This window comes from Silurus meridionalis, chromosome 22 (genome assembly GCF_014805685.1).
Source record: "Silurus meridionalis isolate SWU-2019-XX chromosome 22, ASM1480568v1, whole genome shotgun sequence".
NCBI classification, from domain to species: Eukaryota; Metazoa; Chordata; class Actinopteri; order Siluriformes; family Siluridae; genus Silurus; species Silurus meridionalis.
Window position 1 is genome coordinate 11,853,216 of NC_060905.1, and position 72,089 is coordinate 11,925,304.

The following is a 72,089-nucleotide window of genomic DNA, read 5'->3' on the forward strand; positions in this document are numbered from 1 at the left end:
TTTCCCCTTTTTTCCTTTTAGAGAAACTTTAAATATGTTGAGCTCCTTTGTAGTTATTTAATCTAATTATATTATGTTTTGTTTCTATTTGTATTATATATGCTATATTTGTTATTAATTTGTATTTAATTTAATTCAACTTGCTTTATAATTTCTAATTTTGGAGCTTTGTTCCCTAAGAAGTTGTTCAATTTCTTTAACCCACGAAGAAAATGTACAATTTAAAATACTCAAAAACATTACATCAAAGAAAATAAAATATATGCATGAAAATAATTTAAAACTGGTCAAAAGGTACTTTAAATTAATAGGTCTCAACAACAATTGTATATGTTTGTAGGAAAAATAGTCCTTTAAACCTAAATAAATTCAGAAGTCTTGGAATGATGGTTGCAATTGCTTGAGGTGTAAGTGTTCAATAGTGCAACAGTCAGTTCTGTGCAATGAGGTAATTAGTGAAAAATACCAACACAGCTGGATGAATTCCACTTGTGAAAGCAGATAAGGCACGGATCGTTTGATGAATCAAGAATTCTCTTCTCTTTCGTCTCTCTTTAGGGTTCTCAAACTGGGAGGCTCGCCATCTCAGGATCACAGCTTTTCTAGCTCTCGAAAAAAACCTGACCGAATCCGGGGGGTTTCAACACAATCACAACCGGTGCTACTGGATCCACAATCGACTATCATCCACTTCAATATCAATCAATCATCGCACTTTTAATCCTCTTTGAAACACTCGCAATCTGATCTGTGAAGCGCGTGCTCTCCTTGCAATTACTTCGTCTCACCTCTGTGACGTCATACACAGCGCCCATCACAATAATAGCGGTTTATTTATTTATTTAAACTATTTTATTTTAACTATTTATTTTAACTATTTATTTTAACTATTTATTTTAACTTTTACAAATTATTATATTACTTTTGTTAGTGTTTAAGGTGAAAATATAATTATTATAAATTATATTTTTTTCTTCTAATCAGCTCAGTTCTGACCTGTGTTACACAAGCCTGAAGCAACTGTGGCAAAGCAAAACTCCATGAGACAGCATAAAAAAAAAATGAGAAAAAAAAACACTCAATAAAGAATGCATTATTTTCTGGGTCTCTCTGCAGAAGAGGGCATGTCATCAGTTTACCTACCAGAAACCTGAAAACTCCACACAGACAATAACCTGAAATCAGCATCAAACTGTGTACCCTATGAGGCATCTTATTAAAAACTTAGTGGACTACACTGTTTTACCATGGGGAAAAGAAATGTACCGTTTATTGCCTTTCTGGTTTCTTCCTGCCTCCCTTAGATGTGGTGAAGTGTCAGAAAATGTTAAGAGCAAGTCAGGACATTCATATTGCACTAAATTTAGAATGTTGTACAGTATTGGCTTTTATTACAAACAACAATAATTTTCTGTTTTCAAGTGAAGTGTTATTTAGTTTTGACCATAAAATTCAGTGCAGCATCACTTTAGAGAACATTGAAAAATAGCATAAAGAACAACAGCTGGTGAATCTGTAAATATGAAGTGTGTGTTTGTGTGTGTCTATAATGCTCTGTGATGGACTGGAAAGGTATTTTTTTTTTTATCATGTGCTCAGTGAATCCCAGAATACCATCACAGTACTGGACCAGAATCGAATGCTGAAAAAACATTTGAATAAATTATGTGTATAAGATATTTACATGACAGTAAAAACACTATCTGCAATCATTATGCAAAACTTTGACCTATCTGTTAAACAATTTCAACCAAGTTTTAAGAATTTTATAGTATAAAAGAAGCACAGAGCACAGAAGCACAGAGTGGTTTAGAGTTAGAGAGCAGAGGTGGCAAAAGTACACACATCCTTCACTCATGTAAAAGTATATATGCTCTGCTATGTTTTAAAAGACTCTGGTAGAAGTTGAAGTACTGACTAAACTTTTTTCATCATTCTTTTAAACAGGTCTCTTTAATTGACAAATAGATTTACATTTTAATGTCACAAAGTAGAGAAACTATTAGATTTCAAAAGAGAAATATACATTTTACCTTGGCGATGGCTTGAACCGCCAATCTTGTGGGGCCCTGCTAATCGGTAAAACAACACCTTATCCACTGAGCTACCAGGTCCCACTTGTGCAAGCAGTCAATAAGCCTAATAAACCAAGATGGCTTCTTTTCCATACTTCAACACCATGTAACTCAAATTAAAAATAGGCCTTCAATCTTTGTTCACCTCTGTCAGAGAGACACAATCCATATACACAGTATGACTAATCAGGAAGAAAGAAAGCAAATAAAAAAAATATTGTATTGATGAAAGCCTTGTTTCTCCTTGGTGTGGCATTAATCATAACAAGAGCAAAAAGACTGGGACAGAACTGAATGTTTCGGTGATCAATGGGGCTCAACAAATCTCAACAAATTTGAAAAATCTAAAACAAATAGATTGTAGCAACAAAATTCACAAAAAGTCATATTTTATAGCACAAATTATATTTAACATAATTTTTACACATGAACCTGTTAGCGCTATTATTTGAGCATATTATGTTGGGTCACTACACTTATCCTTGCACACTAATCTCTGGAAGGCTTCTGCTTCTGAAGACTGCTGAAAATATGTTTTCACTACATTCTGCTTTTATCCATGGAGAATAAAAAGCATAGTGTTGTAATGCTCTGAGCAAAACAATTTCAATGGGGATAAACCCAAATTTCCAATACACACTATGGTTAGTTTACTTTTGCCATGAAAGCATAGCTTTGTAAAAAACTGGCTTAAAGAAATCATAATGATCTTTAAGATTCATATTTATGACTGATGTGGTGCTGGCTAGCAACTGTAATCAAACCATGCCTCATTTTTAAAATCATTCTGTTTTATGATGGCTGCATTACCATCCATTAAAAGGCAGTTTTCTCATAGGCACTAATAGAATAGTTTAAAAAGAAGGTTATCTAAATATTAATAAGGAAATGAAAGTTGTATGATGTAGGAACTCTCAGGAAAATGATATGTGAAAAAGTTTACTATTAAAAAATTATTTGACAGCTGAAGGAAATAAAACAAGATTATTTATTAACTAAATATCTTTTTGATACCATCACAGCTTCTATAAAGAATATAATAAAGAAAATTGTATGAAAGGAGTTAAGTTTCTTTTGACCTTACACTGTTTGCAGAATTGTATGTAGGATTTTGTAAAATTAAAATAAACATGAAAAATAGAAAAACCCCAAACAACACGATTGTTGAGTTGGTAGAGAAAGAAATAGTTTATAATGAGATATTTCTGTGAGCCTCCCTGACAATCTTGCAATAGTAATTCAGAGTGCTGTGCAAGTGTGTCAAGTTGAATTTGGTCGGAAATTTGTATGCATACATCCTGCACCAGCTCAGCTCCTCAAATAGCATTCTGCACTAACTTCAAGACTTTAGGCACAAAAAAGTGTACACTGTATTTGGCAGGAGATATTGCCAGTTGGGGAGGTGGGGCGGGGGCTAAAGGAGAATGAATGTATAGAACAGAGAACATACAGTTAAGTTTGTTCTGTAATTTTGCAAGAAGTAAATAAAAGATAAATGATACACTGCAATAATGATCAATCACAGGTCACTAATACTTATATATGTGCATGCATTACAAATTGTTAGCAGTATTTCTTCTGGAGAGATAAATGATGGGGTGTTTAAAATGATTTGAAAATCAATGGAGAATCAGTTCCACCAAGAATGAATATATAAAAAGGCCAATATGGGTTATGAAGTGCTTTAAGAATAAATATCCAGGTTTAATAGTTTGCCATATTTTTGCTTTAAATGACCATTTTACATCACAAACATGAATAAAACAATAATATTAAAGTTTCTTAACATAATAAACAACAAAAAATAAACCGAGATACTGTGCTTAGCCTTTTCTCATCAGCAGCCTGTAAGAGTCTCAGTGTTCCGATTAAAATGTCACAGTCTAATTAAATACGGATCAGTAATTGTTCTGAATCAGACTTAATTAAAAGAAATAAGACAGCCATCAACAACATCATATTTAAAAAGACACGAGCCTGTCAAAACATTTCTCTTGATTTAGATTAGTCCTAACTTTCTATTAGTAAGAGAAGGGGTGGGGTGGGGGGATACAATTGTATTGGAAGCTCTTTAATTGTACAATAGAAGCGTAAACTTTATTTTAATTGAATGTAACAGATGGACACAGTATAAATTTTGATCAGATACAGTTACTGCCAAAACTGTTGTTATTGCAGATACAGTAGCACACTCATCAATCGATAGCTGTCCTGCTGTGTGTGCTGGAGATTGTAGCACTGCGGCAACAGGACACCCCCCCTCCTATCCCTCACTCCCTGTTAACACTTTGTGATTGATTACGAGTTTAAGTATACTGTAGAACTGCCTGACAAAAGCAAATAAATTCAGATAACATGGTAATAGATTTTTCTGTGAGTATGGGGAGGGGGCAAGTATTTTACATTCCTGCTTATATATTTAGGCATTTGACAGGCACTATTTATTCAGTGCAACCTACAAGTCAGGCAAATACAAGCTGCAGCAAAAAACTCTTTCTCTTTTTCTTCTTCTTTTTCTTCTTCTTCTTCTTCTCCTTTTGGCGTCTCCCATTAGGGGTCCCCATCATCTGTCTCCATACCCCCCTGTCCTCTACATCTGCCTCTTTCAAACCAGCTACCTGCATGTCTTCCCTCACTACACCCATAAACCTCCTCGTTGGCCTTTCTCTTTTCCTCCTTCCTGACAGCTCCATCCTTAACATTCTCCTACCGATATACCCCATGTGCCTCCTCTGCACATGTCCAAACGATCTCAATCTCGCCCCCCTTACCTTATCTCCAAAATGTCCTACATGGGCTGTTCCTCTAATAAACTCATTTCTAATCCTGTCCATCTTTGTCACTTCCAATAAAAAAACCTTAACATCTTCAGATCTGCTACCTCCAGCTCCACCTCCTGTCTTTTAAAACTCTTACTATGGTTCTATTTTAGGAGTTGTTGCATATAGGTGCTGCAGAAAATACTGAGAACTTCAGTGACATAGCTACAAAATACCATATATAGTATACACAGCCATCAATATCCATGCTTCTTACAACTGCTTACTGTATTTGAGGCTCTAGGAAAATCTATTTTGTATCTTTGGCTTATTAGAAGATCTCGAATGTAGAAGTTCTTTTGCTTCCTCCTGTGTAAATCCAGACTGGAAATAGAGGAACCTATAGCATATAGTGTATTATGTGTATTTACATTAGCTTGAAAAATCCAATTGATTAGTTTCAAATATTGCCTTCCACAAAGGAAAGCCAAGGTGAGACATTTGGGTGGCAAGGGAGAAGGAAGAGCACGAAGGGCAAAGTTTCCATGGCAACAACATAAGGATGTGCATGTGTGCATGCGTGTGTGCATGCGTGTGTGTGTGTGTGTGTGTGTGTGTGTGTGTGTGTGTGTGTGGCAGCATCCAAATTGAAATCCTTAGACAGGATACATTAACATACATGAAAGAGGAATTAAATGAATGAGCAAAGAACAAACCAGACATGAAAGAAAAAGAAGAAGAAGATAAAGGAAATCGCAGATGAACCAGTTAGTATGCAGATCAATATAACTGCAGGGGAGAAAGATAGTTGTTAAATGAATGCAATTAAATGGTGGACATCATGAGTCATTAGTAAAAGGATTATAATACTGAAAAAAAAAGAAAAACAAATAAAAGAAACAAATAAACAAACCAATCAATTAAATAAAGATAATATAAATAGATTGCATGGTATTGTGGCATATCATGGTTTTACAGTAATTCCCTAAATAATGCAAAAAAAAAAAAAAAAAGCCTCTGGAGAACAGAGTGATCGTGTGAGTGGTCTGTTCTGAAGCACAGCTGCATTAATTAGCAACCCCCTGCATGGACTCATTTTCGCCAAGTTATTTGCAACATTTGGCATGGACTCTATCTCTGCAATAGCCATTCAACGAGGCTCCAGCAGTTATGCAGCTTTGAGGCAATCAGCAGAACTCCAGAAACTCTTCATTTGATTGATTAACACTCTTACAGATTCTTAGTATCATTCAGACATTCATATTTAGTCTTGATTTTAAAATGATGTGCAGATCTTTTCTATCCAAAACTCCCCCCAAAAAAAAACAGTTTTCTGTGTTCATTGTTTGAGTTGCAGTTGGGCTCCTATCACATAGCAGCCTGGGATGTTGTTTATTGTTCAGCATAATTCAGCCGAGCATCACTTTAGAGTAAACTGAAAAATAGGAATAAAGAAGAATGGCAGGCAGTGAAACTCAATAATGTGACCACTGTTAAAGAAAGAGTAAAGGATATTCCATATTCTGTGTTAATGTATAGAAAGTCAGTCTTTCCAACTTTTCTAGTAGGTGTGTGTGTAGAAGTGTGTAAACAAAAGATATAAATGACAAAATCATGTAGACTTGTTACATATTTTGCTCTTTTGTTTTTATTTGGTATTATGCACTATGAAATAAGAGCACATAAGGAAAGCCAGAAAGCAGAGACAGTGCCAACATCATGAACATCACCAAAATCACCACCAATCAAGAACACCAAGCAGATATACTATAGTAATTCAGTTTTCCAATTATATGAGATATCTTAACCTATCTCAACCTATACTTTACAATGCATCTGAACAGGAGCATCTTTTGAAGCACAGACTCACCACATGATATTAGGTCATTAAAAAATATATATAATAATGCCAATTTTTTAAACCCCTTAGCTGAGGTCTCTTCTTTATAGATCTGATCTCTGGCTCGTGTGTTATCCTGGTCGATAAGTCTCTATACTATGGACAGTTCTAGCAAACAGGTTCTGAGTATGACACAAATCTCATTTTGGAAACAGAGGAATTAAAACATGCTATTCTGAATCATGTCAGAAGGTCTAGTGAAAAAGAACTCTTGTATGACAAATTTATTACATTTTTTTTTATTTGGAATAAGCTATAAAAATGCTTTAAAACAGTTTGTAAGGAGAAACATGCGTAAAGAATAAATCTGCTTGGTTCCTTATTATGCCACTTTCTCATTCCACAGCACTAATCTCTCTCTCTCTCTTTTTTTCTTTTTGGTTGGAGACATCTTAGTCTCAATATGTTTAAAGCTTTGGGGTTTAGTTTTTAAGAAAAATAATTTAAAAAAGCAATTATTAATCTAAAAGTTTTCCCTTATTTGGTTCTAGTCTGCTAGCTCTCTACAATTTTTTTTAATTTTCATAACCAGTGGGTCAAAAAAGAAACCATTATTATATTACAAAAATGTCAGTTTGATATTTAAATGTAATTTATAATTTCTGCATTAGCTTTGGTAAAAAAGATCTTACAAGAATACTCTCAGTGTACATAGTATGAATTAAAATTTCATGCTTTTGAAATGTCGTTTTTTGACCCACTGTTTTTCACAACATTTCTAACAAAAATTACAATAATAACAATAATAATAATTATTATAATATTAACACTTTGAAAAAAAAAATGTACCTGACTCATTTTCCTTGAGCTACAGGAAGTGCAGCTTTTTGGGAAAATGGCCAAAAAGAAATTAAGTTCTACAAAAAGAACCAACAAACACTGAATTTCAAAAAAGAGAAATCTATCAGTCTACCAGTAGAGAAATCTTGCACTAAAGAAGATATAAAAAAAAAATCTTCCTTGTATGTAGACATATTTTGGTATCATATTTGCTTCTTCAGAAACATGGACAGGTATAAATTGGATACTGTATAAGTTGCAGTAATTATGTAACCTTGAAACACTTATCATGGTTGAGTAGCCAAATCTTAAGCACAGTAGAGCATCTTTAAGAAAATGAGTGCTTTTCTTTCAACCAGTGATAGAGTTATTCATATCAAAAGGTCATCTGACTATAATGAAATATTGCTAATAGTTTAGGCTCAACCAACATGTAAAGTTTTGCAAAAGATTCCAGACACTATCCTTATAGTTTAGTCATGTTCTTTGGTTCAATGTAAATGTTTCTGTAAAAACATAGTAACATATACATCACCTTGAATCTGTTTTGTAAGATAATAGTATGAAATATGATGCATTACTGGCCCAAGGTTTGGCCCACTGCTGTTCCATCACAGACAACTCATTTATACATACATACCGAATACATGCATAATGTACTTACATGCATGTTTCTGTGCTTTGGTAAAAGTAGTGTTATGATATAAAGACAAAGACTTTGAATGGTAAAATAGGTACAAGCTATTTGGTTACATTATTATTAGTCTATGTATTTTGGCAATTTCATTTCTATCATACAAAATGAAGACACAGTTTCTTCAATATCAACATAGAAAATCTCCTTGAAAATATATCCCATTTTCATTTTGTTATTCTTTAAAATGTATATTTCTAAAATTGTGACAGTTCCATGTCAATCAAGGAAGTCTGAATGAGGATGGCACTGACAACTGACAGACTGTCAATCAAGGCTTCACGTATCCTCCTAAAGGCAAAAAGGATTAATTGTATGAAGCTTTTGGTTTGCTTCTGTTAAAGCACTTTCATGATGACTTCCTTTCATAACAAGAACTTAAATGCAATGGTGTATGTGTATCTCTTAAACAAGGTAGGATGAGCAAAACAAAACAAAAAACATTTTTACATCTTTGGATATCATAAAGCGTGGTTTTCGTACAAAAAGCTTTTTTTGGGATCTGGTGCCATGCCCATTTGTCCTGAGAGGAAAGTATATTAAGGTCCTACATCCTCTCATTGAGTTCGAAACCTTGTTAGCTGTTACCTCGCCACCTACATGCTCCCATGGCTACCGATTTGGCATCTAAAAAGCCGACCTTCTGGCTTGGATAACAATCTATTAAGTGTCAGGTCAGCTTTGGTGAGACACATCCTGCAGTGTAGAGGCAGCATGTTTTAGAAGGACAGGGTTGAGATGAGCTTTTGGTTTTGTAGCATTAAGAAGTGCTACTCCACATGAAGGTCAAAACTTCCTTTCCCACTAGGCAAAAGGTAATGAAACAGGTCCTTATTTTCCAGGAAGCACTCTTCAGCTGACATCTCTTCTGTTGAGTTGAAGCACTTTGGAATCAGACTCCTGTCTGTGTTTACATTGTCTCTTTTTGTCTTTTCTTTGAAGCTTAGTACAAAAAGGCACGAGTCCTTCATCAAGTTTGGCAGGTTCCAAGTCACTTTTAGTGCAATGTGACTTCATAAACACTTCAGAGTAAAGGCAAAAGAAATTGTATGAAAGCGTTTGTTCTTCTTTATCCATACTTTGTGCTAATTTAAAATGCAGTGAGACGATCAGTCGCTTTGGTCCACTAAGGCTGTATTTGGGGTAATGGCAGAAATAGGGTGGAGTCAAACCAGGGTCACACTCTTCATGGCAGTAACCAGGTGGGCACAGGAGGGCGTGGGAGCAGGCACTGGCACTGGCACACAGAGGATGAGATGGGGCAGGCCATAGATCAAACTTCTGAGAGTGAGAGTGCTGAGAGAATAGGAGTTTTCCCAATTCACATAATCATGTATTATGTAAATTATAAAATAGATCCTAAGTCAGCACTCATACGCCAAGAAATGAGATAAACCCAGAATCTTTTTTCGGCTGAGGTAGGCTTGCTTAAACAGCAGCAGGCTAACAAGAGCAACAATGGCTCAGACATTCTGAGGTAGATATCTTTGGAGGTATGCTGCTTTTTGGTGGGTTACTAATGGAAATAGAAAAAAAGTACAGCAAAGGGACTGCCTTTATGGTTCCTTCAACTCTGTCTGCCTCAAGGCGTTTATGGTGTATAACTATCAATTCTCACACAAACACAAGGCAGTTTATTATTCTTGGTATTTCTGAATTAAGGTCAAAAGGGTAGGAGAACTAAACCTGTACCTAGTCATAATGTGGCTAGCCTATTTGGCACACTCGGTAGAGACTACATATGCCTCTTTTATGTTCTGTAAATATATATATGAGGCCTCTGTTTGTGTAGTGCAAAATTTTAATATTTTATTACCAGAGGACACCGTTGCTAGAATTAATTTTGGTTTGAGCAAAACGTCCTCTGATATTAAAACATAGTTGTTTTACATTTATTCTAATATCACACCTATTTTGGTTCACAGGCTTGATGTAAAGCTCTCTAAAACTAGGTAATGTGGTGTATTCTGTGTGTTTCAAGCAAGTGTTTTCTACTAAGAATACAGTATTTACAGGTATTAAAGCTTTGGTTAAATATGAATAAATGAATAAATGTGAATAAGCTCAATTTTATATTAATTAAGACTAATTGCTCAGAATTACTATTATTCTGAAGCCCATAGCAAGAACAGTTAAGCCCTTATTCATTATAGCAGCATTTTCTTTTACACAACTGAAACATGTAATTTGAGGGGTTCAGAAGGGGGTCTTTGGTTGGCAGACAAGACAGGGGAACCACAGGGAGGCTGAGTGCTGGTAAGGTGAGTTTAGAGACTGTGCTAGCCAGTGCCTGCATCCGTTCCAGGCAAATCAGATGAATGCTGCTCTATAAGAACTTGACACTGCATTGGAAAAGTCTGGTTTTGACCCTAGGGCAGAGAGAAGAAGCAAAGTCAGTGGGATTTACCTAGAGCAATCAGTCTTCTAATTGCCTGATCAGCAGTCCCTTAATCTCACAACCTGTGAACTGGTTTCTCTTAAAATTCTTTTAACCTGCAATATATTACAGTGTCACCACACTTGACTAAACCTTGATGGACTATAATTACTGAAAGCCTTTAGGAAATAAACTCACATTTTGATAAATGACAAAAAATCTAATAATTGTGACCAATAGGTACTTTTTTCATGTGTATTTCATCATGCATTTACAGTTACTAGACTAGATGTTAATTTTCATTAGACAAGACAGATACTTTAGATCACTTTGACATGATGGTGGTGAACTAGACACAGAAAAAAATCTATTAACATTGTATAATATTTCTCTGATTAAAACAGCTGAGAAGATTTTACTGATCTATTTATGTGTTAAATATTACCTGAGGCACAAGCTCGATAGCTTGTGGTTTTGGTGCCCCATGTTTAGAAATGCCATTACTGTGAGCATGGTGTCCTCCATCCTCACTGCTTGGCACAGACCATTTGTCCTGTGTCCCCTTTCTGCAGAGGAAACTAAAAACATTCAACATTTAAAATTTTTCCACCCTGAACTAAAATTTCTAAAAGATATTCATATGATGAAACTTTACCTGCGGCGGTATCCAAACATAAGGAACAGCACACAGAAAATGATGCAGGCCATTCCAATGTGGATTCCAACCACCATCCCTGCTAATGAGCCCTCAGTTTCCCTACAGTTGCACCTGCTTTCCTCCCCTGCACAAAATGCATCGGCAAATTAATTTGTACCAGCATATCATTCCCAAACAGGGATTCTCCAATTAATGTACCGTAATTTCCGGACTATTAAGCGCACCCAAATATAAGCCGCACCCACTGAATTTTACAAAGATTATTATTTTGAACATAAATAAGCCGCACCTGTCTATAAGCTGCAGGTCCTACATTGAAACTAATGAGCTTTACACAGGCTTTAACGAAAGACAGTGTCTGTTATACGGCTTGTATCTAAACAGTAGCCTACCAAGAAAGTCATTGTCCACTGTCTGTCCTCCTTCCTTTCACAACAATTTCTCTCGGGAGTTTATCTTTTGGCATCGTCACGCGTTTAAAAATCACCATCGGTGAAGTTTTTCTCCCGATGCCGTGCAGCTCAGAACACAGGTGAAGTGCGTTTTTTCATGCCTGGTTGTTTTCAGCATGACGAAAGATTCGCATTTCCAGTTGACAGTCCGAGTGAGCGCAGGTCAAACGTCAGAGGAACATCATCCATATTTATGATGTGGTGCAGCCTGATTCAGTGGGAGCGCCTCTGATTCAATATAAAGAATTTCATTGGTTCACCTAAAACCGTTCGGCAACTTCATTGGTCTAATGTTATGGGGCTCAGTTTTTTGGCTTGAATCTTGTGAAACCGGGAAAAACCAGGAAAAATCCATAAATTAGCCGCTTCATTGTTTAAGCCGCGGGGTTCAAAGCGTGGGAAAAAAGTAGCGGCTTATATAGTTCGGAAAATACGGTAGTTGGTTATTTCAAAACATTCAAAACATGCATTCATTTAACCTTACCAGCACTGGCTTTAGCTGTGGTCCCATCCTCAGCCAGTGATACCAAACGCTTAGAGCAGTCACTCTCTCCATTTCCATTATAGGCCACCAGTTTGACTTCATACACAGCACCAGGATCTAAGGCGCCATCACACAAAAAAAAAACATTAATCACATAATCCTTCACAAAAAAACGAAATACTCAGAGACATTAATTGAATGAGGGTCAGGAAAAAATGTTAATCAGGACTGTTTATAGGCACCTATTCTCACTTATCAAGCTTTATTTTTAAATCTTGATTTGAAGCTGTCTACACTATACCTACATTATGCCTTCAATTATTATTAATCTATTTATTTCATTTATTTAGCTGTTTTTCTCCTAAATATGAACCCTATATGTATACAGTATATCATGGTTGAGGTATGACAGATATTAGATGGGACAAAAAAACTAATATCTATCAACAACTTGACTGTCAACTGCAATGATTTATATCAGGAGTTTTAATAGATGGCATGATAAGAGTTTTTTGAACACTTTGAACTCACGCACACACACGTACACACAAAAAGCCAGATAACTACATTCATGATTTTTTTTTGAGTGTTTCAAATGTCACAACTGATCATTTTGTGCAGACACGTCACTGACATAGATTGGAAAATATCAGTGCTGATAGAGATCAAACATAGATCACCTGATTAGCATTTACATTCATATTTGAATTAATGGAATTTGCCTTCTTAGTGTGTATTTTTATAATCCACCATGACAAATATTCACAGCTAATAATCTGCAATGCATGAATAAATTATATATTAAGGATTATTAAAATCTTAAATACATTTTTTCATTTAACTACAAAGATTGGAAGTGGGTGAGTATTTTTCTTCATTGTGGTCGGCTTTAATGGCCTTTTTTAATCCTCATATTGACTTGATATTGAGATTTATAAACTATGTGATTATGTATAAAAGTCTACAATTACTACAGAAATGAGGTACTTGAGGTAGGTTTTTTAATCCAGGCCTATAGCTAAAACAACATTAACACAACATTAACTGTCTATCTCTTCAATTACTTGACAACTGAACTGCAGATGGTCTTCGCTCAAATTCTGTTCAATCCCACCTCCATCTTAAACCATTAATGGTTTTGTTACACACAATTACGGTTAATGTAAATACATTTCTTTTTTGCAGATAAGCCCAAAGGACACTATGTTCTTCAAAATATTAATGAAAGCAAAGCACATTAATGATAAAACTCATAGCATTTATTGTACAATCATTCAAATCAAATGTTTCTGCTGCCTTATAATCTTATATAAAACATAATAATCATAGTAAAGTTATTTACATGAAAACACACACATTTAGATGTTCTATCCAATGAAACATTGTGTAAATACTATGGCTGTCAAAAATAATGTTTAAAAAAGCTGCACTTAATCACAAATTATTTCAAGACAATCATTAAATATTTTAATCGATTGACAGCCATAGTAAATACACCAAAGTACATTGTAATTAACTGAGCACACACAAATACATCCAAATTTAACTATGTGTTCTGACAGTCTCACACTTACCAAGGTGTGCAATAGTGTGAACAGTAGTGTGACACGACATTTGAATTGGGCCCTGGAAATCTCCGTGAGGGACGCGGCGGTAAGACAGTCTGAAACCCTCGACTTTACCTGGCTTGTTTGGCAACTCCCAAAGGACTTGCACCGATGAGGCATTCATCACTTTGGTAAAGAATACAGGTGGAATAGGAGCTAAAAAATAGAGATAAAGCATATATATATATATATATATATATATATATATATATATATATATATATATATATATATATACAGACATAAAGCATAAATAATTAAGCAAATGTACAAAATCCTATGTTTCAGATGTTCCTGTCACCACTTTTATTGTCCTTTACTGTTCAGTGATCTTCCTGTTTGGTAAAATCCAAATCAATTAATTACCAAATTAATCAACTATTTTAAAAGAAAATCAAACATTAACAGGATTCTGACCCTTCACAATAGCAGGTAAAAATACCTGGTCTACCAGAAGCTTGGAAGGCAGTGTTACAGTATCCTGGCCAAAAAAAGATGATGTCGGGAAATGCAAATGTCCAGTGCATCCATGTGGAACCATCCACAACAGTAAAAGGTGACTCACAAATAAACAGATGCTCAAGCATCTGCACATTTTATTACATTTATGCATCTCTGAAAGAATTAATCATATTCTGAAAAGAGTACACAGAATGTGTGGTATGAAGTTAAACTATAGTCTATACAAATAAGTGAAATGTTTTGTTGATGGAGTAGAGAGTATAAGGTATAGAGACGGTCAGAAGGAGTTGCATTGTGTGTTTGTGAATTTAGAGAAAGCATATGACAGGGTGTCGGGAATGGAGTTGTGGTATTGTGTAAGGAAGTTAGGTGTGTCAGAGAAGTATGTGAGGGTGGTGCAAGACATGTATGAGGACAGTGTGACAGCAGTAAGGTGTGCGGTAGGAACGACAGACTGGTTCGAGGTGGAGGTTTTTACTGCATCAAGGATCGGCTCTGAGCCCTTTCCTGTTTGCAGTGGTGATGGACAGGTTGACGGATAAGGTCAGATAGGAATCTCCGTGGATTATGATGTTTGCAGATGATATTGTGATTTGTGGTAAGAGTATGGATAAGGTTGAGAAGAGCCTGGAGAGGTGGGGGGTACGTGCTGGAAAGAAGGGGAATGAAAGTCAGTAGGGGTAAGACAGATTACATGTGTTTGAATGATAGGGAGGATAGTGGGGTGGTGCGGTTGCAGGGAGAAGAGGTGGAGAAGGTGGGGGAGTTCAGGTACCTGGGGTAAACAGTGCAAAGTAATGGAGAGTGTGTTAGAGAAGTGAAGAAAAGAGCTAAAGATGCTGAGGTTTTTGTTGGGAGTGACGAGGATGGACAGGATTAGAAATTAGTTTATTAGAGGGACAGCGCATGTAGGACGTTTTGGAGACAAGGTGTCTCCAAAATCATGTAGCGGACAGGGGGTGTGGAGACGGATGATCCGTTGTGGAGACCCCCTAATGGGAAAAGCCGAAAGAAAAAGAAGAAGAAAAGTAGACAGAAATCTTAGCTTCTAGATTTTGTGTCTTTTGGCATACACAACAGCGGTTACATACCGCCCCCTAATGTTGTAGCAACAACAGTGCTCGACTCCTGGCTCGCACCCAGAGGAGAGTAGGCCTTCAGGAAAATGGAATAGGTGGTAGCTGGCTCCAGGTTTATAAGGTCATGCTGGTAGGTTGTCTTGCTCACAGCTTCCTGAAGTTCTTTATTTTCTGGCTCTGTTAATTAATAAATCATCAAATAAGTAATTTTGAGTTATGACAGAATAAAACAGAAATTATTTAAAATTTGCCATTTCAAATTTTTACATAAAAAAAAGACAAATCTTAGATAACAATAATTAGTGGCTAAAATAATAAGAAATTTATAATGTGTAACAGTTTAAATGCATTTTGAAGTTCAGACAAATGAACTAGTGAACCTATCGGCAGTTTAGCAGTGTTACTTACCACCCATTTTGCGGATGTGTAACACATATCCGATGATGCTGTCGGTCACTTCTATTGGAGGCTGAGTCCAGGACAGCTGCAGGGTGTTTTTGGACAGAGGTGTGACCTTCAGGCCCTGAGGAGATTCAGGCAGCTCTGTGGCCATAGTCACAGCCAAACGAGCACTTGCCTGGTTGGTGCCAGCACTGTTCTCAGCTATGCACTGGTAGATGGCCTCATCTTCAGACGTGATACGAGTCACTGCCAGAGTACTGAGGGATATATTTTATTTGTTATGAGAATAGAGGGAAATTTATATCTACATCAATATTTAAAAAAAAAAGTTTTATACATCTAATGTTTTCTGAACTTAAAAAAAATCTAAACTATAGGATCAATATGAGAAATCTAATCTCGAATGTTTAATCCAAGTATTATAATGGAAGATTAAAAGAATATTATTGGTAAATTTTGGGAATTTTTTTTTATTTCTTATTAGTTGACCATTGGTAATAATAATTTAAAATATTATTAAAGAAATAGGTAAATTAGCAAATATTGTATGAAATTGGGAATGCAGTTACAACTGAGTAAAGACTGACATCGTGTGGTGACAGAGAGAATTTACCCTCAGCTTTTGACTAGTTTTAGTCCTAAATTTGGCTTATTCCATTTTATTAAGTGTATTTTACAATTTTTTTTTAGCATTAGCAACAATCTGGTGTTGTTCGTGGTGAATTTTAAATTGCACCTGTTGTTGTTGGTGAGTTTGACATTGTCTCCAGGTGTGAGGATCTTGCCATTCTTTAGCCAGATGAGGTGAGCTTCAGGAACTCCTTGAGCTACACATGTAAACACTGCACTGCCCCCTACTGGTTTAGACACAGACTGTGGCCACTGGATGAATTCAGGAGGAGCTGCACATGCAAGCAGGTGACAAAAACAAACAAGATAAAAAAAAATCAAAAACATGAAAGAGTAGAAAGTCCCAACATACAAAGAACAAGTGTATAGCACAATAAACTGCCATTTTAAAAAGTCTATTACTGCATTGTTAGCATTGAAATGAACAGTCTGGATATGTGAAAAATGAAATGTTAATCTGCACTTAAGTTTGCAATAATACAACAATAATACAACATTGTTATGCTGTACACCTATGTAAATGTAAAAATAACAGGAGGTGCTAAAGAAAGCACTAACACAGTTGTGTTCAATCTTTTCCACAAAGGGCCTGTGTGGTTGCAGGTTTTCATTCCAACCAATCAAGGGAACACCTGATAGATTGGACACCCCTGCACTAACAGAACCTAAATCTGACTAGTCGAATAAAGACAATAATGTGATGATCTTGAATCTAAAAGTGTCAATAACATCATATTTGCAGAATTCAGTGGGTTTCAACCAGCAATCTGATTTTGCATACAAATAAGTTTTCATTCATTGAATCCACCACCATTTGAAGTCAACCTTTAATATATGATCTTGAACTTAAATATTCTAAACCTGCTCCGTCTCCCGGAGTGACGTTTGTGGATCGTCCGTCTGCACAGCGGGGCAGATGTGGGTTCACCGTTCCGCATGACACTCCTTCAACGGCCTCACAAAAGCCGTGAATATATAGAAAGCTCCAGACCCCCAAAACTTGCATCTTATTAACCTATTGACACTAGCTAGGGCTAAACCCCCACCAGACCTCTTACACCCTCACAGGAGGTCCATGACTCTCCAACCCTGGGAAGAAGGTCTGTGGGTGTCTCAAAAGGCCAAGGGTCAAAGACAAGCTTATTTCAACAGAGAATCATTCATCGGTTCATTCAGTAAACCCCGGTTTGCAAGACTATAGACAAAAATATAGATCAGCTGGATGCACAAACACCCTAAAGGGAAAAAGTATAATTGTGTGTCTGAGTTGATTGATTGTGGCTTCAAAATTGTGAGGAAACAATCTCCCATCCTAAGAATAACATTTCAGGAAGTGAAAACATGAAAACATAAACATTGGTACATTTAGAGCAGGGGTCGGCAACCCAAAATGTTGAAAGAGCCATATTGACCAAAAAAAAAAAAAAAAAATCTGTCTGGAGCCGCAAAAAATTAAACGCCTTATATAAGCCTTATAATGAAGGTAATGTAAGCGTCTATATTACCCCCTTAGTATCAAAATGATAAGTAGGCTACAAATACATAGTGAGCATTCATGATTAAATGTTTATTTTCCCTGCAGCGCATCCTGGAGAGAATGACGCACCACGTGACTACTCTGCTGTACGATGGTGTTTTAAGTTTAACTTCCATTATAATTTTAATGTATTATGTTTCATTGCATTGATGAAATTAAAGAAATACAATAAAGAAAGCTGATTTTTGATGTCATTTTTACTTTAGGATTCGAAAATACAACAAAATGTGCAACGTGCATAGGCCATAGAAACGTGTTTCGCAGTTTTTTTTGACGTAAATCTTCGTTGACAGAAATGTTGAAATTAAATATTTATTATACACATTTTTACAACGTTGAAAAACGTTAAGAATGTTTATTAATTTATATCGTACTGAAATAATATTATATTATATATATTTTTTTTTTTTTGAAAAAGCTCCAGGGAGCCACTAGGGCGGCGCTTAAGAGCCGCATGCGGCTCTAGAGCCGCGGGTTGCCGACCCCCGATTTAGAGCTAGTAATAATAAAGATTCCATGTGATTTTAAGAGACATGTGATCCACATGAATTGGGGTGAATCGAATCCACCAAATTCTGACTTATTTTAACAGCTCACTCTGCATTATCAAACAATATCAAAGAATTAAGATGTTTGTAAAATAGTGAAATAATTAATTAATTAATTAAATAATTAATTTAAATAAAACACCTATAAAACACCTAAATATCAAGTTATATATTTGAGAGCAAATACTGTGCAAAGTGGCATGAAATGTAATAAAAAAAAAAATTGAATCCCATTGTGGGAGAGGGTCCTACTCCTACTCAGTTGTAGTTTACAGCTGAGACCTAGCTGACAGTGTCACTAACCTTTCACATCAACCAATCTTTAGAATAGTATTGATCAGCCTTCCTGTGTGCAAGGTCTCGGTGATGACCTTTACTTTGAGCAGACATATATATATATATATATATATATATATATATATATATATATATATATATATATATATATATATAAAAATTTAATTATTTTTGGCTTTTAGTCTTAATGTATAAATAAGTATTACACATGTTTTATAAGAACTGTTACAAAGTTCTAAAATAGTCTCTTCATATTGTATGCAGAATAAGTGTACCTGAAGAATTGTTTTGCCTGGGACAATCAAATCATCAAGCAACACTTAAGTGCTTGTCTGAAATCCTCATATTCAAGAGCAATATTTTCCCACATGTTCTGAGAAAACTTGATCATCTGTCAGCTGTTGAATCTGGACTTTGCTATAATATTTCATATGAAAATTCTCACCCCAAATATAAAGGAGATGAATATCAAAGGGTCTGTTAGACAAAGCTAAAGGGTCTGTCAGACCCCCACCACATCTCTGTACCTTGAACTTCGTCTCTCTCTGCTGACTCCCAGCTGTGAGGAAAACGACCAACCCCACTACTGTGGGGGTAAAATTGGGGGTAGGGGCATTGAACGACCGTCTCCCGTTCTCATTTGGGAGTCATAAATTGTGCTGAGCTCCACCTCTGATCGGCGGTCTGTCAGACCAGGCTCCACCTCACCCCTGCTGCTCTAAAACCGCCATTGGCAAAAGTGTCAAAGGATGAGAACTGACAGGCCAAAGGTTAGAGGTGATGGATTTTCACACTAAACACACAAACACACGTTTCTGCTATGACTGACCCTTCTGTCTATCCTTCATTAGACATTTCCATGAAGGCATCTGTTTGGACTAGGACTTCTGTCCAGACCATGGGTCAAGTACACAGGGAAGTGTGAGAACGTGAGAGAGAACGCTTTGTGTAAGATTAAATATCTCTTATTTCCTTCTATGTCTTGGTAACTCTGAGCAGGAGGTATAAATTTGAACATAAAATGTAATATATAATATAAATGAGTAAAATATTATTGCCTAGTGTGCAATGTGACTGATTATTCCAAGGTAATCAACTGATTATGAACTTCCTGAAAAAAAAAAGCAAATTATATGTTATATTTATTTTAGTTTTGGGTTTAAAGCCTCTTTGTAAAACTCTTTGTTTTGCTCTTTTTAAAAAAATCAATAAATTAATGAATATATTAAAGATTAATCCCCATGGCTACACAGCCAAACCCATTTTATACAACAGATAGGCAGGACTATTGATTGATCAGATTAAGGATGAACGCTTGGGATATAGATTGGAAAAAAAACACAGCTGCATGCAAGGATTTCATATTAAGACTAATTTTATTATACATAATCTGATAGATAACTATCTAAAGCAGAGTGAATTTCTCGTTAAAAATAGTCACCTTTGACTTTTTAGTGTTGTAGGCAGCAGAAGGAGCTGAACATTATTATGCCTTTTCCATTCATTTACAGTGTTTTGTGCCAAAACACAAGGACTGCATTTTTTTTATATTTAAAGACTAACATAATGTATTAAGGTTTTACATTTCAGTAAGAAAGTGTTGGTTTACAATTACATCTCACTTTTAACTAAATTGAACACACTCTACAATTAATGGCATTTATGGCCAAGTTGTGTGTCCAGTTACCATGAGGATGTCCAATTAGTGAGGGTAATGTCATAGAGAAATATGAGCAGGCTAAGCATATAGACAGTGGCAGGATGATGGATGAGCCATGTCAGCTTGGGGCACAAATAGTGAGACTACTTATTGAAGGCTTTATTCCCTAATCTTTCCACACCCGTACATCCTAATGCCTAGTTAGACAATAGCTTCATTGCTATTGCAATTACCAAAAATGCTAGTCGCAGCTCTCAGGATTTGGACGAGATGGAGAAAGTATGGAGACATCTTTCTCTCCTGGTTAGCAGTAATGATTAGTTGGAGATCCTGAATGTTGACATTTTACCAATTAGCGTTCCGATAGAATTACTAAGCACAAGTCCAGTTTCATTTCTGGCCATTCGTCAGTTTACAGGAAATCATCCTTTAGCTTCCTTTGGTTTAAATGTTTACCTACAGTTAAAACAGTCAAATATATTATGATATATTGTCATCACAGAGTGAGTTTCACCATCGATTATTCATCAATTATTCAGTTCATATTCAGATTGCTTTATCCTAGAATGGATCACAGTGAGAACCCTGAACCCAATATGTAGATTATATGAATCAAATCGGGGAAACAAGGAACGTGGTTCCACAACTTCAACTGACATTAAAGACTGTAGAAAGGACATTATTTATAATCACACACTCTAGTGCTCATGGTATTTCTCACACTCTGGTGTTTTGTATTGTTTTTATGATCATACTCTTGATATCACCCAAATAAGGATGGGTTCCCCTTTTGAGTCTGGTTCCTCTCCATGCTTTTTTCTTCATGGGATCTAACAGAGTTTTTCCTTGCCAGAGGCTTGTTCATTGGGGATAAAATCTTTTTTTTGGCTTCTCCCGTTGGAAGCCCCCACAGCGGATCCTCCGCACGTTTGATTTGGCACATGTTTTTACGCTGGATGCCCTTCCTAACGCAACCCTCCCCAATTTATCCAGGCTTGGGACCGGCACTGAAAGTGGCTGGGGTTGGTTCCCTGACCGGGGATCAAACCCGGGCCGCAGCGGTGAGAGCGCCACATCCTAACCACTAGACCATTGGGGATAAATACACATAATTCACTTATTAAACATTTTTGTTCTATAATTCTTACAGTCTGTAAAGCTGCTTTAAGACAATGTCCATTGTTAAAAGCGCTAAAGAAATAAACTTGAACTTGTGTCTCTCCACAGGGGAATTAACAATAGCTCTGGATTGGACTATAAAGTTTAATTAAGTTGCCCATATTTCAAATTCTTATACCTCATGGCAGCTTACCTTGAACTACTAGCCTGCCAAGAGCTGTACGTCTCATCCTTGTACCAGGACGATTGGCAGCACACACATACACTCCAGAGTGCTGCAGGGACACATCAGAGATCATCAGATTCCCTGTGCCCAGGACCTGGATTCCTTCCACACCTATAGATCTGCCATCTGAATACCCAAACACACAGAAACACAATTGAAGTATAGTACATAGATCTAGTACACACTGTGTGCTACACACTCGAAAAAACAGGAATGTTTGTGGTGATGATACAATAAAAGCATCATATTAAGATCACTTAAAACATGCTGGGATGAAAATCTGAAAGTTCTAACCCAGTCTGCTCCAAGACACAATAGGCCTGGGGTTTCCAGTAGCAATACACTCCAGAATGGCTGTCTGATGGACAGTGATAGTGAGATTCTGGGGGCCAGACAGGATCACTGGTTCCTTGTAGATGCGTGAAGCACCACCTGATGGAAAATAAATTTGGGAGAAAATGTGTTAAAAATGCAGAATTCAAATGTAAATGAAATCGGCTATGACATACGACAATATGAAATCATGATTATTTATAAAATAAAGATGCAACATGTCGATAAACATTTAGTATTTCTATGATTATTATTTCATGAAGGATATATAGCTCAAGCCAGGTTATTAGCGAAAATGTTATGATGTCAAAAGTGATAGGCAATGCATTTAGATTCTGTTTTACCAAACTGATTTCTATCTCCTTTTAAAAAGGAAATGTTTACTGACCAGTGACGTTAAGAAGGGCTTCATGGCTGTAGCGGGTGTTCGCAATATTTGTGGCAACACATCGAAAAACCCCAGCATCTGACTTCTTCACCCCAGTGATCTGCAAGATGCCCATGGGGAGAAGTGTATACCTGGATTGCACAGACAGAGGGAAGAGAAAAAGCGGGATTTTTTTTTGTCAGAAGGAGAATAGGTCACAAAAAAAAAATATTAGTTTCTATATTACCTTTCATTTGATGTGCTTATGGCCATACGATCTTTCTCCCAGGTGATGCCGGCCTCAGGAATACTGTTCACCTGGCACTGAAAACGTGCCACTCCTCCCTCGTCCACCATCATGGACTCTGGATGCATGTAAAACTTAGGAAGGGCTGCATGAAATAGATAAATAAATAAATGTCACAGATGTGAAAACAAAATTACCATTAATTTAATATCACATTTGTTAATTATTTAAATGGATAAATCTATTACCTTGCATGTAGAGTACAACGTGTATTTGCATAATCAATAAGCAGAATTTGACAGGTGCAACACTATGTTTTTTAGGAAAACATATTTTGTTCAATGTGCATTATATAATTAAAACTTTAAAGCTTACATGCCAGGTGAACACGGGCCTTACGGCTGACCAGCATGCCGTAACGGTTCTGGGCTGCACAGTGATATTCTCCAGCATCAGTGGAATCTCCATCTCTTTTCTTCTGAAAGCTCCGAATCAGGAGGGTGCCATTGGACAGAACTATGGCTCGTGCACCAGCTCCTGTAGGTACCGGTTTTCCATTCCTAAGCCACGTCACAGTGATGGGTTCCTCACCCTCCACCCGGCAGTCTAACATTAGCGGCTTCTCCCTTACAGCAATTACGTCATTAGGCTGGAGCAGAAAGGCCAGCTCTAAGCTATTACAAGCACCTGACCATGAGAGAAAGAGAGAGCTGGTTAGACCTCAACTGTAGAACATTGTGAAACTGGTATTATAAGGTTCATTTCAGCTTTTAGAAACAGAGAATACTAAGGTCACAAAATGAATAGGTTTACTTGCAATTATGCAGCAATTCTTTGGGATTTTATCAGTATATTTTGACAATTAACTTTATTGTGATGTTGAGATCATGATTGCTGATACTGTATTAAATGATTATTGAAAAAAGAATGATATGCCCAACCATAAAATTAAATGAACAGACATACAGACAGTAACTTCCCCTTAAGTATAACCTTATAATCTATATCAAACTTTATTCAAACAAGCCAATACTGCTATTTGTACCCACAACTAATTCTTTAAATACTCATGATATTAAATCATGATATAATACTCTTAATTTTTGAGATTAACTGTACTTGTCTTTCATTAATAATGAGGCAATTGTCAAGTCACATTCAATGAAAGTGACCCTTTTCTTGGCAAATAAAGTTTTTTGTTCTGATTCTGAAATATATCATTTTTAACACAGAAAACAGATCACTGGATCACTGCCATATAAACAAAGCTTTTCTTCCAAACTACACTGCCTTGCTAGATTAAGGTGTTATGTTCTCAATATCTTCTTCAGCTTTATATCATCAAACAGGGCCTGGCTATAACAATTAGGCCAAATGCCATGAGTCCACTGAACCAAAAAGGATCTAGACGAAGAAAAAAAGAGACCCAAAGAGTGGTGAAGGTTATGAGGTCAAGTTAAAGCAGCCACTTTTGAGTAAGCCCACCCTGATGACAATAACAGTGTGACAACTCCCTTTTTCCAACTCCCTAAAAAAAGCTGCAATCAACCATCAGGAGCCATGCTTCTCTCAGATTGGGCCATCTGCCCCCTACTTATGCAGACACCCACCCTTCCATACCCCCACCTCAGACCCCATTTTCCTTTCACTCTGACTTGGAGGTGACTTTCCCATGCCACTCGCTAACCCCGGTCCTCTCTAAGTGTCAACCTTTATGCTTTGGCTCTTTCCTTCATTTGCTTTTCTTTTCAGATGGACGTCTCCACACTCCCATCCACACGTATGCCCCAAAGTGACCCAGGGCGATAGCCATTGCTTAAGTCCCAGCTGTTGTTGAAGTCTGCTCTTGAACTTGCACTATAAAATGTGAAGTAGTAGCTTCTGGACACAAGTAACCCCCACCATGGGACGGGATATTATTCACATCACACCTCTGACACTGTTCCTAATAAACATGCACCTGCTTTAGCTCCTGTCTTAAACATTATAATATGAACAGCAATAACAATTAAATTCAACAACAAACAGCAACAGACTTAACCTTACAAATTTTAAGCCATCGGTTTTTCTACAATCAGCATAGCTATATATATGATTGTCTATATTATGCTTTTCCGCCATAATATCAAAGTTCAATACATTTTTTATACAAAATGTGTTAAATATATATTAAATGTTAAATATATTTATGTTACATTATGTCAATATATGAAGCAAATTATGCATGGGCTGAATTTATATGAGCCCCTTGTAAACTATATATAATATTTATAAAGACAAAGTTGTTTGTTTCTCAGTAACACATGCCTATGGAAACCAGCAAATATACAAAACAGGCATACAAAATTGTGTAGTACCTTTTCTTTTTGTTTTTACAGTGTCATTTTTATTTCATGCTTTCATTTTAGTCCAGGGAATTATAATATGATGTTTGGTGTTGTATCAAAATCAAACTTTGAATCAAAAATGATATTGTTCGATCCCTATATGACACATCTTTATTGCCATAAACAGTTTGGGCATGATTTTGAAAGATTATTTTCACTCTTTATGTGGTGATGTGTCACAATCAGCACATGCAGAAAGCCTTGCTCAGCTGTTCTGTGCTGCCTTTTGACCCCTGGTCCACCCCCACCTGCCCACTGTGGGATAATATAATTCAGTTATGGCTTGTAGGGAAAAGAGGTTATGTCATAAACTGGATCAAATCTATATAAACACAGCACAAATTCATGGGATACTACAATTTTAAGCAATATTGTACAAGCATGTATTGGTGTGGTACTTCAAATAAAAGTCCATTGAATCAAAATATCCTTTTTAGTAAAAATACTAATATTACAACATAATGCATGTGTCTTTGTATTTGTTTAAATTGGTTGCATTACATTTAAAAAAATAATTAATATAATGTATAGATGTAGGCTTACTAATTCTACAACTTTCAACAAAACTATGTCTTCTCAATCTAAATGCTTGAGTGTTCAAGTGTGAGGAGGAATAAATTTTCAGGTAAAGAATAGTGGAAATGAGATTCTGCGTTCTTGTTAAGGATGTCCAGCACAGCTGGAGTCCTCCACCCATCCCCACCCCTTGAATTGTGCCCCGATCCCCTAAAGGGTCATGAGAGAGTTGGATAAAGGTGAATGGGAGAAGTGGGGGCTTGTGACAGTGTCCAGTCATCAAAAGCCATCTCTATCCCTCTTTTAATTTATTGTCTCCACTTGGGGTTGGCCATGAACTTCACTACTATTTTCGTGGCCAGGCCTTAGAATAAGCTTTCCCATCCCCAAGACAAAGACTTTAACTGAGGCTCGACAACATCAAGGCAAACATAAGCAAATCATTTCATTGATTTCACTCCATTTGCTTTTTTGAGAGACAATCATTACAATTAAGATGACAGAGAAGGCTAGGAATTATGGATGCTATGTACATTTTATTTGAGGTTTTGCTTCATTATTATTTACTAAAATTGCTACTATAAAATAAAATAAATATTTCTAACATATAGAATAGATACACTGTATAGCTAATAAAATGATATATATATATATATATATATATATATATATATATATGAATATATATATATATATATATATATATATATATATATATATATGAATATATATATATATATATATATATATATATATATATATATATATATATATATATGAATATATATGAATATATATATATATATATATATATATATATATATATATATATATATATATATATATATATATATATATACACGTGTGTGTGTTTGTGTGTGTGCATAGACTTTTGTACTTGTTTCAGAACATCTGTGCTTGGATGTGCAGAGTATTTGTTGATGTTAAGCTCATTATAATTTCTTATGGTCCTCTCTCACAAGAGTAAGCAGATTTGCTCATTCAAACTTGGCCCTACTTACACAATGTGTTACAAGGCTTTGAACGAAATTCCAAATGCATATGCACATTCACAAATTCCTTTCCCTCCCCTGTTTCGTCCATTATGTCAATGACTGCAGCAGGAGCTACAACACAAACAATGGCTGAATACAAACCTTGGGGGAGGATTTGTAAAGAAGCTGGGAGAAAAAGGGGGCTCGCCAGGCTCCGTGCAACGAAGTGGCCTGGAACTCCTTCTTTTGTGCTAATAATGGGAGTTAAACTATCCCAAGCTATGACTGCCACAAGCTCTTTATCAGTGTGCTACTTTAACACCCCTCTGTGAGCTAGCAGGGAGGCCAGACATTTCTTTTGTTTAACAGCTAATTGTCATTAGCTGTCATTTGCCATGTTCAAAGCCATGAAAACACTCAGAAATTTCCGACTGGTTCAGGAAACATGTTGGGCTCATCTCACATCTGTTATGTTCATCAATTACTGCTCCTAATTGTCTCAAAACAATATATGATGTGTGTCCACTTCATTAAACTACTGTGTTTCTATTACAACTGGCAAAACAAAGAATATATAAATAACAATCATATTATCATATCATTGATCATGCCACTTTAACTAAGTAGGTGTCAGCAAAATAAGCTAAAATGTTTTTTTGATTGGATTGGGTTTGATGCTTAATACTCTCTTTGTTATGGGTTTGTCAAGCCACAAACCTTTAGCTTGGATCAATAAGCAATATTCTGTAATTGTGGGAGGACAACACATGGTTTTGTTCTCCAGTCTGTAATTACAGGGGGAAGGGTCAGCACAGAGGATCTGCACTTCCATTAAGCCACAATCTCATTAAATCAAAAGTATAGACAAAAGTGTTTCTTCACAACATTATACTGTGTTTTAGCTCCAAAATGTAAATTCCCACATTATTTAGCCAACATCATTAAGAAATTGCTTCCATTAGGCCCCAGGATCTATCATCTATATATGTATCTAGATATGTAACGGATTATATTTCTTAGTCTGCACTTTCAGGGTTGTTTATTCTTATAAATATGTGTTTAAAATACTTATACTTGGAGCTACTAAAAATTTAAGCAGCTATAATTGTATGTAATTTCTTTAGTACTTAACTGTATGTTGACCTGGGTTTGATGAATAGCATACAGAGACCCCAGCACAAACTACTAAAGGTTACTGCCTAATAAAGATGGCCTAGTTGCTTCATCACCAGAGACTGTTTTAACAACAAGAGAATGCTCTAGCTTCATCCATTGTTAAAGTGTGTACATGTCTTAGTCTAAATAAAATACAATAACTGTGTCCACAACTATAAGTATTCACAACAGTTAGTGGCATGGAGGTAAATTAGATCTCAAGACACAACCCTTATAAAAAGGGCAACTTATATTTAGGCTGGGGGTTACACATCCAATGAAAATCCCTACAGGAAAGAGTATTATAAAGGGATAATATGTACAGATGCATGCTGCGATCTGACTGACACCTTGGGTTTATAATTGTACCTTCAGCAGGAAAAGGCCATGAAGGATTACTTTTAAATCCAACACTGATAGAGATGTATCCCACCCATATCTGCTTTAGAGTGCTGTGCTCTAATTCACTCCTATTGTAGCATGGTGGATTAGCTAGAGGGGTGTCTTGTCTGTATTACTAGGATCTACAGGGTATCCCCAAAGTCACATACATAGGGGAACTTTTTAGAATAATGTCTTTGTTTTATTTCATATTTATTTATAGTATTTTTTTTTCCAGATAGTCTTTAACAAAAAAGTATTGAAATCATTCTCATGGATGCATCAAGAAGCAATTGATGGTTGTGATGGACTTTATCAGGAAACATAGTAAACAGATCACACAAAACACTGCTTCCAAAGTTACATTTTGCTAAAAAGTATGCATTTCCCATATGAATTTTCATTGGACACCCTGCCTGCCTGATGTCCGAGTTGCACCCAGCAAGAAAAGAGGGGAGGCAGAACATGAACACCAGCAGCTGTAAAGGGGTTACCCTAACACTCACAGATGCACACATGCATGTGCACACATGCTTTAATAAAGGTTTCAATCTCAGTCAGTCTCCCAAAAAGACCTGGCCAGTGTTATGGAGATGAGGGTGTGAGGGTCAGGTCAGAGGGGGTGGAGAAAACTGCCCACTATTGTCTCCATGGCTCTTTTTTTAAGACCCTTCTATGGACTGCCATACTAACCAGAAGGGGGGGACCCTAGAGGTTAATGTCACCCAAGGTCATCATAAGACCTGTCTAAGACCACAAGTCTCCCTCCTCCCTCCTGGGACTAACCAACTCCTTCTGTTACAATGCTGGAGCATATTGTTTATTTATTATTCCTGCCTTTGAACACACACCATCAGATTCATAGAAATAAAGATGAACTTTTAAATAAACGTGTTAATCCTTATGTCGAGTTTAATATAAGGCTGCAAGTAAAAGTGCAGGCTGACAGTAAATTTTGCTTCGGAAAAAAAAAGTTCTTGAATAAATTGTTGGCTGATTATAAAAATATATTCTGAAAAATACTTACTTTCAAAAGAAAATGTGATACAATGTGTAGTTTCATGGAATTTGAACATGTTTTTTCAAAGAGCATTAAGAGAATTCTAAATGAATTCATTTTTACCAGATAAAATAAATCCTCTGATTGCCTAGTAATAAAATTATATTTGTTTCCGAAACAATCTTGTTTGGTTCAAAATAATTTTTGGATGCCAATTTTTAAACAAGTTTAATATAAATTCCACTCACGCCTTGAGGAAATAAACTTCTCAAAGTTTAAGTAAAATAAAATAAAATAAATAAAACTTCCTATATTGAGTGCATAATTTTTTTTCAAATCCACCTTTAAAAGCATTTGATTTCTTAGATATGCCTTTATCCAAGTTTAAGAACATGGATTTAGGAGTTTTACAAAGTATAATGTATACTTAAATAACAGCTTTAAACAGCTTTGCGTGATTCTCACACAGTGAAAACTGTAGAAACAAATCAGTTTGACTTTGTAGTAAAACTAAAGGAAACTGTCCCCAACTCTCCTTAGTCATATATCTGTATATCTTCATATATTAGTGTTTTTATTAAGAACGATAAAAAATGAACAGTATATTGGCCTGACCAAAGTTTCGACACCAAATGTCTAGAAACATCTAGAACACTATGTATGTGCAGCTTCAATGAAACATTATTGAATAACTGAGTAATACTAATAATACTATTGGAACAATATGCCCAAGCAGCAAAAATAATAATAATAATAATAATAATAATAATAATAATAATAATAATAATAGTAATAATAATAATAATAATAATAATAATAATAACACAACATATACATCTAGGGTCACAGGTAAGCTCAATAAACCCAGACCAAATTTATGAATGAATCTCCAAGCTTATATATCATAAATATCTGCCAAAATATCTAAGTTTGCTTAATACTATAAACCTGATATAGCTTGAAAGTTAGTGATACTTACATGAGAAGATAAATGTCAGCAGAAAGATCACCAGAATCCGTGGCTTCATGTTCACTTAAATCCAATCACAACAGGAAATAAACTTCTTCTGGCTTGAAATCAACGTTAAAATAAAATACTCAGATGCGTTCCTGAACTACTGCTCGCTTAATTGTTGAATTAATTATACAATTGTGTCGTTCTTTATTTATTGTTTGGTTGTTTATTTGAAATAAGAAAAAAAAAATTGTGCATTATAGTCCAGAGGATGCCGGGTGGAGGACTGCTGCTTGTGTCCACAGACACCGTCTAAATGCTCTCCGGCTGCGTGGGTGCGAGAAATGAGCCGCGGACATCAGAGACTCAGTGCGCGTGTCCGGTCTTCCATCTGTCATTCACACCGCTCACTGACAGCTCGCGCTGCGGAGAACCAGTCAGAAGCAGCAGGGACATCGGAGGGCGGGGCTTTGACACATATTATATAACTAATTACTCATCAAGAACACCATTTCTTCATGACATTTCCCCAAAATTATTATTATTAATTAATTAACTAAGATTGAGCTTCCAACACTTTTCTACCAGGAAAACACTTTTAAACACTGTCTAGATACATAACATTTCCCTCTAGAGAAATAATTCAGGAGTAAAATCAAAGAAATCTTTAGTGTTAAATGGGCCCTGAAAGAGTTTTTTGTTTTTGTACCTATTTCATTTTATTTGACTTTCAGTCCGCTTTCTAAACTATTTTCCTACACAGCCACGGGGAAGCCTGGACCCTATCCCAAGGCTCTCAGGGCACAAGAAAAGGAACACCCTGGACAAGTTCCCAGCCCCATTGCAGGGCACAATATACACATATTGCAGATAAGTTGAAGCCCATAAGACATGGGAGAAATGAAGGGCACATTTTGAGAGACCTGTGAAAGAAGAAAAGCCTTTATTTGTCACATGTACATTTTTTTATTTTATTTTTATTTAACCTTTATTTTACCAGGTTAGTCTCATTGAAATATAGAATCTCTTTTTCAAGAGAGACCTGGCCAAAATAGCAGAACAAATTAAATCATACAATCACAAAACAAACAAAAAGGCAAAAGACATCTCAGGTGCATTTCAATTTAAATAAAAGTGCCATTAATTAAAACATTTGCACGTGTGGATACACTCATGTTCTATAGATTTAACATAATGTTTAAAATCATTTAAGGAAATTAGACACATTATACATTATTGCACAGTGAAATTATTTCTTCACATATCCCAGCTTGTTAGAAATCTGTGGTCAAAGCACAGGGTCAGCCATGATACAGTGCCCATAGAGCAGACAGGGATAAGGTCCTTGCACAAAGGCCTAACATTGGCATCTTGGTGGAACTGGTTGAACCCTCCACCTGCTCATCAGTAAAACCGTCCCTTAACTGCTGAGCCAAGCCACAATGGCAAACACATTATTATTATTATTATTATGATCATCATCATCATCATAGAAACGATATAAATTGGTCAATTTAAAGTGTAATAATGCTTGTTAAAGTAATGCTTGTTACAGATCAACTGCAGGACACAAAGGGAAAGTTCATGGAACCTCTGAACCTCTTTACAAAATGTTGACATGGCATGTTTTGTCTTTAAACATTTAACAACCATTTTCTTGAGCATTATGGGCATTACATGTTAATAAAGGCAACAACCTTTTGTCCACCAGAATATATTAGATACATTTCTAAACTATTTGATTTAGATTATTTGGAGTGTCCACCAGTCTGTGGGATTAAGCTCTTACTAGAAATACAATGAAAATTGTTCATGTAAATCCATAATTTGCTGATGAAATTAACCAAAATCTGATCAGGAATTTAATGGCATTGTATAAAAGAAGTATTTTAATGAAGTTTATATAACTTCATATTTATCTATTTTTGTGCATACATTTTACTTTTGGACTGCACTATTGGATGGCATATAAAGACAGACAACCAATTATATAATAATGGAGCTAATCCACTTGTATAGAAAAATAATTAGCTGCCTGTCACACTCAAATACACCCCAAAGCTAATTTTATTAACTCTTATTAGCACAAGCATTTAAATATAAATAAGTTCATGCTAGAATTAAAGACTTACAAGGACAGAGGACAGACATTGTAAATTATAGTTAATGAGCTAATTTGACAAGCAGTGGTACTGCCAATTTAAACATTTTCACTCAAATGGCCATGGCCCTGCTTAACCAGTGCATGGTGAAGGTAAATCTGGAGTACATACTGCAAGTTCATACACACATTCACACACAAATTGCAGTTTTTCTCAGTTGCTTTGGAGCATTTCTCGAATCATCCTTAAAATTTGAAAATCAGTAAGTGCATTCTCAAAACAATGTGAACAAACAGTACAATACATTGGACTTCGTGCAAAAGCCTGTTTTTTGCTCAAAATCCTTAGTACTTCTCTCAAAAGCAAGTATTTGTGTCAAAGAACATATCATTGCCATCAAAATAACAAGTCATTTTATCATTGTTTATGATAAAGAGTGTGGCTTATGTGTGTCAAATTTTGAAGCAATCTGTAATTGAGAATATTTAATGCATCTGTGAGAAACATTTGTCCGACTGGTTGGTTTAAAATGTTTGCACAGATTTTGGCATTTGGACATTTTGGTGGACAAATGTCATCATGGATGGCTGCTACACACCTCAACCTAAACTCACATCCAAAAGATCCAAACAAAAGGTGCAGTATGGGTCATTTTTTATTGTGTGTCCCTCTAACTTGCAGCATGTTAAATTATATACCAATATATCTCAAATCTGTTACATATTTGTTTTCTGCAGAGTGTAGATGATGTGTAGAGAGAGTGTATGTTGAACGTTTCTGTATTTAATTCATATTTTAAAAAACTTTCTTTCGGCTTCTCCCATTAGGAGTCGCCACAGCGGATCATCCGCATGTGCCTTTGTGCCTTTCTAACAAGAGCTGAAGTGTTCTGGTACCAGGACAGATCTTTAGAGATGTGAACTCCCAAGAACCTAAAGCTGGAGACCCTCTCTACCTCAGTTCCATTAATGTAAACTTGGGAGTGTCTCCTACTGTTAGGTTTCCAAAAGTCCACAATGAGCTCTTTAGTCTTCATAGCATTGAGGGTCAGGTTGTTGGAGGCACACCATGCTGTCAGGCTTTGGATCTCTTAACTGTAGGTTGAATCCTTGTTGCTGATCCATCTGCAAGTAAAGGTGCAGATACCCAGGTGAACCCAGTGAACTTAGTGATCTGTACAGTGGTGATGACTGTATTGAACGCAGAACTAAAGTCTTCTTCTGATGTAGGTGTTGTTTGTATCCAGGTGGGTGAGGGCTGAATGAAGAACCATGGAAACTGCATCCAAACTGCATTCCACGGTCCAAACGGCAAACTGGTATGGGTCCAGTGAAGGTGGTAGGCCCACAGTGAGGTTATTCAGAATTATTTAGAGTTTCTTATCATAACAATAGGGGTGAGTGCAACTGGGTAAAAATCATTCAGGCACAAGAGAGAGGTTTAAGGCTTAAAGCAAAACATTAACATGAACATTAATCCCTGGTACCGGCCTGGTCATGGTCACGGTGGTATCAGTTCTTTATGCTGGAAAAAAGACCAAACCAATGAAGGTAGAGTTTAAGAAAAATGTACAGTTTCAACTTTTCGCTGTTTAAATAAGCTAAATTTGTAAATGTTATAAATTTCTATTGTACAGAGCACAAAAACTGTACTGATATTCATTTTCACAGAATGGGCCTGTTACCAATCATTGAAATAAAACGGCACATAGTCAAGTCACTAGCATTACATATAAATTAAATTAAAATAATATCTGATATTCTATCCAATGACTAATGTCTAGGAAAAATTCATTCATATACACTAAAACTAACTATACAGGGAGTGCAGAATTATTAGGCAAGTTGTATTTTTGAGGATTAATTTTATTTGAGGATTTAATTTGAACAACAACCATGTTCTCAATGAACACAAAAAACTCATTAATATCAAAGCTGAATATTTTTGGAAGTAGTTTTTAGTTTTAGCTATTTTAGGGGGATATCTGTGTGTGCAGGTGACTATTACTGTGCATAATTATTAGGCAACTTAACAAAAAACAAATTCATACCCATTTCAATTATTTATTTTTACCAGTGAAACCAATATAACATCTCAACATTCACAAATATACATTTCTGACATTCAAAACCAAACAAAAACAAATCAGTGACCAATATAGCCACCTTTCTTTGCAAGGACACTCAAAAGCCTGCCATCCATGGATTCTGTCAGTGTTTTGATCTGTTCACCATCAACATTGCGTGCAGCAGCAACCACAGCCTCCCAGACACTGTTCAGAGAGGTGTACTGTTTTCCTCCTTGTAAATCGCACATTTGATGATGGACCACAGGTTCTCAATGGGGTTCAGATCAGGTGAACAAGGAGGCCATATCATTAGATTTTCTTCTTTTATACCCTTTCTTGCCAGCCACGCTGTGGAGTACTTGGGCGTGTGTGATGGAGCATTGTCCTGCATGAAAATCATGTTTTTCTTGAAGGATGCAGACTTCTTCCTGTACCACTGCTTGAAGAAGGTGTCTTCCAGAAACTGGCAGTAGGACTGGGAGTTCAGCTTGACTCCATCCTCAACCCGAAAAGGCCCCACAAGCTCATCTTTGATGATACCAGCCCAAACCAGTACTCCACCTCCACCTTGCTGGCGTCTGAGTCGGACTGGAGCTCTCTGCCCTTTACCAATCCAGCCACGGGCCCATCCATCTGGCCCATCAAGACTCACTCTCATTTCATCAGTCCATAAAACCTTAGAAAAATCAGTCTTGAGATATTTCTTGGCCCAGTCTTGACGTTTCAGCTTGTGTGTCTTGTTCAGTGGTGGTCGACTTTCTGCCTTTCTTACCTTGGCCATGTCTCTGAGTATTGCACACCTTGTGCTTTTGGGCACTCAGTGATGTTGCAGCTCTGAAATATGGCCAAACTGGTGGCAAGTGGCATCTTGGCAGCTGCACGCTTGACTTTTCTCAGTTCACGGGCAGTTATTTTGCGCCTTGGTTTTCCACACGCTTCTTGCGACCCTGTCGACTATTTTGAATGAAACGCTTGATTGTTCGATGATCACGCTTCAGAAGCTTGGCTATTTTAAGACTGCTGCATCCCTCTGCAATATATCTCACTATTTTTGACTTTTCTGAGCCTGTCAAGTCCTTCTTTTGACCCATTTTGCCAAAGGAAAGGAAGTTGCCTAATAATTATGCACACCTGATATAGGGTGTTGATGTCATTGGACCACACCCCTTCTCATTACAGAGATGCACATCACCTAATATGCTTAATTGGTAGTAGGCTTTCCAGCCTATACAGCTTGGAGTAAGACAACATGCATAACGAGGATGATGTGGTCAAAATACTCATTTGCCTAATAATTCTGCACTCCCTGTATAAGTGAACACAAAAGAGCTTATCTCACATCTCAACAAATCAGGCTATATGAAGACCACAAGAAGAACTCAAATTTATTTCAGACAGGATGTTTTCTGCCCCCAAACTGCTTTACATAAAAAAATATTAATGATCAGACATACAGCAGGTGTCCAAAAAAGTTGTGTAAAAGTCTATAGGGGGTCACCACTGCGGATCATCCGTCTTCATACCCCCCTGTCCCCTACATCTGCCTCTTTCACACCAACTACCTGCATGTCTTCCCTCATCACATTCATAATTCTTTCATGTTTACAAAAAATCACATAGAACTGCAGAAAGACCTTTCAGACTGAACCTACCGTAGAGCGCCACCTTGTGTCTAAAACCCATGTGTAGATGTCTGTGTTTATAAAAGCTATACACTATAGCTTATAAAAGCTATACACGATAAAACTACACAAGGATGACAAATTTTGTACAGTGGAACTGTAATGCCTTGGGGACATTTTGTTATTATGTTCATGGATTTATTCTGACTGATCACCTTTATTATAAACAATATTAGTGATTGGTCTCTTCCAGCATAACAATGATCCAGTCCACATGACCCGGGGGTTCACTAAAGAGGTTACTGAGAAACAATTGTGTGAATTATATGCCATAATAAACACTAATACTTTTAGTGTTTATGTGTTTAGTGCGGTTAATTTGAGGTCTTCCGCTGGGTGGCAGTAAAGGTCCACGAAGAGACCTGCTGTACACCACAAGAAGAAGAAACTGGCTTCATGCAATAAACAGATTTAAGATCAGAAGACTCTCATAGCGAACACAAAACCTGTAAGTAAAAACATTGGGATAAAAATGAAATAGTGGTTAGACAGTGCGGGTTATATCGTATGAAATATATCATGTTATTGTCGCACAGCTTTCTAATACTAGCTTGCTATTGCTAACAATCCAGCTAGCCTAATACAGCACTTCTGTCGGTGTAATTTATACAAACACGAGGTTTTTAAGGTGTCAGCCGGATATTAGACCTGATGTATTTTTTTGTTTTGTCTGTAATTATTAACGATTTAACGATGGTTTCTGTTTTCATCGTGTCGTGTTTATAAACCAGAACGTGCTGTTGGTTCTATTCCAAATGGCTCAATTCACACTACATAAAGTGTACTAGTTACAGACTTTACAACGTCGCTATCTAGGGTTGCTCTTGTATAATAGGGAGCTATTTGGGATTCGGCCGTTCTCCCAGCGCGAGTGGGCTAGAGAGCTTTAATACTAAATAATATAATCAAGTGTTTCTATCCAGTACTGTACATTCAAACCTTTAAAACAGTACTTAAATACAGTACTTAAATACAGTGCCTAAATGCAGTTCTTTATAGTCAGTACTCTTATACAGTGCATTATATTCAGTACTTTATATCTTCTTCTTCTTTCGGCTTCTCCCATTAGGGGTCGCCACAGCGGATCATCCGTCTCCATCCCCCTCTGTCCTCTACATCTGCCTCTTTCAACCAAAATACTTTATAAACAGTACTATATATTCAGTGCTTTATATTTAGAACATTAATACAGTACTTTATATTTAGTCAGTACTCTTAGACAGTGCATTATATTCAGTACTTTATATCAAATACAGTAATCCCTGATAAGTGATAAATGGGGGATTAATGTAGTTTATAAACAGTACATTATAATCAGAACTTTATATACGGTATTTAGAATGCATCATAAACAATACTTTATATACAGGACTTTATATTTAGTACTAAGGGACGTGGTAGCTCAGTGGTTATGGCTTGGGGCTTTCAATCTCCAGTATCGGCAAGCCCCTGAGCAAGGCCCTTGACCTTCTGCCCCCTAGGGGGCGATGTATCATGGCTGACCCTGCACTCTGACCACAGCTTTCCAACATCACTGGATATGCACAGAAGAATTTCACTGTAAAAATCTTCTCTTTTCTCTCTTCCTGTACAGTACTGATGCACTTTGTTTTTCTGGTGTGGTGTATTTTAGAGCTGATACTGCACGCCCACATACGTGTCAAACCAGATAACATTAGTGGAATAAAGTGGTTTAGTTATATCTAATATCTCTGTTAAATATTGTTCCTTTGCTGTCATTACAGTCTGTAGTATTCTAATTACGTTTGTGACTCTCTTTTAATAGGGTTTTATGAATGTGAATATTTTGTTTCTTAGATACATACAGGTTGTAACCATCCGTCCAGATTCATGTTATTTGTCAAAACCAAACTTTTTGCCTGTTACTCATTTTATAAAAATGTTGAATGATAATAAGCACTTTTTATTCCCAGTCCTGTTTTTTTTATGTGATATCTGTTCTTTATGGAGTAACAGCAAATTCTTTTATTTTTTTATTTTATTTTTTATTTTTTATTTTTTTTACACAGTGTTGTGTTAATTATTTTATTATTTTACTCTCAGTAATTTAGCACACAGGTTTACAGCACTGGTCCTGGGTTATTGCTGTTATGAACAGCCTTTTGTTTGTTTTCTCTATTTAAATACAACCATGTCCGCCTAGCATGGTAGTTTGTTTGGCTCAAAATTGTGCAGGAAAGACCAATGAGTAATCCAGGACCAGGATTGGAATCCTGTCATGTAGCAAACGAAATACAGTGTATGACTGGTCACGTCTAGCTCTGTTTCTGTATTCACTGTGTCAAATCTTTGGACAATTGTTTTATTTACTTTGTGGTTGTAGGGTTAAAGGATACAATTTATTTTTTCTTAAACATGGTCAGCATGGTGGTACAGCGTTTAGTGTTGCTGCTTTACTAAATGCTGCCTCACTGTTCTAACCTAATTGAATATGTTCACCATGTCTTTGTTAGTTTCCTCTGTATACTCTGGGTTCTTCTTTTTCCTGTCACTTAGAACATGGCTGACGTTGTGCCCAGGTTGTAGAAGATTTGTATGCATGGTTGTCACTTCTTGAACACAGTGTTCCTCAGATAGGCTTCAGTTTCACTACTACCCTGACCAGCAAAAAGCAGGCACGGGAGATGAGTAAATAAATCCTCAAGCCTTTTATTAATATTTGTTTCTGACTGCCGTTCACTGGAGCTGTTTGGTCAGATGGTTATTCACAAGAGATTACATTAATCTCTTCATGCAAGGAGGCACATGGTTTATGTTTAAAATATATTTGCTATTGGCTTTTCATCTCTTTTTATTAATACTAGAGGGTGAAATGACTAACGGACTAAAGAGTATCTGTTTAATCTGAATGTCTGCTGGTACTAGTATGACTGAAAATAAGACCTCATGTTAATGAATGATGACTAAACTTAGAGGTTGGCTGCAGTATTAATGTAATGTAATTTCTCAGCCTTGTGCCTTACAGATCTGAGTGAACGCTTGGCTCCAAAAGGCCGGGCGTGATCATGGGGAAGGCACTGTCCCACCTGTCCAAGCAGACATGCCATGAGACATCACCCCACGCCACACTGACCTCTGACTCCGAGTACAACCGCATGCCCAGTGAGGATGTTAAGAATGGTGGCGATGTCTCTCACTTCCCATATGTGGAGTTCACTGGCAGGGATAGTGTCACCTGTCCAACATGCCAAGGCACTGGGAGAATCCCACGAGGTAAACATTACATCATTAAAAAAAACACAGCACAAGTTTTACCTTCACGAGTTAGAAGTTATTTACATATGTTGCCTATGGATTCACCAAAGGAACAGTGATGCACTTGTGTTTTTAAAAACAGGGTTTTGATGCCTTTTAAATAGTTCTAGACCAGTTATGCTAATAAATCCATCATCTTATATTTTGTAATGCTTTTTAAGATAAGACACAGAAAAAGAATGTATATTGAAAGATTTTTCACTCAACATTTAGTGTGTTTTGACAAATAGGGAATTATTCCTACACTTGGCTTTATTAAGGTTTACATCATCATTCATATTTTAACAAATGCTACATGTCTATTTTTAACTATTGTCCTGCCTTGAGGGGAAAATTTACAACAGAAATTGATTATTCATTCATCGGCCATAACTGGCATCAACTGCATGCCTCACTTTACATACCCGGCACAAATTGTAGAGTAAATGTCTTTTGGTTTTATAGTTTTTAAAATTTTTATAGCACCAGCAATAAAGATGGTTCTGATTCTAATGATTAGCCCACAATCCTGAGAAATCCCTTATAGAACTTTTTCATCGTATAGTTTTATGATGTATGCAGTGGGAGGGACATGTAGGTATACTATGTTTGGTAAAGATAGTACTTGATTTGGATTAGTATCTCCCCTGTGTCTACCACACTGTGGGAAAAATGCTATAAAAGACTACAAAAAATGAAGTTACAAAAGGAACCTTTAATTGCAGGTCAGGAAAATCAACTGGTGGCACTGATTCCATACAGCGACCAGAGACTGAGGCCAAGGAGAACGTAAGAATAAATTACCTCTCATCATATTGTACTGTATAAGCTATATTAACTACAATATTGTCATATGTAATTCCTAGCTTGTTATTAGGATGTAAAAAGCAGTCAGGTGGAGTAAATATATGTATAGTGTGCTATTAACATAATCGCAATGAAATTAATTAGATGATTTTTTTTTATAGTAATCACTAATCTGTTAATTAACCTATTTTTTGAAAGTGAATGTAAACTTTTATTTATTTTGCATTGAAACTTTATATTTTATGCTCAGCGTAATCTACCAATAGTTATTACTTAAAAATTCAAAAAAAGCAATCATTTTGTTTATGTATTTTGTTTAAGATTAAGACATCTATTTAATTTTCATCTTTTACAGAAAGTTATATGTGTTTGCTTCTGTCATCGTTTGTCTGCTGTTCTCGGGCTTGGCAGTGTATTTCCTCTTCCCGCGCTCCATCGACGTCACCTACGTCGGGGTGAAGTCAGTTTATGTCACCTACGACAGGGACAACCACATTGTGTATCTCAATATTACTGTAAGCACCAAATCAGCATTTTGGCATATGCACTATGAGAACAGATCTAGAAAACCTGCAATGCCTTTATCTGCATCCCAGCTGCACTTCTTAAAGTAGTAAATACTAATCAAGATGATTTCATTTGTGATTGTTTTTCTTCTACAGAACACGCTGAATATTACTAACAACAACTACTATTCGGTGGACGTGGCCAACATCACAGCTCAGGTGCAGTTCTCCAAAACTGTGATAGGAAAAACACGTGTTAGCAATATTACCACCATCGGCGCACTCGACATGAAACAGGTAGACCTTTTAAGTGGGATTTTAATCCACATCTTAATCCAGTTTTAGAAATCAGAAATAAACTTCTTAAATTCAGTATTAAGATGCTATATACTGATATTCTGGCTATGTTTCAGATTGATTACATGGTGCCTACGACTATAGCTGATGAAATGAGTTACATGTAGTAAGTATGCTTTAAGTTCGTATATACAAACACGCCACCCATGTTCACAAGGCACTTTTAAATTATGTGTGGAGACGTGCATGGAGTGCACCACAGGATCTTAATCTTCTGAGAATCTTAAACCAGCAGATCTTAATCCTCTATTACTTTTGTCTTCATGATCTAATAAAGGAAATGCTGAAGTGTAAACTAAATTTTCAATGCAAGTGTCTTTGCCTGACCTTGACTTAGCAGTCTAGACTATGACCGTCACTAAGCTGTGTTTTTTTTCTCTTTAGCGCTCTAAATGAAACATAAGCTGTATTTAATTGACTAATTATTGAGTTGTGTAATTTCAGTTAAATGTGTTTTATTTAACACTGTAATTCTGAAAATAATTACTGAATGTGTGTGGCTGCTTAAAAGGTTTAAAGCAACAATAGAATTTTCAACTGCCAAAGATAAATTGTGATGCTGAAGACAGCAGAAGTGTGTTGCACATCAGAAACGACACATCAGAAACGTGTTGCCTCTTTTTGTTCACAGCTCATAGTTTTGTGCATTTGAGTATTTGACTACTTGTTGATTGAATCAGCCTCGTTCAGGCCCATTCAGAAAACCTAATTCATTCCAACCTTTTTTTTAAATTTATTTTGTATTTTTTTTTCCCCCCTTAGTGATTATTGCACCCTGCAGACTATCAAAGTGCACAACATAGTGGTCATGATGCAGTGAGTATTTCACACGCATTTCCGAAAGTGAAAGACTAAGCACAAGTGACACTAACCGTTTTCTTTAGTGAAACAGTGGGGGTAACATTTCACCTGTTTTGACTTTTGCTTTGCAGGGTAACAGTCACCACGGTGTATTTCGGCCACGCTGAGCAGGTCTCTCAGGAGATGTACCAGTATGTGGATTGTGGGGGAAACACTACATCTTTGCATGAGTACAATCTAAGGACTCCTACCTCAGACTAATGCGCAGGCTGAGGCTACACTGTGTCTATTCCTTTTCCATGCAGTCACTTTAATTCCATTCGGTCAAACTGCTTAATTCTCGTTACATGCGTTTGTTAGATAAGCAAGGTGACATGAAATCATGAGTAATGCACTTTATTTTCCAATCTCCCAAGACCTTTGAATTTCTTTAACCTTCTTGCAGAGGTTCAATTAAGACAACTAAAAACCACTTGCAGCTGTATATTTGTGTTCTCTTTTAATACCTTTTAACAAAAACACTGCTGCAACACTTGGGAACAATGCTTAATGTCTGAGTGTCTGTAACAAAACAAACAAAAACATGCACACATTTAAAACTTTTCTGCTCGAATTAAGGTTACATTCTAATATTGGTAAACAAAAGACAGAGTATCCTGATGCTAAAAAGCCACGCATGTTTTTGAGCTATGTTTGGGTATGTGTAGTGTAGTTGCTATTTATTAAGTAAAGTTATTTTTTAGAAGTATGATTTTACATTCTGGCAGCACTTGCAGACTCACATCTGCTGTATTTTACCCTGCAGTGTGTTCTCTAGGTGGTGAAAGTTTGCACTTTCTATTAGTTTTTAATCACTTTTCAGCTTATTAACCAATTTTCTTGTTTCAGTTTTTGAGATATCAGAGGGGCAAAATACATCGAAACGAATGTTTCGTCAAAACACAGATAATGAAAAGCAGAACCTTGTGAAAAAGGAACAAAAGGAACCTTGTGTGGAAAAAGGAACAAAGCAATTACAATGCCAATGTTTTAATTTCTGCTCAAACATTCCCAACCACACAAGCGTTAAATTATATGCTGACTAGGATATATCTACTCATATATCACATTAACAAACTACTTCTCAACCCACAGAACTAGTAGTGTTCAGCTACATCGACATTTGTGTCGATGACTTGTCATTTTTAACATTGCACATGAAATATGAATAACAGAGAGCTTTTAAACCTTTTAATCTAATTTGTATAAAAGCTTCTAATACAAACTCCATTAACCTAAACTAAATAACTGAATATTCATAAAGTGATTTGTATCAAACATACATTTAGATTTTGTTTATTTCCGTTACATGAAAATGATTGGATATTAATCGCTGAACCACTGAATATTTGGTTCAAGTTCACATCTATTATAACATTGTCTATTGAAAGTCTTTGTGCTTGTCTGCAAAGGAACATTATTTTTATATTTAATTTAGCCAAAAAATACAGCAAATAAATGGTAGAAGTTGTCATTATATTTAACAGTTGTCAGGCAGTATGTGAAGTTTGTATGTTGTTTCAGCTTAAGTTTAGCTTAGTTTTAACAAAGAGTTCATAATTCTAGATGCTGAAAATATTGTGTAATAAAAAAAAAAAAAAAAAAGACTTGTACAAAAAAAGTGCACTAATAGTTTTGGTACATGTTCATCTAAAGCGTATTATCATCGCTTGAATAAAGGCTCAAATGCTCATTTGACTTCCTTAATCAGTGTGTTTATGTGTGATAAAGCTCCACAGATATCGCAGATATCAATCGTGTGGTAGCTAGGACAGTGGCAGATGGTTAATATCTGTTTTTTCAAGCTGGAACTCTTCCATTGAAAACAACATTAAAGGGGGCAGGGGTGAGGGAGATGGGGGAGTATATAATTATAAATAAAATGTATTTTTAAAATTGTTTTTTCATTATTTTTTTAAATAGCTGCAAGAATTGTGGATTTTAATGTAACAGCGCTACCAGCTAAGTTGAGAATGTAACCATCATTGGGTTAGGGTTAGGGTTAGGGTTACATAATAAAATTTTTTTAAACTTGCACTTCATTGTTGCCACATATCACAACATCCCCAATCAGGAATTTGCTGCAATGTAAACCACACTCAGTAATGTGTAGTAATATACATATAGTATATTCAAGTTTTCGTTAGTGATCGTAATAAGGTAACATTTGCTTTATGAGGTCATAGAAACATCATTCAATGTGGCACAATGTTCTGTGTTCTGCCGTGGCACAATGAACTTTGCTCTGCAATGTTGCTAATTAAACCTTGGATTACATAGTCTGTTCAGGGGTGAAGCACTTTCTGAATCACATCTTTTTTTGAAACAAATCTAATCTATTATAAACGATTTGTAAACTGACATTTTGTAATAGTTTTTTTTAGAGGGTTTGCTATAAGCAAAGGTCTATTACAATAAATAAAGTACTTTTCACCTTATTAAGGTGAACTGTACAAAATTCATTTTTAATATTCATTGAGTCACTTGTTACAAAGAGCACCAAAAGGCATTGATAGAACCAGTGCTTAAGAGTATTTAGTGGTGTTATTTTAATCACAGAATTGATAACATCTTGCAATATTGCCCCAGCTATGCTGTTGAATAATTTACTCAGTTGTATCTTAGCTTTAAAGAAAAGCTATTTTTTTGTGTGTCCTTGTTATTGCTGCCCTGAGATGATGAACAATCTACACAAGATCATGAAACGGAGAAAGAAAGCAACAGGTACAACACAACACACTCTAATAAATAAATTGGGGTGTTTATGTAATGCCTAGCAGGAGCTTTTTTTAGTAAAGAGAAGCTGAGGAACACTTCTGTATCATGAGTGACTTCAGCGTTATGAGTAAGAGGTTGGATTATTTGACAAAGTGGAATGAAAAATTTAGTGGCCTAAAAAAATTAATTATAGCACCAAACTTAAACAGCAAAAAGATAAAAGGTCAAGTCAATTGGATTACCATCTATGAGATTAATGTCTGTGCTGGTTTTCTCTGAGTTACATTTCACATTATTACCCACCACTAGGTGGATTGGTATGTGCAGTAATGTGTCCGTTTTTTTGGGAACCCCTTTTATGGTGTATTTTTGCTTCCACTTGGTGTTCCTCAGATAGGCTAGATCCACTTTGATCATAATGAAGAGGTTTCCTTGAATGCATGAATGAAATACACACATACCACATAGGGTTTTTTCCCTTTTAAAAATAAAAACTCAATTAATCTTAGTTAAGGTTAATTTGTCACTGCTTGTTTGTCATATACCAGTATTAGTACATGACATCCTCTGCAGTTGTTCAGGCAAACTTGCACTGTTTAAATGTTCACTTGACATTTGATCTAAATATATTTTAAAGCATTCGTATTAAATAAAAAGCATGTCAGTGGTCAATTGTGACATTACTGCAGCAACATTGGACAACATTTGAACATGTACAGTCTTAACTGGATGTCACATTGACAATCAGCAATGGGACACATTTGTCCTCATACAGTTCTCTAGTAATGTTACCAAGAAGTCTAAAAGATTACTGCATAGGATAATCTGATGTGTGTTTATGTAGGCGACCGTTTTTTAAAGTACAGAGGGATCACAGTGTTGATCTCTTACGCAGGTAGCGAGGCTTAACTGACTAGTGAGGAGATGCAGCAGGATTATAGAGATGATCAAGAGCTGGCGTGTCAAATATGAAGCAAACCAGTTTTTCAAACTTGTGTTTTTCCCACCACTGACAGGCAATTTTTTTGATATTTGTTCCCAGTCCTCAGCACATCTGAACAAGGTATTTTGGTATATAGGTGTGTCAGCAAAGCTGTTCCAGACACCTTGAGGGCCAGAACTGTGGCACACAATGGTGTATGGTGTGCACTGCTTTGCAATATTGATGGTATACAAGTATAAACATGCGATCCTTTCAGAATTTAATAAAAGGCTTGATTGTGAACAATTTTAACCAGACATGTCCAGGGCCAGAAAAGTGCAAATGCCTCGCTGCTCACTCTCTTTCTCTTGTATTTATTTATATGTTTGACAGTTTCCTTATTCATACATGATTCACACTCAGCTTGAGTTAAAACGGATTCGTATGAAAGGTCAAACATTTTGCAGTTTCAGGCTTTTTAAAATAAATGTTTGTTCTGCTGTGTACTGAGAAAACAAACCTCCTTCAGTGCACCTGCTTCAAGAGCACAAGCAGTTTAGCGCTTTCTGGTGTATTTATGCAAACTAATTGACCTGCAGTCACAATAGATCAAATAAGGTCAAATTATTTTGCATTATTTAAATCTTTGTATAATGTTGTGTTGTTTTTCTTTTTTAATAAGCATGATTGCAAATACAACAATTGCACACATTACAAATGAATGCAAACAATTACTAATGTAAGAGTAGCATTAGCAAATTATTAGCTTTGGCACGTTTTAGACTGTATTTGTGTGAACAGGAACAGAATCCATTACATTGGCTGATCTCTGTATTTCTGTTCAAACTTCTAATGAGATGAGATTCCTTCCTGTGTGACTTTTTCTTTTATAAAGTTCTGTTTTAAAAAATTGACAGAGATAAAATCATATTGCCTTTATTTGCTTTTCTCCTTCCAGTGAAATGCAGTGTAATATGTGATGATTTCAGTTTTTTTCCTTTCTCTGACCATTTCCTCTATTTCTGCAAACATCTGTCTGCTTTGGGTTGGAAATTTGTTGAACACACCCACTTGTACTCTGAGCTCACTAGAAGAGTGTAATACACTGCCACTATTGATTCAGCACTGTCAAGCAGCCGTGTATCACACCGCATTCTCAGCTCAGTACACCTAGGATACTTATACAGCAATGGCTGTCTACCACAAGGAGTTTGAACGGGCAGGCAAAAATGCAGGCCTCCAGATCTGGAGGATTGAGAACATGGAGCTGGTTCCAGTGCCAGAAAGCCTGCACGGGAGCTTTTACGTTGGTGATGCATACTTAGTCCTTCGCACAGTCACACAGAAAAATGTCTTCTTTTATGATCTGCACTTCTGGCTGGGTGAGTTAAAGAACATTTATGGCACAAAGTACATATATTTTGTGGTACGCAACTGACATTATCTGATTGAAGTTTGAAATAAGTGCAATGTGTTCATGCTTTTTTTTCATGCAGATTTTTATAATGGTCAATTCAGTCTATTCAAATCGCATGAACAGAACCTGTCAAAATGTATGTGACATTTCCCTGTGATTGCATCAATTCCTTGATAATATTCTAACGTGGTTACTGAGATAAATTAGTTGTAATACAATCTGTTTTGTGGATAGACAGACTGGAATAGATTAGATTATAATTATCTTTTTTTTTTTTTAGATTAGATTATAATAGATTTTTCTATTATTATTATTATTATTATTATTATTATTATTATTATTATTCACACCTCTAACTTATATTGTCAAGCTTGTGGTAAAATAGAAACTTGAAATCCATGCTATAGAATATGAGTAAAATAAAAATAAATAATGGTGATTAAACAGCTTACAGGCATCCCACATTTGTGACAGGTTATTATTATGAACATTCTGCAAATTTGCACTGACACACTAACTGCACTTATGAGGTTTTTTTGGTCTTTGCTGATCAGATAACGTTGTGCTAGAACATATACTGATGAAATGATGAAGTGTATCAGTGCATTGCACATCCAAGTTAATATGCTCAGCTTACTGTTGAGGGGCTTCATGGTTTATGACTGCACATTACTGTCTGAATATAAATAATTCAGGTCAGTTCTGGTCTTGTTGCCAGTAAAACCTTTGCAAAACAAGATCAAATATGTGACTATTATTTACTACTTTAAAATGTTCTGTTTTATGTTATTACTTCTTTAACATTCACCACTTTGTGATGAAGCTGACTCCATTGAGATACGTTGCCTTGTCTCTGCTCTTAAATCCACCATTAAGACACTATCACTGACCACTGAGGATGTAAATGGGCCCTTAATGGATTTTCTGTCTATCACATCCTCATCCTAAGAAAAGATCTACTCTAATGCAGTTCATGACATTATGGAGCAGGATGCATTGAAGGCCTTTTATGGTGAAATTATAACAACCACCAACCAAGTGTTTTTACAGTACATCAGTGCATCCTGTAGTTTAGCAAGAAAGCTGTTTGCAAAGCATTTAAAGTGTAAACCTGCAGCATGTGCAGTTTAACACAACTATTACTTACAGCTTTGCAGAGGTGTGAAACAAAGTGCATCCAGTCACATATTTGAACACTAAAAAAACTTTTTATTTGAGAATTGTACATATAATAAAATTCATTTACAGTGGCTTGCATAAATATAATTTAATATGAAAATATATACCGCATGCAATCACAAACGTTTTTTGTAGATGATTTGGCAAACTATATTACCTCCAACTTTATACACAGTATAGTAATAATGAATAATGAATTATTCTGTAATGTCTTTTTTTGTGTATGTATATTGCTGTATCTGTCCAGGTAAGGAGTGTTCCCAGGATGAAAGTACAGCTGCAGCCATATTTACAGTACAGCTAGATGACTTTCTAGGGGGCAAACCAGTTCAATACCGAGAACTCCAGGGATGTGAATCCACTGCTTTTACCAGCTACTTTAAAGGAGGGATCACATACAAAGTATGTTATCCCACATGCTTTAACTCCTGCCTTTTTGGTTTTGGTTTTGTCTATATTGATTGATTGTTTAGGAGCCACATTAGAATGTTTTGCAGGCTCTGCACGTGAAAAAACATTAAAAAACATGAAGAAAAAAAACAGTTATTCTTTATGACTCCAGGCAGGAGGTGTAGCATCAGGGTTCCAGCATGTGGTCACCAATGACCTCAGTGCCAAACGTCTTTTCCACATCAAGGGCCGGCGTGTGATCAGAGCTACAGAAGTGCCTCTAGACTGGGCCAGCTTTAACAAAGGAGACTGTTTCATAGTGGACCTGGGTGCAGTAAGGGGCCCACAAGCAAACACACACACACACACACACACACACACACTGTGATTAAATAATTTTTTGATTAGAGATTTTTTATTTAAGATCAATTGAACTCAGAGAAATGCTAATCCAATCACTCATTTCCAGAGAAGGCAAATTGTAAAATCAATTAGAAACGTTCGAATGACATTGCAGTCAAGTCTACACAGAAGTATGAAATACGATCTCCTGCACAACATGCAGTGTATGTACAATGGGAGGGAATGCTATTTGGATTAGTCTGAAGCCACTGTTATTGTCAACATGAAGCCAGAGACATCTCAGGAACTAGTGTAGAATTAGCAAGAACACATGATGCTTTTTCTTGCGTTAACAAGTTGCCTTTGCTGTCAGTGAAAAATCAATAGCAATAAATTACTATTTAATGTATTAAACAGTTCAACTATCATACAGTTGTGGTTGTAATGAAATTAGAAAAGCACACCAACAATAACATTTAAGCAATTTTAACTTCGATAGCAATTTCTAAAGCTATTTTACTATATAGTTTCAGGCCGTTTTATATGTTGAACGAGTTTGTGCCTTTAGAAGGGAAGATTATTAGATTACTGCAAATAATTCATAGTTCTTTTTACAGATTACGTTTATTCTTTGTTAAAACATTTTGCTCCTAATGTATAAAAGGCCTGATTTAATCTTTTGATTGGCAAGAAAAAGGAATCAATAAACGTTATGGCTTTAATGATGGCCAGATATAAATCTATGGCTTTACACTTTACCTAATCTCCACCATCATATCAGATACTGACATCTTTCGGTAGAATGGTGACCACGCCGTCATTAAATTTTCAACTTGAGCTCGCTCAAAACCTTTTAGCACACATTGTGTTGTATTTTGTTATTTGCAACCTATCTGTATACAGGTTGTAAACAGTATATAAAGTAAGTGATCTGTGTGAATAATGTAGCATACTGAGAGCATATATGAATTCTTGATGTGACACTATTACCAAGAAAAATAATAAAATGGCATTTGTATTAAAAGAAATTCTTTTCCCATATTTGGGACATTGCAGGTGTGTACAGTGAAGAGCCAAAAAAAAAAAAGAAATCAAACATTTGGGCCTGACTATAATTATTTCACTATAAGTATTTCAAACATGAAGAAAAAACATTTAAATAGACAGAGCAAACAGATTAAATTGCACTGGTGTTTGTTGTTGAATGTTTGGTTGTATGGTTATGATCTGAGTGCTAACTCTATCATGGTTCTCATGCTCACTTTTTCCAGACTATCTACCAATGGTGTGGCTCAAAGTGCAACAAGTTTGAGAGGCTGAAGGCAGCTCAAGTTGCTTCAGGCATTCGTGATAATGAACGCAATGGCAGAGCTCAGCTTGTGGTTGTAGAAGAGGGAAGTGAACCCAGTAGGTTGACTGAGGTAACATTTAACATTTAATCTTTAATTAGTGTTATAAAAATATTAGAAGGTCCCTTGAAGGTACTGTAACTATAGTTCATTATTAGAAACAGGAAATGCTCTTCTGTAAGCAGGAAGGGTTCACTGTGTGTGGTGTCAATTTTTTTTTTTGCAATTAGAAACTATGTGGTTTAGTCGCACAGACATTTTGTGACAAAAATATGTTGGCCTTAATATTTTTCATGTCACAGGTTCTTGGTGAAAAGCCAGACCTTGCAGATGGTGATGATAATGATGACATTGCAGCCGATATTTCGAACAGAAAAATGGCAAAACTTTACATGGTGGGATGCTTTTATCAGCTGTAACACAATGAAATATACAGATACAAGTTCTCATATTCAACTTTAACAATAAATATGTTGTTTAATAGGTATCTGACGCCAGTGGAAAAATGCAAGTGACGGTTGTATCAGAAGAAAATCCTTTCTCTCAGAGTCACCTTTTGACTGATGAGTGCTTCATTTTGGATCACGGCAAAAGCAAGATGATCTTTGTGTGGAAGGGTGTGTACAACTGAAACATTATAATCTTCATAGCATCTTCATGCTAAATGCTTATTTAGATTTATAATTAAAGGAATAGGGACTAATGAGCTGCTGAAAAAAAATCCATTTTAAATTGTATTGAAACATGAGCATTTCTCTGCTTTAGCTCATTCTTTATCACACAAATTATTTCCTTTCTGACCTAGGCCGCAACGCAAACCCCAGTGAAAGAAAAGAAGCAATGAAGACGGCTGAAGGCTTTATCAAACAGATGGGTTATCCTGCAAACACACAGGTTCACAGCTCTATTCTAATAATTAAGTATGGGACAGTCTAGGAAATCCCTTACTCTGTTTGAATTTTCATTCTTTGATTAAATTAAATGAAAGTTTTCCCAATGCTGCCACAGTTACACTGCATTATTTTAACAATTAACAATTAATTAAATAAGTAATTAAAAGTCAGCTGCACTGTGTCATAAAAACTATGTCCTTGAAAAAGGAATGGTCGAATGATTAAATTTTCCATCATTCAAAAACCAGATTCAGGTGCTTCCAGAAGGAGGAGAGACTCCCATATTCAAACAGTTCTTTAAGGACTGGAAAGAGAAGGACCAGAGTGAAGGACTGGGCCGGGTCTATGTCACAGAGCAGATTGCTAGGATTCGACAGGTGGAGTTTGACGCTTCTAAACTTCACGAATCTAACCAAATGGCAGCCCAGTACAACATGGTGGATGATGGCACTGGAGAAACACAGGTGAGCAAAATGTAATGCAGCTTGTATAAATGGGCTAGCAGGTCTTGCAAATTATAAAAAGAGACATTGGTATAAAGTTAATTTTTTGGCTTGCATGATATATTGTTTGCTGTTAAACACTGTGCAGCATTATCACAAATGTAATAAAATGAATAGTATATTGACCAGTTTGGGAACCCTGACCCATCATACAAATATGTGCTTGTTAAATATCCCAGATTTACTGATTTGACACAGATTTAGTCCTCTTTTACTTAATAACCTTTTTGTTTTGAAGCATTTTGGTGGTGGGACTTGGGCTATGAAAGGACACTAAAGAGCTGGTTTAAAAAATAATTTATAGACAGAATTGCATATTGTAATCATTTTACATAAATACATAAAGAAAATCTGTTTTTCTTTCGTTTATGGATTGTTGTACTTTTCAGATTTGGAGGGTTGAGACTGGCAATAAAGTACAGAGCAAAGTTCTGATAGATCCACAGACATATGGGCAGTTCTATGGAGGGGACTGTTATATCATTTTATACACCTACAAACGAGGACAAATCATCTACACCTGGTAAAGGTTACACTTGATCACTGTTCCTCTATGACTAACGAATTGTGACAATTAATTTTTCCTGTAGTTCATTTAATAGCTTTGAAGCTATGAACCTTTCTGCTCTCTCTGTTTATAGGCAGGGATCCAGCAGTACAATAGATGAACTGGCTGCTTCAGCTTTTCTCACTGTGGAACTTGATAATTCACTGGGTGGAAATGCAGTCCAGGTGAGATAATTAAGGACACACGTTAGAAGTATAAAGCAGAAATAAGTATATTTATTTCATTTATTACTCTATTATGATTATAAGATATAAAAAGTAAGGTATATATGACAAATCTAATCTACCAGGCACCAGGTACTACTAGGTGGGCATGATATAAAGTAGATAGTGGTTTATAGTAATGTTATTGCACTAATAAACTGATAAACTCTGATAAACTGTGAGGCCTTTCAGGAACATTTGTATGTATATTGAGATCACGTGACACTTTAACTGCCCAGGTGGATTGCATTCATTTAACTGATTGCAACAGGCATTTCACAGTAATGGTGGTGAATACTTATTCAGTCACACTTATTCATTTATTTGAAAATACAAAACTACACTTTAATTTTAATTTTATTTTTTTTATAAGTCAATATTATGGGGTTTAGACTTATGACATAAACCAAATGATGTATAACTCCATTTCACATCATAACACTACAGAATATGAAAATGTTAAAAGGGCTGAAATGTATGTCACTTTACAAGTTAAATAAACAAGGTGTGCAAATTATGAGGTAAAACAACTATAACTATCAATCGTATTGTGTGTTTAATGTTTAGACTGTATTAGTATTACTAAATGTGAGTTATTCAGGGAAAACACTGCCATCTTGTGGTCATGTTTATGTTGATCACACATGATTTTAGGTCCGGGTGACCCAAGGGAAGGAGCCAGCACATTTGTTGAGTCTGTTTAAAACCAAGCCTCTGGTTGTGTATAAAAATGGGACATCCAGGAAAGGAGGGCAGGTACCTCCACCTTCGACTCGACTATTTCAAGTGCGCAGAAACCTGGGTAACATCACACGTATATATGAGGTAAATTTGTGCAAAGGTTAAAATATATCAAACATGTGGTTCCACTTTTATTATTGAATATATTGACTCAAAGTGATGTTTTTGTGTTTTTTTACAGGTTGATGCAATAGCAGCTAGTTTGAACTCCAATGATGCCTACCTATTGAAGGTGCCTCAGGGAAACGGGTATCTGTGGGTAGGGAAGGGGGCGAGTGAAGAAGAGGAGCATGGAGCTGAATACATGAGTAAGCTGCTGCAGTGTCAGACTGAACGCATTACAGAGGGAAAGGAGCCAGGTGAGAACACACCCCTCACTGTTTATACATACTATTACCACAGCACTGAATGTTCAATTCTTATGGATGAAAAGGTGTTGATTTATTTTCAATAACAGTGCATCTCTGACATTATCTATGACTGGGTTATTTATTAGTATAACAACTTCCTTTAGTGTTTTATCACTACATAATTGTTTGCTGAACATAGACATTGTAACAATTTTAAAAAAGTGTCATGTCAGCGTTTTCTTTTGATCCTAATTATAGCTTGGGAGTTCTGGGTTCTTGGTGACAAGCAAAGCTGCACTGATTATTATTACAATTAAACTTTAAGAAATGTATTATTTATAGCAGCTCCAAATCTGATAAGGAAATTATTTTAGCCATTGCTTATTCATTATTCTATTCATTGCAGGTGAATAGGAAATAAGAATACAATACCACAGACTGTTGATGACATTTATCAATTTGCTATTTACTGTTCTAATCAGAATTATAACTTTGCCAATATCATAGTTTTTGCATAGCATTTTTGCAAATTAGATTCTAATTCTATTTGGTCCTATCCTATTTTGTAGTTCCAGAACTGGAAAGCTAGTGTTTATGTTTCCATGTTGGAAATATTCCATGTCCAATTTTTCTTTAAAAAATATATATCTATATTTTTTTTAAAGAGGCATTCTGGAAAACTTTGGGTGGACAAACCAAGTACCAGACATCCGAGAGGCTAGAGAGTAAAAGCATTATACGGCCTCCCCGTCTGTTTGCCTGCTCCAACAAAACGGGAAGATTTATTGTGAGTATTCAGACTATAAACAGAAATCTTTTCAGTTAAAGGATATGGTTCATGTTAAGGCAGTTTGGAATGTAACAAATTTGCTGTTTTTGCTTTATATTAAATAAGATGTTTTGATATTACAACGCATTGTGTGAATTTTGGTCTTCACATATGGATTGACAGATGACTTAAGTAGGCATGGCATGTAATTCCTATGTAGCCATGTTTGGTTCTTGTGTTAAAGGACCTATTTTTATAGTTTAACTGATAAATTGATTTCTGTTTAGTACAACATAAGTATCATATAATGCCATTCGTTGTTGATAGTGGTGGTAGTAGTTAAGATGCTGGACTAAGGCTTAGAAGGTCATGAGTCCCAGCCCAGCCAAGCTGCCACTGCTGAACCCTTGAGCAAACCCCTTAACCCTCAACTGCTCAGTTGTGTAAAAAAAAAAACAGAAAGTGATAAATCATCACTCTGAAAGGGTCTGCCAAATGCCTTAAATGATTAACAGGCCAGACTAAATACAGTCTTAATACGTTCTGACGAAAATACGTTTGAAGGATCACATGAGTGAAACAGTTTTACAGAAGCAACTTAGTTATTGCAGTTTTTAAATACTGTATGCAGACTTTCTTTTTAAAGAAAATACTGGCATAAAAAATGCAGCTTTATGTTTTATATCATAATAATGGGAAATAAATGATTTATTTATGTTTAATACTCAGATTGAAGAAGTGCCTGGGGAGTTTACACAGGATGACCTGGCAGAGGATGATGTCATGCTACTGGATGTCTGGGATCAGGTAGAGTAGATAAGCTTTTAATCAGACATATTTTGACAAATGTAAATATGATCATATAAAAACAAAATAAAAACCATATGCATGTCTATATCTGTGATCAGGTGTTTATATGGATTGGAGCTGATGCCAATGAAGTGGAAAAAACAGAGTCAGTAAAGTCGGGTGAGCAACTCTTGCACACATTAATTTCCCTGCAATAAAATCCACCACATTAAGCATGATAATAACATATCAGTATCATTGAACATAATTATGTGTGTCAAAATGGATCACTAATAGCACTCAAGTGCACACGTAATGACTTTAAAATGCATTAAAGATAAAATTATTGCCAGCATCGTTTTGGACTGTTGTAAAAGTGTATTGTGTGATGAGTTCAGTGTGACAAAAACATTTAAAGAAAATGATGAGGTGAAATATTCGATTCTTGAATGCCCATCAGGGCGTACATTAAGTGCTACCATACAAGCCAAATGTCGAATGACCTAATCATAATGACATAATTACAAATTACTAAACAGTCTAAACATGTCAGCTTTATTGTCATTATATTAATGCTACAATTGTTTTTTAGTTACTCTGTGTGGCCCACAGTCAACATTGTCTCAAAATACCTTAATTCATGTGCCTAATCTAAATTATATACTTATACATTTGTAGGAATGGAGGCTTGATTTATTTTTTATAAAAAATGCGTAAAAAATTGTGTATAAATTGAATACATTTATTCTGCCAAATAAACAAGAAATTAAAAAAAACCTAAATATACAAATATACAATTTCTACATTGTAAAAATATTCATGCTATTGGTCATTGTCATATAGACTGCATACCCTAAACAGACAAAGGCAGTATCATTTTTTTTGTGCTCTATTGTACTGATAATGTGAAATGGTCAGGGTAGTAACAGGAATCATAGTCAATCAAACAAACAAACAAACAAAAAAACTTCAAATAAGTGTAACAACAGTCCACTTATGTCTTGAACAGGAATGTACATACCTGCTAACAGTGCAATACACAGTACACACAGGGTCAAGGCCAGTGTCTATCACTGAAGTATGTGCAAACACTATCGTACACTTCCCAAGGTGAAAAGGTGAAAAATCTCTCACTGATTGCTGATTTACCATTCCTTTACAGCCAAGACGTATATTGACACGGATCCATCAGGACGGGATAAGGGGACACCCATAGTGATAGTTAAACAGGCTCATGAGCCCCCTACCTTTACAGGGTGGTTCCTGGATGGGACTCCTCCAAGTGGCAAACAAAATGAAGACACAGCATGTTATTTTTTAGCTAATGGCATCCAAAAGACAAGGAAAATACGAGTTACTATGTTTTTCTTCCCCCTGAAAGCATGTTCTTCAGCTATTTTATTGAACTTGCATGCACTTTTCTTCTCTGTATTGTCTATTGTCTCTGAATAATGATGTTTTGTTACTGCTTCATGTAAAAAAATCCATCAATGTATGATGAAAAAAAATCAATAAAAAGTAAAACTGATTAGAGCACTGGGTTTTTTTTAGTCACACCTGATGAATTACTGTCTCAGTGATTAACTTTGGTCGTATGCATTGAGATATTTCAGAAATGTAATCAAGATAAATATCAGCTCCAGCGTTCGCAGACGTTAATCCAGGGGAAAATAAGGTGACGTGGCAACTAGCGACTGCTAGATGGCGATCGCGAGTCCTATTTTTCTTATGTATCCTCAGTCTCGAATTTTTAATGAGCATGATTCCAGATCCCAAGACGAGAAAAAAACCGCTTGTGTAATTATATATACTGTAACACATTATAGACAGTCTGGGCGGTTGTTATTTGGCTCTTCTTGAGGTCGGACACGTGTGAATGGCCGGGCGATCCGCGTGATAGACAAGCTCATCTGGGGCACATTGGCTGTTAGATGGAGTTGTTGATGGATCTGGAGCCACCGCCTCTTTTCATCAGCTCTCACATAAGACCAAAGACTCGTTCTTTTCCGGATCCAATTATTACAAACAGTGTTTGTGTACTCTACAAACATTTAAAGATACACTTTGAAATAAATATTGATTGTGTTGTCATGGTTAAGCACACACAACAACCAGGCTGTATGTACAATCATGCTGCATTTAATGCCACTTATTATTTAAATTCTCTAGATAACTTAGTATATTATGTACTACTAATGCCACTTTGATATAATAATAATATCAATAATAGTAATAGTTATTATAATCAATCCACACAAACAGGGAAGCATTTTAAACGTAATGGCATCATTAAAATAAATACAAAACTAGTGTTGAAATGTGTTTAAAGTAACAGTATTAAAGTTCAATTCAATTTTATTATCTGTAAATAATAAATAATGTCTTCGTGTCTTCGTATATATATATATATATATATATATATATATATATATATATATATATATATATATATATATATATAATTTAAATGTAATTAACGTCCCTCTTCATGATCTTTCAAATAAAAAACAAAACTGATGTGATTAAAGTTCAGTTAAATGTTATCATCTACAAATCAGAAAATAATGCCTTGTAGATTTTATATATTTAATCAACGCTTAAGGTGAGGTTTTTTGTGTGTTGAACTCATATTCACAATAATTGATATTAAATTCCTATAGCACATGAAAGGAACACGGGAGTTCCCTGTGAAACTTCCAGCACGCGCCGATGGCGGTAGGTGTGTCTCGGATTAAAGACGAACGTGACATCTGACCAATCAGCGTTCATCCAGGACGCGCGTTTGTTTAGAAAAGGACCAATCAGTAGCCGGCTATATGTTGTCAGTCGCCGCAGCAGTGCTGGAATAAACTGGCAGGCGGGTTGCGGTATCAGTCCGGGAGTCAGTGAGCCGCGGCACTGTGTGGAAACGGACACGGTGTTGCAGTTTGCTCATCTCGAATAGGAAACACATCGGTGGGGAAACAGGCGAAGTTATCCTTCCCAAACCGCAGATTAAGCCATTAAGGTGAGTATCAGGGTTATAATTCCGTCTTCCCATAGCAGATACCTGTCTGTAGTCAACCGGTATATTTATTCGTTTTTTTAATGATGATGATGATGATGGACACGCCGCTGCAGCCTGATGCACGCGATTCTTAATCACTTGTTGGCAGCAATTACAAATTGATTCGATTTTTATTTACATTCACAGATGGCCGGCGACAGCGTTTTAGTTGTAAAGCAGATAAAGCTATAGTAGATTCATTATTACATTTTGTTAAACAGTGTCCCAACTAATGGGCATTCCTTTTTTATTTTATTTCTTTTTTTTTTCATTCCAAACCACCTGCACGACATTCATCCTGAAATAAAAAAGTGGCATGAATAGGATCCAGTGGGCGGAGAAGAAGCCCGTTCTTGTCATTCATTGTGGATTTTATATTGCAGTTGAATGGGATTAGACAGTGGAGAGAATTAGCCTATGAAACCTCTGCTCTCTCCACTGCTGCTGCATGTGTAAATGTGCTCTCGGGCTCCTGCTGGTTTTATTCCACATTCATCCTCCCTGCCACGAAGTGCCATCCAGCTAAGAGAAGGCAGGGTGCGATTTCAGAATGACAAAGAGAAAGCCAGGCCCACTTTCCATCCAGTTTTCTAAAGCACAAATCCAATGAACTGTGTGTTGGTTAGGGATTCACATTGCTGGCTTCATTGCATCAGTTCTCTTTTCATCTGGTTTCAGGTTCTTGCAGTCTCCAGGGGGTGAAAGAAGCTTTGGTAAAGCAATAGTGACTTCTGGTTTTCTCGATCTTCCTCTCCACGATTGTCAAGATGGGGAACGGCTTATCGGAGCCCCACACCATCTTCCCTGGACTGCCGTCGTTCCAGGCCCTGCATATCGTTATTCTTGGGCTAGACTGCGCCGGCAAGACGACGGTATTATACAGGCTGCGGTTCAACGAGTTTGTGAACACAGTCCCGACCAAAGGCTTTAACACGGAAAAGATCAAATTGGCGCTGGGTACAAAAAGTCGGACAGCGGCATTCCACTTTTGGGATGTAGGTGGTCAGGAGAAACTGCGTCCACTGTGGCGCTCGTACACGCGCTGTGCTGATGGCCTCGTGTTTGTGGTGGACTCTGTGGACACTGAGCGCATGGAGGAGGCCAAAACAGAGCTGCACAAAATCACAAGGCTACAGGAGAACCAGGGCGTTCCTGTACTTGTGCTGGCCAACAAGCAGGACCTGCGGAACGCTCTACCACTGGGTGAGCTGGAGCGGCTGTTGGCGCTCAATGAACTCGGTTCCACACGCCCTGGCATCTCCAGCCGGCTTGTGCCATCATCGGAGAAGGCCTACAGGAGGGTCTGGAGCGTCTGCATGGCATGATTAGTAAGCGCAAGAAGATGATGAGACAGCAAAAGAAGAAGAGATGAGTGATAGGGTTTAGTCAAGTTCACTCATCTTGCGATTATATGCCTCCCGTCACTGTGCACTGGTGGATTCATTGATTTTACCGGTTGAGTTTTATCAGCCTGATTGGTGGAGCTGGATACAGTTTGAGGACTGCTTAACAACTGTACACTATTGATTTATCTCCCCGGTCATGGAAGGGTGCTCGGAGTTGACTGAATGACATCACAGGACCTTTAATACTACTTCATTGGACATGTTGTTCATGGGTTTGTTACGAAGGTAAACACTGAAGAAAAAAAGTGGTAAATACTCTGTGATACACAGATGAACTAATGAAGCGAAAAAGATTACCAAAGCCCCTGCGGAGTGTTCAGAAATAACTAGCGCACACATAGTGGTGATCTTTCACTCCTGTCCATGTGATAAACACAAGCCTTTTTATTGGACCATTGTTGCACAACAAAGGTGGGGTTGTATGGAGAACCAGGATAAGCTTTATGCGTCACTACTTTGGGAAACACAAATGTTTGAGTACACCGTCAGAACCGAGTGCTTCACCAGCCAAAACACGTGCAGTCCTGTAATATCAGGTGTCTTATTAAAAGGTTCAGCATTGATAGCAGTGCTTTTCCCAGGGTTCCTTTCTGTCTTTACAATCAAAGTGGAATGATGGTGTTATTAGTAGTACTATACGCCACGTGTGCTTCCCTCTACATTTAAATGCACTTTAGCAAACCCCTTTTTGTCTTTTGTAGACTATGAACATCAGATTTTGTATAAAACCTATGACATTGCTTCAAATGGAGCGTTTTATAAGTCCTACGTTGTTTCATGTTCAGGTGTGTCATTTTTTCCCTCAGTATTTGTGTGATGGAGGGCTTTCTGTGTCAAAAGTTATACGCCTTGAATAAAACAACAGATTCAATCAAGAGACTTGAATATTTTGATTCCTGATGGTGTATTGAATGCTTTACTATGCTTTTTTATCGTCATCATAAGACATGGATAGTTATGGAGTTTATGATCTTTTTCCTAACCTGATAATTAGATCTGAACACCTAAACTTAGTGAACATTGGCCTATGAATCTACAGTGTGCAGGAATGATATCATGCCTTAATTACAACAGGTAACTTTATTAACTGAATTGCTTCATTCACTGTGAGTAACATTCACACTTTCGCTCCCTCACAACATTGTATCAGCTGATTCTCTCTCTCTTTCTCACTCTTACACACACACACACACACAAACACACTCAACAACATGTCCACTCCCCATTTTAAATGTTGTGTCCAAGAGTTTTACTGGAAGTGAGCTATATTCAAAAGTTCACCAATAGAGCAGATTGATGAGATCTCTGCCTATATCAATTGCATTATGGTGCTTTAGAGATTTTTGCTCACATTAGAGTGGCTGAGGGTGGCAGAGAGGTTGTATGTAGCATTGCTGCCCCACAGGATCCACCTCTCAAAAACATGCAGGTACAAGAATCGGCTGTGCTAAATTGCCCCAATGTGTGAAAGAGTTTATTCCTTTCACAGTGACCCTGAGTAGAATAAAATAGTTACTCCAAATGAATAAATGAAAAAGTACATAATAAAAAAAAGGCCTGCGTACATGCTGCAAAAGAGTTTACAGGTTCTTGCATTATTTTCTCAATATTTTCTATTCTATGTTTATAGGGAGCTGTAAACATCGAATATCTGAACATCATCAGAAACTTGTCAAGCTCTCGGTGTGGTAGGTTTTGGCTCGAATTCCCCCACAGAGGTGTATGTTGACTTTGGAAAGGACCTGGCATGAATGTGTTTAGGAAACGCGTATTTTCTCTGTGAACAATGAGGTGCTAACACGGGGCAGAGGCCTGTCCAGCAGCTGACACATCAAAACAGGACATTTGCTGGACTTGTTTGTGCTGTGTAGTGTTCTTGTTGGAGGGAAATGTTACAGATGTGAGCAAAGAGCAGCTGTAGGCTGGCTACACTTCCAGGCTATTGAAATATAGTAAATGGAATAGCCTGCTTCTGATTGTGGTCTGGTTTAGGATATATGCAAAACAAATTTTGGCTATTGGTGATGCTGCACCTTACAGTTGGGAAAACTAAATTTATGCTTGGTATGCCTGTGTGGAGATCATACAGTCATTTAAAAAAAGAATTCTTAATTACAACCACTACAGAATTGTGTAGCAAAAACTGCACCAAAACTAATTAATAAAGCATAGATAGCTGAGGGGAAAAATAGTTTTTTTTCTGACAGGTTTGACTTTGTGTTTTAAATGGTTTTGAAAAGAAGAGTTAAAAATCACACATAACAGTGTCTGCCCCACATACTATGTGGATTTGTTGAGGAATTTTGATGATTCAGAACATACTAGGCTTCTGTGTTTTCATGTAAAATTAGGTAGTGATGTCTTTGCAGGGAGCTTCCTAAGTACCCACTGATATGGTTCCATAAGAGCTCAAGCAGGGCCTGGTAGTTCCCCTGATAGTGAGAGGAAGCAGACCTGGTTTATCTGGCCCTCCCTACAACTAATGGGTCAGTTGTACCCATACACCCACATATGCCTTTGTGTCTTCCTGTGCTACTGTGGCTTCTAGAACAAATTTCCGTTTGATCATGTGATGTCATTAACAGAGGATTAAAGGGCTTTGTGTGGCACAGAAGAGTTTATTCTGCCCAGCATACTTCCTGTTCCTCTTTTTCCAGAGCTAGAACATAGTGTCTCAGACTAATGGTGTCCTGCCATTCCCCCTTATCATTACTCAGCCCTGGCATGTCACTGTGTTCCCACACCCAATCATAAACAGGGACCTCATGCACTTTAAAAGGTCGCTTATGGTTATAAAGTACCATCTATACTGCCGTTTAGGCTTTTTAAGAGGTATTTGGGGTGAATCTGCTATGTTTGTTCCATAGCAGAGAATGATTTAGATTTCAAACATATAAGGTAAATATTACAAATAAGCAATGAGGAAGAGAATAAATCTAATACTCACATAGACTCATCTATAATTCCCTCCAAGTGTTAGCTAGACAATGTTTCATTTATTGGATCGAACAACAAAATTTACATTGAATAGAAAGTAGGGGGAATGGAATTGCATACAGGCCCTATACTTTATGACCAGGCTTTGAACACTTCCTGATTTGGGTAAACAAGCTTAATGGAACCTAACAGTAATAAAACCACTTTAAAACAGCAAGTGATAAAGGTTTAAATTATGGCACTCAATTTATATCCATATCATTTCATGTCCCAGTGTCTCCATGGTACCATTCATTCAGTCTGGCTGCTTTCTAAAGAGACAGACATGCTTACATTTAGATTACCAAACCTTTGAGCAGGAAAGCCTATCACACATGTCTAGCTGCATGAGTGAGGGTCGAATATGTGTGTGTGACGCGAACAAGCCTGGGTGGGGTCGGTGGCTTTTAAGCAGAAGGGAAAGCAGACAAAGATAAGTCTAGAACCACTCCCTGAGAATATCTCTGATTCCAGCCCTGTATTCTCAGAATCTCTGTACCTAATGCTTCTGACTATTGCATTTATGTCATTAAAAATTCTTTATTGCACATAATGTCAGTCAGTTTATTTCAGTTTCTGAAAGAATAATAAAAAAAAACATAAAAAAATCTAGGAAATCTTGAAAGGGAGGCATTCTTAGCTGCAAAATTATTTCACAGTCATTTCATCTATTGTTGCAGCCTATAATAATGAGGGTATAGTCATTACTTGAATAGGCAATTATTCCAAGTGCTTCTAAGGCTTTCTATTTTAATCACGAATCCCTCATTTATAAAGGCACGATATGGCTTTTGCTAACTTATAATACAGTGGCAATGTTCCTGTACTGTATACTTTATACCCAAGTAGTCATTAAAATATTATACATAATATACAGATAAAGAATTCCAACATTAAGCTTGAAAGACCTCCATTGTTTTGTCCTCAGAGGATTATGAAATGTTTAGCATCCGATTGAACACATCTACCCATTTTGAACAACTGCATGCATGTGCAGCTTGATTGCTAAATCTACCACAGTTTACTTGAATCTCACAGGGCTTGTCTGGGTTTATTTGGATTAACACTGCTTTGGTCTGGTGGATGTGTGATTCAAGCTTGCACGAAAGCCATATGTCTAAGAAGGCTAGCTTTCTTTGAGGAAAAAAAAAGTAAAGAAGTAAAGAAAAAACAAACAAAGGAAAGTGATGCCTTTAATCTTTTGTATGATTTTAGATTGCTTGTGAATGGAGTCAAAAATCATGATGGCACATAAGAAACCACTGTAGTTTTATTTTGTGTTGACTTCTGGTGTGCAGGAAGTATGGGTTCACACCACCTTGTCTATTTCCTCTCCTTCTCTGATTAGAAGTCAGTGGTCATGAGGATGGATTTCTGAAACCTTAAACAACTGTCTACAAAAATAATAAAACAAAAAACACAGCAATCTATGTAATTGTTTATTTCTATATAAACACCTTGTTTCCCCAAAAGCCTTTAATGTGATCAAATAGATTACAGTAACTGTTTGGGTTTTCTATTCAGATGCATTTCCTCTCTATTTTAATATATAATAAAAAATAAATGTAGAGAGCATGAGGTGGTTTTGAAACTGTGAAACAGAGAATAAAAAAAAAACCAAGATCATAGAATTATTTAATTTGATTGTGCTCTGTGGCTTTCCTTCAAACAAACCATCAAACAGGCAGTAATATCTAACAAATGCCAAGTTTAATTCAGCCAGAACTTGTTAAAAAGCATTCACCTTCAAAAAAAGACTTTCATCTAACCCCATTTTAACATTTATGAATTATGCACCAGTACGCCAGAGCAGCTGCAGTCTCCTTATTTAACTTGCAGTAAAGTGAATGGCTGTGGGGGGATTTACTGGCATAATTGTTAGCAGTGGATGGTTATTTGTGGATAATATGCAAGGATTTGAAAATAAATGTAATGGTTTATAGAGTAGTTTTGCAAATTAAATGAACCTTAAAGTATGTGCCACGATTTTGTACAGTAATTGTCGATTCACAGGTTTCCACGTCATAATAATTTGTGAATAAGCTTGAGTTCCATATGACTTTCCAAATCCTTTTACTGGATTCAAAATTAGGAAGAGGGAGGGGTGAACTCTGGGTGTGGATCTTACTACTGGATAGGGAAGTATGGATAGGAAGTGTCCTGTTTTTTCGTTCCGTTAGCAGGGTGGGAATGTCCTGAGTGCGCTATAGCATGAATTAGGTGCTGTGAAAAATAAAATAAAATGAATGAAAATGTAAATAGAATAGCAAGTGAAATGCTTGTGTTTTTGTAAAATATCCAAGGGACTAGTAAAATGCCTAAGTGTTTACATGCGTTGTCTTTATAAAGGAAATGATCTATGATTATAAATAAATATGCACTTGAGCTTTTGCTATCCTTGATACCTAGACAGTTAATTCACTGTTTATAAACTAGTTTGCATTTGTCACAGGAAGACACAGGCGGGATATCAGTATCAAAGTACAGTTTATTTTGTCATGTTCTCAGATGAGCAAAGAAGCAAAGATTGCTAGCTAGCGAAAAGATAATGTAACATACAGGTTGTCTGGTTAAAAGTGTTTGATTAGCACATTATCCTTTCATCCCTAATTTGTATTTACCCCACAAATGCTCAAATCTGATTGCTCAGAAAGTGTTGGTTAATTGGTTGTCTATAATTTCTAATGAACCTACCTCCATTCTAATATTGTATTGTTGCCACAGTTCAGTTTATTCACAAGGACCCAAAGGGTAGATGCTGTTCCCCAAAAACTTTTTATATTTGCTGAGAATTTTGTGCTGTGTACTGACATTTCTTTTACAAGATTAAGAAAAAAGGAAAGGCCGTTAAGAGCACAAGTGTTATAGCTGCTATAAGATGGGGTTTTACAAATTTGTCCTAGAGATGTTTTAACGTGTAACTATAAAGCAAAGTCGTGTTGTTCTTTAATGTTCTCATCCTGAGCTTATACATAATGCATACGAATTAGTAATGAGACAGAATCTGTTCTCCCATGTAACCTCACATTAATTTAATCTTAAATAACTTTTCTCAGTGTGTTTTTCTGTTAGAAATCCCACCCTGCCATTTCCTCAAACATTTTCATGTTAAACAAGTGCCTTAAAATCCTTAAATGACTGCAATCTCGTAGTACAAATCTAATGATACAACAATTAGCTATAAAAAAAACTTCCCTGGCTTCTTATGCACTTTGCTCAGTCACATGGAAGACATAGAGGCCTTGCAGCAATTCATACATCTTGAGTTATACAACACTTTTTGGCAGAGTGAAAGAAAGGCAGTGTGAGTGTCACTACCACGGGAGGCACAGAGGGTTCTCACCATCTTGGCTACACACACCTGCTATTAAGCTGGAGAGCTCAGGTGAAGACTGCTTGAATGACCATGTGTGAAAAGCTATGTTTGTCTGTAGGCTGGGTGTCGTGTGGCAGATGTTTACCAGAGTAAACCAACAGGATTTATTCTCTCTGCAGGACAGCACCATTAGGCCTGAACTCATTATCTCTTTGAATTGGCATGAGGAAATGAAGCTTAGTCATCTCTCACTGCAAACCCTTATTTACCCAGAAAAGGGTATAATGGCTGTGAATCACAGACTGTAACTGAACCCAAGCTTTATATAATCACAGGAAATTAAGAACTTTTATCAAATTTGGATATAAAAATCATATGGAGAAAAAGTACATATCTTGCATTGGGATTGTCGAAGTGTATTAAAAAATAAAAGATTCACTAAAAGATTTAATACTTTGGTTTTAAAGTGCAAACAGTACGTCTGTTGTTAAGATGGATGTAGTCATTTCCTGATTTCATTGGGGCTGCCAAAATTTTTTTTTAATGTAATTATGAAAACCAACACTATGGGCTTTTGGCTTCTATGTGAGGAAGTAAGTGCTAAGTCACTTCAGCATCTATTTCTTTTGTCTTACATAAATCCTCTAACATTTCTTTCTGTGTGTCTGTAGCTCTTTTTGAACGGGGTCCACCCGGAACCACCTGTGCTTTGTTCAAGACCAAATGCCAATTTGTACTTGTTTTGCTGAAACAGACACAGCAGACATAGAGCCATGGGCACTGTCTTTACCCGCAATAATATTTGGAGTAGAGTTGAGTTATGGCTATTCTTCATGCTGTGCTACAATTGCTTTAATGGGAACAAGCAATGTTTTAACTGTTGCTAACCTTAAAAGACTAGTAATGTAAAATTGATTTTATTTTGTTATGGACCAGGGTTATTCATTACTCTGTATGCTTTCCAATCCAATTAAACACAATATATGCTTTATGTATTTTTTTTTACATCTGATCTGGTGTGTTAAAATATTTTGTGCAGTGGTTTAAAATAAAAAAGCATGTAGTGTTAAAGTACATGTAGTTTGAGCTCTAACCTTTTACCTCTTTCCTAACACATCTCTTATCAGTGCATTTCCCTGCTCTTTCATATTCCACTATTATTCCCTTTCCTTTTCCCTCCATTTTCATATTCAATCCCTTATTGCCCTGCACTTTTTCCACACACTATCTCCCTCTCTTTCCTTTCCTGCCTTTTTTGATAACTTTTTGACTCCATTGTCTCCTTCTCATCTTCTTTTCTGAAGTTATAACTCAAACACTTCTCTCTTAGCCCTCAGCTTTTAATTCCATTTGTACAGTAACTCTCCACCACCTCTCTGTCTTCGTCTTTCTCCTGTCTGTTACGGCTGGGTTGATATGAAGATAACTGACCCCGTGGTGTGAGAACAATTGCAGGAGAGGAGTTGTTTTCCCTTATCCTGAGGTCACAGCAGGGGGAGGATGCAGCCAGGGGCCTTCAGTGGTGCCAGAGCGGTGGTGTAAAGTTTAACTCTGTAACTGATCACCAGCAAGCAGGTTCTATGTTTGTTCTTTGGCCAAATCACATTTGCTAAGAGGCTGTCCTTGATCTGTAAACAAAGTGTTATTGCACAAGGGTAAATCCGGTCAAAATGCAGTACAGGGGACAAAACAAAACACAAAATGCTCAATCGTCTTATTTGAAGTGGGACGCATGAGAGACATGATAAGATCTTGTCTCAGCCACTGAAGCTGAAATTGTGTTATGTTTGGTCTACGATTTCAGCTCATGGTGTCTCTGAATGTAGCATCAAAGCAGTACACCAGCATTTTTAACCTAATCTCTTTCAGCACCCAAAATCATCACATTACTGTATTGTACTGGAAATGTTAAAATAATGAAAACATGTTTACTTAAAACTGAGTCTAAGTGTAGTCTAAGGCATTATATTCTACTGTCTAATTTATTTAAAAACTAAGCTCCCCCCCTTTCTAACTTATATTTATAAGGGCAGTAATTGCTTTACAGGGAAGAATTTGTTGTTTTGTGTTACCAGTGTAGACATGTAAAGATGGTGTCTCGTTGTAACACTGATTGCATATGGATAAAATATTTCACTTTATTGCTCTACTTTGCTCTACACAAAGCAGCTTTCTTGTCCTTCTCAGCCTAAGACAAAACAAAAGATTATACAGTATATAGTTAAAACAATGTAACCCACAGTGCTTTAAAAATGATTAATATATATTATGGAAAATTTACATTTTGGTTATGTTACACTCATCCCTGTTATCTAAACATATTGGAATATTTGGAAAAGTCCAAGAATCCTTCAACATGTTCCATAAACTATGACCCTGAAAATCATGGAAGAAGAAAATTATGCTTATATTTAATTATGACTGTTTACACTAGTTCATAATTATGTTTGTTGCTAAAATTGTAAACTGAAGGTTTGTTTTATTATTCTAAAAAAAGCATGTAAAAATTAGTCCTTGTGGCATTTTTGTGATCTATTTTAATTAAACTATTTTAATTAAACTGGATAATTCTTAGGTAAAAAAAAAGCTGTGAAATACTTAAAAAAAAAAGAAGCTATATTTACAAAAAATCTTGATTTTGCTGCGTAATATAAGTCTTTTAAATGTACTTAAATTTAATGTTGAAGAAAATTTTTTTTCATTTCTCTAATATAAATAATATAAGGGGGACATCTTTTCCATTCAGCATGGTAATTGTTGAGCATGGCAATTCGACTGGTTTAACAGGTGCATTGGATGAAGATTAGGTTGTAAAAGGCTATGGGGAAAAAAGAAACCATGTTCTGTCCTATATTCTTTGTTTCAAAGTGTGTGACCTTGTGCTCACACCACAAACGTGCTGGTTTTGTAATGAGACATCCAGAAACTCCTCACGGGTTGGGTTTGCAGATCTGACCTTGGTGGAAAATAAGAACTACTCCACTAGCATGTGATTTCTCTTTCCTCTTCCCCCACTTAGGGCATATAACTAAGTTTCCACACAACACAGTTTCCCAGCATGCTGTGGTGGGACTGGCTTACCTGTTATCACTTGAAGAAATGCAAGGAAGATCGGAAACATCTGTTTTTAACATATGTCTGGTCTAAACTTTAAACTTTTAAACTGTAGCATCTTGCATAGTAAGCGGTGGGAGGAGTTCTGGTACCAGAACATTAGAGAACAGGATACTGACTGTTTAAAAGAGTAACTTGCCAACTAGTGTTCTTTCTAAATGTCAGGCTTAATAGGGGTCAAACAGCCATATGGCATTTTCTTTTCCTTTTAACACTCCTGATGTTGGTGCCATAGTATTCCTGCAGTGTAGCTATTAAAAAAAGCTAAAAAACTTTAGGGGTCAAGCTGAATACACATGGGAGAGAGACTGTTCCTCCAGTTAATATAAATGATTAAAAAATGCCCAAAGATTTTAATGCAGCCATATATTTTTTAATCACATTTCACTTATATTGTAAAATAAGACACCAAGATATGACTATGCTATTTCTAATAAAAATAATATTACAAATGTATTGTTCTTAGAGTTCTCATACCATCATACCATATGTCATGTCCCCCAAACATTTACCACACAGTTTGAAGCACATAGCTGTTCAAGATTTACCTCTTTTTTCAAGTAAAATAATTTCCCTTCACTTGACATTAGAGATGCAAATATGTTCTAGCATGACAATGCCCCTGCATATAAAATGAGATCCATAAAGACATTGTGTGCCAAGGTTTGAAGTGGAAGCTCAGAGCTCCGATCGAAACACCACTGAGCATCTTTAGTATGAAATGTAATTCCTACAACCATGATCTCAATATCAGTGCATGATTTGACTGCATTAACGAAAATCTCCACAAATACAATTGAAAAATTTTTTTTTATAAAGCCTTCCCAGAAGAATGATCATTATAACAGAAAAAGAATACTTATTACCGTAATTGGATGTTTATCAAGCACATAACTTATGATTGTATGGTGAGCCAGAATATTTGGACAGATTTTACCAAATTCATGATGCCCTTCTAAAAAGTTCTTAAATGATTATCCTTCCAGAGTATCCTGTGAAACGGGGGGGTAGAGGGGATAAAATCCATTCTTAACCACTCTTACCTATTAATGTTTCATTCTTATCCACCTCAATATGAAATCATGAATGTTCAACATTCATGGCCCAACAGCTGTTCAACATGAACATGCTGTTCAACTGTCATGCACTTTTATTAATGATGCATTAAAGGTGCATAAGCAATAACAGCTGAGCTGTCATCCTCTGTGTTCATTTTCATCTAATGTCAAGTCTGATCAAAGGGAAGATACCAAGATTCAAGGTTGCCAGTAGTGTGATGTTTTATTATGGTAATTATAATGTGTGTGGAGTTTTATGAAAAAGAGTCAATGCAAAGAAAAAAAAAAAGTCCCGTTGTCAACATTGAGTAAGATTGTACACTTTTATAAAAAAATAAAAGTACTAAACTGAAGCTTTTCTTGTAGCTTTGGCGGCTCCATCCTGGGTGCATCTGTTTTACATTTAATGTGCATTTTCATCTGAAGATTTGCATATAGTGTAACTTATGGTAATTGAACATCATAATTTTTATTGTTTTGTTTTATGTATTCTAGTGCAAAAGTGCAAAAGGTGTTTTTTAAAAATAACCCCAGTTTATTAGCTTTTTGTGAGTGTATAAATGTTGTTGTGTGGTCTATGCATAACTTATTCATGATGTTTTGCTCTTGCATGGATACATTTTTCATCATGGTTAATACTACATTTGCCATGTTGTACTGCACTGCCCAGTAAAAACCGTCTGGTCCCTCTGTAATTATTTAAGACCAATTTCAAATCTAAGAATATAGAAATTTTCCTTTGCAATTCAGCAATTTCAATTAAATTCATTCTAATGTCTAACAATTAAAATACTTGCCTTTATACAGAGCAATGTATGGTTTAATCCAGTGGCCTGCCATCAGGGCCAGCAAGACCTCTCTGCTGGCCTAACCTCTATCAGAATCACTGACTTACATTTTAATATGTTTCTCCATTAATATTTATAAAACTATTCCCAGTAATCTGGGTAATCTGGGTGATTGGATGGTCAGAAAGCTCACTACTCTGAGCTCACAAACTGCATCTGTAGCAATCTACACAAGCTTAAATATATTGAAGTGGATAAAATAGTGTTTTTTTCATTCCACTATGGCTGACAGAGGAGAGGAAATTGATTTGGTTGCAAATGTACTTACATGGACATTTACAGAAAGGACTCAAGAAAAGATGGACATTATGAGGAAAGGTTAGGCCAAACACTGCTTCAGCTTTTATAAGAACCATTTATACTTTTGCATGTTCTTTCTTTTAGAATTAGCACAAAAATACTGTATCTGAAAAAGCCATTTATTGCTATGGTAACATTTATACCTAGTGTTTAAATGGTTAATCATTTCTAGCATGTTTTCACCCCATCTCACCAGTCTCTATTCAAATTCTCCTTCATTGTTACCATCAAGTCACACAATGATTCCTAATCCTAGATTGCTGTAAGCTATGCCTGCAGATCAAACTAGTCTGAGGCTTTGGAATCATTAGAGTGGATGAGTTGTTTTACGTCAGCAGCTGAGTCTCAGAGGAAAACAGGAAGAACAGGTAGGGATTACCCAGCAACCTCTTAGCACTCTTCAGTGATGAGACTGAGGTCTCTCAACCGTGACTACCATCACAACAATTACTACACTCTTGTCTTGTTGGCAAACCATATGTCTGTGCATTTTTAGTAGTAGAAGTAGAAGACATATAAATTAGTCCATGTATGTGTCTTCCTACCATTTTTTTGTGCACCTGTATTCAAAACATGCCTGTGTGTTGAGTGATATAAAGTGTTTAGTGCAAGCATAGTGGTGCTGTTATAATATTTATAACAATCAAAGACTAAGCTGAAATGCACACATGCGCACACACACATGCGCACACACACACACACACACACACACACACACACACACACACACACACACACACACACACATACACGTGCGATTTTGCAGTAAAATCTCAGGAGAATAGGGCTTTCAATGCAGCGTCTTTCAATACAATTGGGACTGATTTTATGTGTTTGTGTGAGTGAGAGTACTACAACAACATGTACTGGGACACATCCCTCAAGGCAGTATGAGGATAACATGCTGAATTGAAAATACAATTCCATTCTCTGTGTGTCTTTTATGTTACATAGACAAAGGTTTCAACATGACCTAATTCATAATTACAACCCTAATCAATTACTTACATGACAGCATTTGGCCAGTGATTAGCCAAATACTATTGTGAATATACAGTATAGATTGGAGGCTGAGTAAACTCTAGTGGCTCTGCTATGCTGTTAGGGCATTTTGCTGGCATTAATTCCACTTGTCCCCTTAGAGGGTAAAGCCAGTACAAATCAATACAAAGTTGACTCTGACTGATCTCCTT

The 72,089-nt window shown here is 36.3% G+C and overlaps 4 protein-coding genes across 5 annotated transcripts; 3 read left to right on the plus strand and 1 right to left on the minus strand.

Moving 5' to 3' along the window:
* Window positions 1-11,236: 11,236 nt before the first annotated feature.
* Window positions 11,237-30,265, minus strand: si:ch211-57n23.4 (immunoglobulin superfamily DCC subclass member 3). The gene is made up of 12 exons (XM_046835177.1): window positions 30,107-30,265; window positions 23,069-23,380; window positions 22,694-22,838; window positions 22,468-22,598; window positions 22,041-22,178; window positions 21,714-21,872; window positions 16,466-16,631; window positions 15,736-15,986; window positions 15,340-15,504; window positions 13,754-13,942; window positions 12,186-12,296; window positions 11,237-11,367 (listed from the first exon to the last, which is right to left on the minus strand). The coding sequence occupies exons 1-12, from the start codon at window positions 30,153-30,155 to the stop codon at window positions 11,237-11,239; spliced, it is 1,947 nt and encodes a 648-aa protein (XP_046691133.1). The 5' UTR covers window positions 30,156-30,265.
* A 5,988-nt stretch (window positions 30,266-36,253) lies between these two features.
* tmem106bb (transmembrane protein 106Bb) lies at window positions 36,254-42,144 on the plus strand. Of its 2 annotated transcripts, none has more exons than XM_046835507.1 (8): window positions 36,254-36,382; window positions 38,921-39,168; window positions 39,915-39,978; window positions 40,352-40,511; window positions 40,659-40,799; window positions 40,916-40,965; window positions 41,622-41,675; window positions 41,792-42,144. In XM_046835507.1, the coding sequence occupies exons 2-8, from the start codon at window positions 38,961-38,963 to the stop codon at window positions 41,919-41,921; spliced, it is 807 nt and encodes a 268-aa protein (XP_046691463.1). In that variant the 5' UTR covers window positions 36,254-36,382; window positions 38,921-38,960; the 3' UTR covers window positions 41,922-42,144. The 2 variants fall into 2 exon arrangements, with proteins under 2 accessions (XP_046691463.1, XP_046691464.1); XM_046835508.1 differs by having other exon boundaries at window positions 36,259-36,382; window positions 38,906-39,168.
* A 4,312-nt stretch (window positions 42,145-46,456) lies between these two features.
* scin (scinderin) lies at window positions 46,457-56,360 on the plus strand. Its single transcript, XM_046834847.1, is given in 17 exon segments — window positions 46,457-46,721; window positions 48,183-48,337; window positions 48,498-48,659; window positions 49,939-50,088; window positions 50,319-50,411; window positions 50,501-50,633; window positions 50,822-50,910; window positions 51,158-51,373; window positions 51,802-51,935; window positions 52,054-52,144; window positions 52,838-53,008; window positions 53,106-53,283; window positions 53,940-54,061; window positions 54,773-54,850; window positions 54,952-55,012; window positions 55,995-56,093; window positions 56,096-56,360. Coding segments are annotated over 17 exon segments (2,160 nt in total). The 5' UTR covers window positions 46,457-46,528; the 3' UTR covers window positions 56,131-56,360.
* Window positions 56,361-57,659: 1,299 nt separating this feature from the next.
* Window positions 57,660-60,159, plus strand: arl4ab (ADP-ribosylation factor-like 4ab). Its single transcript, XM_046834848.1, is given in 3 exon segments — window positions 57,660-57,839; window positions 58,557-59,120; window positions 59,123-60,159. Coding segments are annotated over 2 exon segments (603 nt in total). The 5' UTR covers window positions 57,660-57,839; window positions 58,557-58,645; the 3' UTR covers window positions 59,251-60,159.
* Window positions 60,160-72,089: the final 11,930 nt, after the last annotated feature.

Coding starts and splice junctions, on each gene's coding strand:
- si:ch211-57n23.4 (XM_046835177.1), bottom strand. CDS start 30,155: ATGAAGCCACGGATTCTGGTGATCTTTCTGCTGACATTTATCTTCTCA. Junction 15,987..16,465: donor AAACTCACCAACAACAACAG/GTGCAATTTAAA, acceptor TATATCCCTCAG/TACTCTGGCAGTGACTCGTA. Junction 11,368..12,185: donor TGGGACCACAGCTAAAGCCA/GTGCTGGTAAGG, acceptor CATTTTGTGCAG/GGGAGGAAAGCAGGTGCAAC.
- tmem106bb (XM_046835507.1), top strand. CDS start 38,961: ATGGGGAAGGCACTGTCCCACCTGTCCAAGCAGACATGCCATGAGACA. Junction 39,169..39,914: donor CACTGGGAGAATCCCACGAG/GTAAACATTACA, acceptor CTTTAATTGCAG/GTCAGGAAAATCAACTGGTG. Junction 40,512..40,658: donor TTGTGTATCTCAATATTACT/GTAAGCACCAAA, acceptor TTTCTTCTACAG/AACACGCTGAATATTACTAA.